The 60,948-nt window shown below is 39.7% G+C and overlaps 1 protein-coding gene across 1 annotated transcript; it reads right to left on the minus strand.

Moving 5' to 3' along the window:
- Window positions 1–7,635: 7,635 nt before the first annotated feature.
- On the minus strand, window positions 7,636–42,302 carry ETNK1 (ethanolamine kinase 1). Its single transcript, XM_058189958.1, has 8 exons — window positions 41,978–42,302; window positions 33,907–34,166; window positions 32,944–33,084; window positions 32,585–32,727; window positions 26,573–26,656; window positions 23,538–23,698; window positions 14,192–14,265; window positions 7,636–13,146 (listed from the first exon to the last, which is right to left on the minus strand). Exons 1-8 carry the CDS (start codon window positions 42,146–42,148, stop codon window positions 13,074–13,076), a joined length of 1,107 nt encoding a protein of 368 aa, XP_058045941.1. The 5' UTR covers window positions 42,149–42,302; the 3' UTR covers window positions 7,636–13,073.
- Between the last annotated feature and the right edge of the window lie 18,646 nt (window positions 42,303–60,948).

Consider the following 60,948-nt stretch of genomic DNA (forward strand, 5'->3'; position numbering starts at 1 on the left):
GAATTTGAGGAAATGACAGGTCTGAAAGTAAATTGGTCAAAGTCAGAATTATTGATGGATAGTAATGGTAATGAGTGCGAGAATATGCAAGAGCAATTTGGGATAAGGATTAAAAATACATTGAAATATTTGGGTATAGTGCTCTCACTTAAGGTTAAAGAATTGAAAAAACTTAATTATGATGTGGTAATCAATGAAATTGAGAAGAAGATAGACAAATATAAAATGTTAAAGTTGTCTTGGTTTGGTAGAATTGCAATGTGTAAGATGATGTTGCTGCCCAAGTTTAACTTTTTATTTGAGATGCTACCGCTAAATTTGACAGAGAAAGATATTGAAGGATATCAGAAAAAATTGGACAAATTTTGTAATGGTGGGAAAAGACCTAGATTAGTGAAGAAAATGTGGTATCAAAATCAAAAGGAAGGTGGATTAGGAATCCCCAAATTATTTAATTATTACTGTGCGTATGGTATCCGGATAGTGGTAAAAATATTTAAAGGTGAAGATAACTATTGGAGAGACTTAGAGTTAAGGGATATAGAGAAATTTGGATCAAGGTGGTTTTTAGATAAAGCAAACTTAAAATGTGTAATTAGAAGTTATTGGTTAAAGGATTAAGTAAAATGTGGAATAAATTTGTTAAAATTTTAATTCCGGATATAATCTTTTTGGGGAAGACAATTGGAAATTGGCCGATTAAAAACAATATAAAACGTAATGAAGTGATTAAAGAGGAAAATATAGAAATTATTAGAGATTGGATAAAAGTTATGGAAAATGAAAGGAGGAATAAAGAAATTACTGAAAAATTAGGGTTAAGTTGGTTTGAAAAAATACAGATAGAAAAATGGACAAAAAAATTAAGGGAAAACTATTCGATAAATAGATGTGAAACTGAATTTGAATATTTAGTATCTCGGATTATGAAAGATGAAATTGGGCTAAAGGGACTCGTTAGTAGGGTTTATAAGATTATAAACTCCGATGAAAAATTACAAAGAGTGATGAGGACAAATTGCGAAAAAGATCTTAATATTGAAATACCAGAGTCAGATTGGAATGTGAATTGGAATAGTAGAATTATGAGAACTTTATCTATAAGGATTAAAGAGCATAATTATAAAATTGTTTGGAAATGGTATTTGACTCCAGTAAGATTGTCACAAATGGATAAAAAAATTAGTAAAAAATGTTGGAGATGTGAGATGGAATTGGGGACTTATGAACATATGTGGTATAAATGTGATAAGGTTAAAAAGTTTTGGCAACAATTGGAGAAAATGATATTTGAAATGATGGGGAAAGTAATAATATTGAGAGTGGAAACTATATTATTGTTGGTAATTAAGGAAATAGAATTAACAAAATATGAAAAAAAATTGATTAGAATTATGATTATAATAGGCAGAATTATAATAGCTAGATATTGGAAATTAGATGTGATTTTTAGAATAGAAGAGTGGAATTCTGAAATGTGGAAATTAGCCTTAAATGATAAAATGACATGTGATATTAAAATTAGAAGTGGTGTGTATAAAGAAGATATTTTCTGGAAGACTTGGAAACCATTCGTGGACTATGCGCTTGGAAAATTGGACGCTTCGGTACCTGTACCTCGAGAACGTGGATTTTGGCAATCATGAGGACATATCCGAAGACCCAAATCTTCCTTTTTTTATGTATAGCACAAGGGTACAATAATGTATTTTCTTTTTTGTTTGTTGGAAAAAAGCAATAAAAAAAAAATCTATGGCGTCAACTAAAGAAACTTGTTAGTCAGACGCAAAAAAACACAGTTAATAGAAGCCATCATTCAATCTTGGTTTCACATTAGAACAGCTGCAGAACTAAAAGACTTGGTTCACTCCATGGGAAGACATTGTAAGGCCATAATTCATGCTAAAGGTTATCCAACTAAGCATTAACTGACGTGATGATTTTTGTATATCTCATTTTTTTTATGGTTATAATTTTTGTATATCTCGTTTTTTCTACATGTTTCACTTTTCTTCTTTATACTGTAACTGCTATTCTAATAGCAAATCCTCCATAAATGTTATTGCATTACATTCGTGATTAAATTATCTCTCCATTGATATATAATTTTATGGTACTACTCCCTTAGAAAGTGGTGTTATTAGCTAGATTTTGAAAATAACACTTTTCCCAAAAGGTTTCGACCGTTTTGGCCACTGCTGTAGAGGACCTCACTTTCTGTATTTTCAATCAGAGTTCAGCAGTAAAAAGTTCACTTCAATTTTCAACCATCCAGATTAACTCTCACGAACCAGCAAGGAATTAGCAAGTTAATGAGACTTAGACATTTGCTTCTAAGTCCCTAAAGAATTTATGTTGTAATTTGCAAGCATTTGTTTATTGTTGTTAGTTGCGAAGTCGTGTCTGACCTATCGGGACCCCATGGACAACATTCCTCCAGGCCTTCCTGTCCTCTACCATCCTCTGGAGTCCATTTAAACTCACGCCAACTGCTTCAGTGACTCCACCCAGCCGCCTCATTCTGTGCTGTCCCCTTCTTCTTTTGCCCTCAATCGTTCCCAGCATTAAGTTCTTCTCCAGGGAGTTCTTCCTTCTCATTGGGTGGCTAAAGTATTTGAGTTTCCTCTTCAGGATCTGGCCTTCTAAAGAACAGTCAGGGTTGATCTCCTCTAGGACTGACTTGTTTGTTTGCCTTGCAGTCCAAGGGACTTGCAGGAGTCTTCTCCAGCAGCAGAGTTCAAAGGCCTCAATTCTTTGGCGCTCAGCCTTCCTTATGGTCCAACTTTCACAGCCATACATTGCAACTGGGAAAACCATAGCCTTGACTATACGCACTTTGGTTGGCAGGGTGATATCTCTGCTTTTTAGTACGCTGTCTAGATTTGCCATAGCTTTCCTCCCCAGGAGCAAGCGTCTTTTAATTTCTTGGCTGCAGTCCCCATCTGCATCTTGGAGCCCAAGCATTTGTTATGCATGTCTTTTCAAGGCTTCTTAGAAATGGATGTGAGGTTAGTATAAATCGGGGTGTCAAACTTGATTTCATTAAGGGCTGCATCAGTGTTGTTTGACCTCGGGAGGGGGGGGCTGGGGGTGCGGCCAAGATGGGTGTGGCCAGCTCAACATCACTCGTGTCAGGGGTACCTGTGGTGGCCTGAGCGCTCTGACAGCAAAAACAGGCTCCCGAGCTCCGTTTTCAGCTACAACAGCCTCCTGCAACTCTCTGCCAGCAAAAACAGAGCTCAGGACTTCCATTTTCACTGGCAGAGGCACCACAGGCCAGTCCTTCGCTGTTTCCAGGGCAGCCCCGTGGCCCAGATCCAGGGGTGGGCTTCTGGGGGTTCGCAAGATTTCGGAAGAACCTCTAGCTAAGATTCTGTGCAGTTTGGAGAACCCCCAAATCCCACTCCTGGCTGGTCCCACCCATCCCTCCCCTCCCAGGAGTCCCCATGCGGCCCGTTTTGGATGCAGGTAAGTGCAGGGTGCGCATGGAGGCTCAGGGAGGGTGAAAAACGGGCCTATTGGAAGGCTGGGAAGGCCGGGAAGGCCAGAGGGCCTCTGGAGCCTGGGGAGGCTGTTTTCACCCTCCTGGAGGCTCAAGAAAAGCCTCTGGAGTCTGGGGAGGGCAAAAACGCCCCCCCACCATGGTGCAGGAGGCTGATTAGATCACACCCACCATGGCCACACCCACCCAGCAACCGGGCAGAGAACCCCTTGCTAAAATTTTTGAAGCCCACCCCTGGCCAGTTCTAAGCACCCCATAGGCCGGATCCAGCCTGTGGGCCTTGAGTTTGACACCCCTGGTATAGATGATCATCTTTATGACCCATATATAGTTTTAGATGCATTATTTTTTATTATTTTTTTATTATTTTTTATTATTATTATTTATTCGATTTTTATACCGCCCTTCTCCCGAAGGACTCAGGGCGGTGTACAGCCAAGGTAAAACAAACGGTACAATATACAATTAAAATACAGATTAAAAAACTTATTAGATAATTGGCCTAAAAACTTTAAAATATATAAAACTAAAAACCCCTTAAAATTAATAATAGAAAATTTAAAACCAATAAAATTTAAGCCAGCCCCGCGCGAATAAATAGATGTGTTTTCAATTCGCGGCGGAAGGTCTGAAGGTCAGGTATTTGGCGTAAACCCGGGGGAAGTTCGTTCCAGAGGGTGGGAGCCCCCACAGAGAAGGATCTTCCCCTGGGGGCCGCCAGCCGACATTGCTTGGCGGACGGCACCCTGAGAAGTCCCTCTCTGTGTGAGCGTACGGGTCGGTGGGAGGCATGAGGTAACAGCAGGCGGTCCCGTAAGTACCCAGGCCCTAAGCCATGGAGCGCTTTAAAGGTAGTGACCAAAACCTTAAAGTGCACTCGAAAGGCCACTTTCTTGACTGTAATCAATCTTTTAGGGCAGACGCTGTGTAATAAACAGGGTCACCAAATGTTTCTCAACCTTAGCCACTTTAAATTATATGGACTTCAATTTCCAGGATTCCCCAGCCAGTGTGGCTGGCTGGGGAATCTTGGGAGTTGAAGTCCACATATCTTGAAGTTGCCAAGGTTGGGAAACGTTTTAAGGTGACCCTGTGTTTATTACGCTTTGCGTCTTTTCACACCCTTGAAAATGGGTGCTAGGAAAATTTTCCAATTATGGATTTCAGTTTATAGTTAGCTCTCTGGTGCAAATGTCTATGGAGATTCTCAGTCATCCGGGTCATGATTGTCCCAAAGGTGCTTTTTCAAGAGGCAACTGGACTTTCTGGTTTTGCTTTGAAGGCATTTTGCTCCTCATCCAAGAAGCTTCTTCAGCTCTGCTTCTTCGAAGCGTCTTCAAAGGAAAAACCAGAAAGTCTTGAAAAAGCACCTTTGGGTCTCTTGTGAAAAATAAAAACTTTTTTTTAAAGCATGTAAATTAATTTTTTTTAATTTGCATTTATATCCCGCCCTTCTCCGAAGACTCAGAGCAGCTTACACTATGTCAAGCAATAGTCTTCATCCATTTGTATATTATATACAAAGTCAACTTATTGCCCCCAACAATCTGGGTCCTCATTTTACCTACCTTATAAAGGATGGAAGGCTGAGTCAATCTTGGGCCTAGTGGGGCTTGAACCTGCAGTAATTGCAGGCAGCTGCTGTTAATAACAGACTGTCTTACCAGTCTGAGCCACAGAGGCCCTTTTTGCCTTAAATTTGCCTTAAATTTGTTGTGTGGTGAATAAAATGCAATAGGATTGGGGCGATTCAGTTTTCAGTCTGTTCTCAACCATGAAAATGTCTGGATGACTTATCACTTTCCCAGCTCAACTTAATTTTCAGGGTTATTGTAGGAAAAATGGAGAAGGGAATGCCGTTGTATGCTATTTCAAGCTTCTGCAATGTATGAATCTAATAAATTATGCTGAATGGGTGGTGTACCATAAAAATACCTTTTTTGTTCTTGTTTTGATATAGGTTACTTGCTTGGTATTTTATGAAGTATAATGATTTCTTGGCACCTGGTTAGTGTTTGGTATCCGCCCAAGTTATGGATGATTAATGTAATCACTGACAATTATTCAAGAAGTATTCTGTTACTTGCAAATTACATTTCTATCCAAACCTTTCTAAGAACTTAAGGTGGTATATATGATTCTCCTAATGGGAGAAACATTTTCTGAATATTTTTAAGCTTGAAATACCATAGCAAATTTTAATGTCCCGGGCTGAAAATATAATACCTCCAGATTTTGATCTTTGTCTTGGGTTTGGAACAAACTTAAGGCATGTTGTACAGTACTATGCTTTAAGTGCTCCTCTGATTTAGCATTTGCTTTTAAAAGACATTATTTATTCCAAGCCACAATGTCCTGGAAAATGCATTACTCAACAAAACAGCCCCCAAAATTGCTCTGGATAAGTTACCAGTTCATATTTGTAACAATATCGTTTTCTGGTATACCTTTTCATATGCGGTGTCAAGTGCAAATATACATACATATACATATACATACATACATACATACATACATACATACATATATATATATATATATATATATATGCATACACACACACACACACATGTAGGTCTTGGCCTACACACACATACATATGTAGGTCTTTTCTCATGTAAGGTTGAGAGTATCATGGCGACGTTTTGACGAGGTCTCACTCGTCATCTTCAGGCTGGTGCTTACGGCTTCGTGCTTGTGCGAGCAAAGCGTGGTTGGAGCTGCCGTCTCTCTATAAATACTGGTGGGGAGGTGGGGAGTGCTGGCTTTGTTGCTGTAAGCGGGTTGGTTGGCTGCGTTGTTATATCTTGATTGGTTGGTGGAGTTGATGTTTGCAGATCACTCGGCTGTTTCGCAGTATCCTATGTGGGTGTGGCCCTAGCTGCGTGCCCATTAGTCTTTTGTGTTGTAACGACCTGGGTAATAGGCTGTGTGGTACCCAGGTAGTTACAACACAGAAGATCCATCCGCCAATCAGCCGCTCATGCTGAATCAGGCTGCAATAATGTGCTGAAGCTGACCTGGCTGTTCGCTATTTGCTGCAAGGACGTCAGAGTTTGCAGCAGCAATCACATCCAGAAAGCACACACAAGTAACTGATTCAGCAGGATTCAATAACTTCTCTATATATAATATAACACATGAAGTAAACATACAATACCAAAAGCAGGTTTTTCAACATGGTAGTTAGTATAAGCAAAGCAGAAGCAGAGGAGTTTCAGTTTTAGTTTCAGAGCAACATGCAGCTTTAGTACAGAACAATTGAGCTAAGCCATGTCCAGGCTCCTTGCCATCTCCTTGTTGCTCACACAGCGAATAGTTTCAGTTTCCAAACAGCCCTCAACTCTCTCACACGCTGACAGGATGCTAGCCAGATAAATACCGATGGATGCTGGTAGGCAGAGGCAGAATTATTTTCCCCTTATTTTCCTCCCCAAAAACTAAGATGCATCTTATACTCTGGAGCATCTTATACTCCAAAAAATATGGTACATTTGCATGTTTTCCAACTGCTAGGTTGGCAGGAATTGGGGCAAGAACAGGAGACCATCCCGTCATATGGTGTTTGGGTCTTGAACTGCCAACCTTCCAGTTGACAAGTCTGGCACCTTACCCTCTGGGCCATCGCACCTAGCGGTGTCATGTCTTTTCTCACGAGAAGACATTCTTTAATAAAGCTATACATACATACAATTGAAGGTTGAGCTTGAAGCTCTAAGCTGCTATTTCTCCCCAGGGAAGCAGTTGAGCGAAGTATGATAATCAGACAAGGATTGAGTTGTTTTAGGCAAGAGATAGAAAAGCCTACTGATGAAGAACTGTCAGTTGATACAAAGGCATGAGACATCGATTTAATATTTGCTTCTAGAAAAAGAGGTGCTACCAATATTTCAATCTGGGCTTTCATATCAGAAAAATACACTTGAAAGCTCACTAATAAGCCTGATTAATTTTTTCTGATATTAAAAATAACCAACAGAGAAGGATTTAGGAGCCACAGTTTGAGTCAAGGTGTCAATTTATTTCAGAATTGAAACTCTGATCTTGAAAAAGATTCAGAAGTCAGGAAATGGTTGGTTCTGAGAAACTTTCCCCCCCCAAAAAAATTATGAAAAGTAAAACGACAACCGAAATGCAGTTAAAAACCAGCTTTATTGTTACAACCAATTTTGAATTATTTACATAATATAAATCTCTTTGCAAGATACATTCCTTCATTGAAATCAATGATAAAAGGCCTTAATATAGAGCTTCAACAATGCTTAGCTAAAAAAAAAAGTTCACTCCAGTACAAGCCAATGAACAGAAAGCACAATTTTTAGTTCCATTCATAACATACAGATTAGGGATTTTTCCTCTCCCTTTCATTGGACAGGCAACCCTTCACAGGACAAGACTGACTCAACAAAGAAAAGATTTAAAATGCAAGGAGAGAAGAGAGAGCCAAAGGGGTGGTCTGCTCCTATACGTTGTTGTCATTGTCACACATGGATGGTCAGCCTTAAGAAATGAATCCTTGTAAGTGCAAAGTTTTTAATTACCCCAAGATGTCAAAAAATATTTTACGCTGCTGGCACACTTTACAATTAAGGATAAGGCTTCTTATGCAACTAGGATCCACCTCTGGAAATGAAACAGGATATAGGTATTTATTATCAGAAACACAAGAAGCTTTTAACCGTACTGAAATTACAGCAGTAAGGTTGCTGCTCCTTGTGACTGATATTTTTAATCGGTATTTTCACAATTGAGCCACTGTGTTTGCTGGTCTGCATTAGTATTTGTCTTCAAACTGCGAGAACTGCTTTTGCTGTCATTTATAATTTATACAGCACTTTCCATCAGCAACTAGGCTTACAACTCATTTAAGTGCTTATTTATTATCTCCATCAACCTATTAATTAGCACTTACAGTATGGAGAAAGAGAGCGTGCTCCAGATTGGCCACCCTAGTTCGACTGGGATTCAGGACATTGTCAAAATGGCAGGCTCCCCCAAAAAGCTTAAAATTTTTTTTTTATATCCTAAAACAACACAAATATCAATTCATCATTTAAAGCACATCGGATATCAATGTATTCTACTATATGAAGATCTTATATAGCAATATTTCAATAGCAAAACCAAAGTAAGGCCCTTTATCTTTGGAGAATGGGCGGGAGGAGGGGTTAACTTTGCTGAAGAAAATCGCCAAGATCAGAATTTGTTTTCTGCTCATTTATTTCAAACAGGCATGGACTTGGCAATTCATCACTACGCCACTATTTATTAATTTTGCAAATAAAGATGTCAACTTTTCTTGGCATTGTTATATGCAAATAATTCTTATGGATCTTCTCTCAGCAGTCGACAATTTATTTGACCGTAATGGGATCAGATTCCCTATATGTGGCCAATCTAACTAAAAAGAAACTGAACTCCAGGCCAGAAAAACTAAAGTATTCAAGTCCTTGCAACTTTTGTGTGTGTGAAGGAAATTTTAAGAATCACAGGTAAATTAATTTTTAAAAAGTAGGCTCAACAGAATACAACTTTTCAAGAACATGTACCAGGACTGACGAAGACAAAGTTTCACTTTTAGAGTTAAGGTTTCTTTAAACCAAGAGGAAAATTAGGAGAAATTGAGAAAAATATTCAATTTCATCAGTTCTATAGAAGCAGCAAAGGTACCCTTGAATGCTTGCAACTTTAACAACCTTCAAGGGTGTCCAAAAATCCTCTTGCTATGGGTTCTGGAGGTTTTATAGTTTTTTTTGGAGAATGTCAATGGATCAAGAGGGTGCAAATCCAGATTTTATGAAAAGCTCAGAGTGAACCAGGAGTAAAACAAAGTTCTTTTAAGCATGTCTTACTGAAATTTCTCAACTATGTTAAGGACTTGATTGTATCATTTGCTGCTGCAGTTTTATATGTGTGTCTCTTTCTTTGCATGTACTATTTCTATTTGCAATAGTGGCAGAATTCTATTTCTATTTCTCACATTTTGATGATGATGATGTTTAATATGCAGGAGCCTCCACTGTTAGGAATTTGTACAAGGGTTTTTCAAAGCATGACAAACCAAACTCAGAGTGGACCTTCATTATATCTCAGGAGAAAAAAATGGTTTTTCTTCTAATTAGCCAACCTGCTTCCTACTAGAAGAATGGATATTGTCACTTAAAAGCAGTCGTTGTGCTAACTCATGTTTAGACTGATTAGCTCTTCCAACGAAAACGTATGAATACTAAGGCAGACACTACAAACACCATGAGAAAGACGCCTTATGTAAGCTAATATGCATCCTCAGGTACTGAACCCTATTGTTTTCCAACTGGGAATTCCCTTGAAGGCAGCCTATTTAACAAAAAAAGAGTTCAACAGATGTCAAGAACTGGATAGTTGGTTTACATCCAAATTCTACAAAAAGGAACATACAACAAAAATACATAAATGCGAGGTACCATACAATTCACACTAATTTACAAATGGTTATTTACACTATTATATATACACAGTCAGACCTGGTTATCATAAATTGATTAGCTAATCCTTCTACAAAATTCACATTAAGAACCCCAGGCCGAGAGGTTCAAAACAATGCCAATTTTCTTTTAAATCCGCCACCGTTACACCAAGGAAGCTTCGATGTCTGAATCCATTGGGTAGGTTAATTAACCTGGTCTGATTGCCAGTGTGATGAGAAATTCACGCATTTCTGCTTTACAAAAGCTACGAGGCCACTATGGTCTGTAGGCTTATGTTTACAGTGTTGAATGCTGTTTCTAGTAACTCTCTATTTTTGACTACATTTTACAACAATGTCACTAGTTGATGGCATTAGGATCTTTTAGCTTCAAAGTACAGGCAACAGATTAGTTTGTTACCAAGTCACAGCCAAAATTACCTGAGGTTGTTTTCTAGAGCTCTGGAAAATAAAAGATTCAAGTACTTGAAAAATGGGAGCAAGCTGGAAAGTGTGACAAAGTCACCTCAAAAATCCGAAACAGGAATAAAAAAAGCGGAGAGCAGAAAACGGCAGCTTCTAAAATGACAAACTGTAACTACATTAAGCTACATGTACTACTCTTTAAGGTAAATGGACATTTTCTCTTAAGATGACTTAAAACCACTAATTATTTTTAGACATCTTCAATGTATTCAGAAACACACTGTGCTGGAAAATGTTCAATCTAACACCATTCTGGCAAAAATGGAAACATGATTGAAATCCAGCCACTTTGGAGACTAAGCCAAAATACATCTCTTCTAAAGAGCTCATTATTTTTTTTAAAGAAAAACTTTTAATTGGCTCTTATTAAGCTCAGTTGAAATGTAATAAAAGTTTATCAATATTTGCAGATTCATCCAGTGAGGCACATTCTTCTCTATCCAGCTTAACAGAGGAGCTGAACCATCATACTTTGGGTATCATTTTTCATGTCACAAAAATAAGGGAGATGATAATAACTATTATAATGATGAATTAAAATAACCTTTCCAGGTATTACTAAACCTTAAGCCTTGCCAGGATAGGAAGGGGGGAAAAAAACTAGCTTGAAAAGTAACTTTTATTTTTTTCCAACAATCTATAAAGGTTTAATTAGAGAGTATTTTGAGCAAAGCAGTTCTAGGCTTTTGAAAATTAAAGCTTTCCGCAACTTAATTCTGCCTAATTCCTAAGAGCCTCACCATAAAATGGTATTAAAGAATATGTAAAATGAATACAAAGACATAAAAAGGAGCTGTTTTCTTATTTTCTAGAGCTCGAGCAACACCCTTTTACCTGATAAATTACAACTTTTCTTTAATAATTGGCTCAACACTGATCATCAAGAGAAGCTGCCCAATTTATGTACAACTGTGGTAAGAGCTGAAATGTATCTTAAAAGTAAAACTACCCTTCTCCATATGAAAGCTTTAAGTATGAGTAGAATATAATTCCTGTTACCCTTACTGATAACCTGGAACCTCAGAACTAACCACGTTCATCACACCCATTCAGCACCACACTGGGGAAAACTGCCCACAGAATACAGGTTGTACCCTACTTTTTCTAAACTAATTTCATTGCTGAATAATGAGACGTTTTGAGGTTCCATTATTCTAATTTGGGGCATTTAAAGACAATAGTTTTAGAAATATCTCAAAATATATCTTGTCATGTTTTTATTTCTGTAAACAGATGTTATCAGTCAAACTTTTTCGTTCATACCTACATCAGATCAAGTCAGGTTTATTTTTTTAGCCAAGGTTTATTTTAGAGTCCTATAAAATATTTCTGAATAAATATTTTACTGAGTCTGGGGAACAGCTTTCTCACTTCATCGCTGTTTAAGGTACATTTGCCTTTACACATAATGCATATGAATACACGGACTTCGCATATATGGGCACTTGTGATCAAAATGGACAAAAAAAATAAGACCAACAGAAACTATTATTGAACTTAATGTCGCGACTTTTAAAGTTTAACACAACTTCCCCATTCTTAAACACACATACTCTCACACATATGCTAGCTAAGTAAACATTGTGTTTCATTTCACATTTTTTGAAATTTCAACCATTCCTGGTAGGATGGCTTTGAAAAAGAAGATTAAAATGTCCGTGACCAATTCTCGTTCTTCAAATGCCACTACCGTTTACTAAAGAAAGGAGGACGAAGGAGGTGGAATCAAGGTAAGGAAGTCAATGAAGAAAATTATGAACACTCACCAAGCCTAAAGAAATAAAAAATTAACTTTTGCTCCCAATTATTACAGGACTGCTTAACAAAAACCCTGTTGGTTTTTACTAGTTTCTAGCTAATATCTTTATCCCTAGATTATATAACAAGGTGTTCGAAGGTTTCAAAAAACTTGTTAGGAAGAAATTACACAACACTTGGATGAGTGGGTCATTTAAAGCTTACATTTCAGGATAAGATCCCTCTTCAAATTTAAAAGCTGAGAGAGTGGGTATCATTTCCTTAATGCAGTGAGCAGGCCTCTGTGAAATTTTTGCTTCCACTATATACAAGAACGGTCATTTCCCCCTGCCCCCCCGCTCCACATACAGCAGCTTGCTAGAATTGAGAGAAACAAGAGAATGAAAATTAATTTGTTCCACCCTGATATAATCTCCAGTCAGCACCAGTGGCTTGAGTACAAACTGGGATCTGTTGTTGTGTAGATTCCATGTGGTTCACGGTTAAGCAACTGAATGCTGTACCAATTTGAGATGTAAAAAAGTTTACAGGTTGATCGCCTGCACCCGCTCCCTTAAGGAGGACCGATAAACAGCAGCAATGGAATGTTAAACTCATAATAAATAATTCATGTCTCACATTAAAAAAAAAAAACAAGAAAAAGGATTAAATTTGCTCTCCTTGTGTTTCAGAAATCCATTAGCTTCTAATCCTTCCACAATATCAGAAAAGACCTTCATTTGAAGTTACCATTGAAAGATTGTTATTTAGAGGCAATGAAAAGCAAAAAAAAAAAAGAAGAAGAAGAAGGAATAATACAAATGTAGAGCTTTTCCTATTATGTACTCATGACAAAAACAGTAAGGAATCTTCTCAACAGGCGGGTAACCAAGTTCTCAAATTCTACTCAGGAAGTTTTAATGCCATTACTTCATTCTTCATTTTGAAGTACTGATTGAAGCGAACAACTGCATACCTATGTGAGCAAACAAAAGCATTTGATGAAATATGATTTTGGGTGCAGTTTTCCATGAATCACAATATTTAACTTGTATACACATTTTTAGTTTTTCCTGCCATCTAGTGGTTATGTAATATTTTTGTAAAAATTGCCAGAGATAGGCGGATAGCTTTTCTAACATTTTAAAATACACGTGGGCCAGATTATATGATATGGATAGCAGATTAAGGTTATTTTTCCACAGACATTTCAATCTAGTCCCAGGTCAGCTTGATTAGCAACCCATTCAGCATTTATATTTATATTTTGATTTCATGTAGCCAAAAATATTGATATTTATAAGCAGCATGCTTATCAAACCTTAATAAGGTTAGGATCATGGTTCTAGTAAACCAGGCATATATCGGGACTTCAATTTCCATGTCACTCCAGCCAATGCAGCACATGATCATGCTGGCTGGGGTATTATGGAAAGTCAAATAACAGATCTAAGGGATACCAGGTTAGGAAAGGTTCATGCACTGAACTTACAGGAAAAAGAAGCATGAAAATTGGACAATTCCTTCATTCTCGCTCTCTTTAATCTATTTAAATTAATTTAACTCAAAATGATTTAAATTAGACTCCACTTGTTCAGTTATAATGGGTTTTTAAACATTTTAAAAGTTAATTTGGTTGAGCTGCAATTCTCTGAAAGGGAATAAAAATAGTTTGTATTCATAAATCATTAGCACTTGATCACAAGCAGCTATTCCTCAAACCTTTGAATAAATGAAATTTTAATCCTTATAATTAAAAAAGCAGCAGCTCTTTTATGTGTTTATGCTTTACTATTTTAGATTTACGAAACTGACTATCCTGACAAAAAAAAATTGTATCAACAAATATCTATTTCACAGTCAGTAATGGTTATTTCAAATTTAAAGATCTGTATTCTTAAACCAAAAAATATTTACAAAAATATTACTTGAAAGATGAAGCCAATTCATTTTAATACAAAATCCTATGAATATGGAATATTTTATATATCTAACATAAGGTGACTCTGTTAATTACTTACCCTAGAAAATCGAAGTCAATAGTGGAGTATTTGGCTTGAATTAGGGCCCACAATCCCCAGAAGAAATGAGACGCCTGCAAACAAATAAACCCTGATTAAACTAGTCAGAATGGTTTTGTTTTCAGAGACTACTTAGAAAAAGCAACGCAAAGTAATGAATGCTCATACTATGATGTTAATATTGCATTCCATAGTATTTGAGTTTATGGTAATTTTAGCCAACAAACTTCTAAGGCCAAGATTTATAACAGTCTTCCCCCAAATTCAATTCGTACAGACAACCTCAAATTCTGAAGGCTCCAATTGTACCATACTTTTGTTTTCTTTGAAGAAGGATTTAAGACTTCTACAAAGAAAAAAATACAGTAGCATATAATTTAATGCAAATGTTAAAAAAAAATATTTTATCCCACAGCTTTTAGTTTAATTTTCAATATCAAACCACAGTTGAACTCATCATTAATGAGTTTTAAACACAGTAATGAAAGTTTTCTGAAAATTTAAAACTGAAGAGGTATATTTCCATTAGTACGCATAAATATTAAGGCCGCACAATTTAACATTCAAAGTATGTTTTGAAAGATACCAAATCTCCCTTATTTACACAGTTGTATTTGTTTTTATCAACTTATTTCATAGTTGCTTGATAACAGTTCCTGTTTTTCTAAATTACCCTATTGTGTGAAACCTCAAATACCAAAGGCAATGTTTTTAAACATACTATACTAAATAATCCCATTCAATTCTATAATCTAACCTGAAAGTTCTTATAAAATTTGTAGTGCAACATAAAGTTGAAAAACAATCGAAATCAAATCAAAGAATATACACACACAAAAGTACATTTTAGGCTTACCTAGTCAATTAGCTATAGTTTTTTTTTGGGAGAGGGTATTTTTTAGGCAAGTAATTTATTGAAGTCACATGCCAACATTAAGTCTCACGAGTAGATTAGTGATTAAAATTTCGTGAACCCTCTTGAAGTTTTAATATTTTTCCATAAATACCACCTAAAACATGATCTGTTCTCCAAACAAGTCCTAAAACTAGAGACAACCCAATTAAACAGAAGACTCAAAAACATTTGTTCATTTCTTTATTGAAGAAAATAATCTAAATTTACATATCTGTATGTGAATCTCTAGGATTATCAGTTTATTTGAACAGGAAATTACAGCCAAGTGTTTCAATCTATGGGAGGATAATCAGGTGCAACTGTGGGAGGTCCTGCCTTATGGACCTCCCACAGTTACGGGTGGAGTTAAGAGGCAATTTCTTACCTGCTCAGGGCTGGGAAGGACCAGGCCTGGAATGCTTTGGTATGAATACGTGGCTAATGATCAGTAATGTTCGCTTAACAAAACTACAGTTATTGCAATCACTAGATTATGTGTTCATGTGACATCTTACTTTATGACTGCACTGTTAGTGACCAAAATTCCAGCCCAATTGTGGTTAAGTTGAGGGCTACCTATAAAAATTACGTTAAAGGGCCCAAAGGAAGTTCATGAGAGGAAGCCGAAGCTGCTGTGTAAGGAGGAATGGGCTAAATTCTTCTAAGAAGATGTCCAATTTGAATGGAATTGGAATTCTTTATTGGCCAAGTGTGATTGGACACACAAGGAATTTGTCTTTGATGTATATGCTCTCAGTGTACGTAAGGAGAATAAAATATATTAAATCAAGAATAAAAAGATAAAACATTTAGTGATAGTCAAGGTTACTAATAAGCTATCAAATCGTACTAGGAAACAAGTAAAAATAATATAAATTGAAAGATGCAAGTTACATGGTTATAGTAATAAGTGGGAAGAGATAGATACTAGTAAGGAAGAGAAGAATAATAGTAATGCAGTAAATTATTTGACAGTGTTGTGGGAATTAGTTGTTAAACAGAGTGATGGCATTTGGGAAAAAACTGTTCTTGTGTCTAGTTGTTCTGGTGTGCTGTGCCTTATAGCGTCGTTTTGAGGGTAGAAGTTGAAACAGATTATGTCCAGGATGCGAGGGGTCTGTAGATATTTTTTTTCTGCAGTTCTAATTATCCATTGAAGTCTGTATTTGTCTTGTTTGGTTGCAGAGCCAAATCAGACAGTTATGGATTATTTAATCAACAGACATTGGAAATGTTTAACTGCAGTTATTGCTATCCAAACTGCTATACCACTTACTGAAAATAAAAGCTTTTGCCCCACACAAACATGTAGCTTTGACCATTTTCAATAAGTAAGAGAATAAATGTGATTTTTTTTGACCGATTTAATTGGATACTTTGCCTAGTTTTAAGGCCCGTGTGTAGAAAAGAGATCGTAGTTTGGGTTATATTGATGCAGAAATATTGAAAATTCAAATAGGTTCACAAACTCCTAAGCAGTTCTGTATGCTAGCACTGGTAAGTCATCTTCCCTAGGAGTATCTGCATCCTTTGGAAGGCCTATGCAGCCGTTCAGCCACTTTGCTAGCGACCCACTGCTCACACGGGGCCAGCTTTCAAAATAGCTCAGTGAGTTGTGGAAAGGATGGATGGATTACCTCTTGAAGAGAGGTAATTTGTTTCTTCTAACACACTACCTAGAGCACCTCTTTAAAACACTTTGTAAAGCCCTCATAAATGTAAGGCAAGAATGTATTTGTAACAATAAAACAGCTTTCAAGTAGCAGAAGATATTCAAGCACTTCCCGGTATAGGCAAATGGCCATATTCCTATAGCACTTTACTGTACTAGCTATTTTTAAGCGAGTTTGCTATCTTGAGAGCTACAGCATTTTGTGGCATATTTTACCTAATGTTATATTTCAGTATGGAATTCAGCAAGGTAGTCATTGACTTACAACAGTGGGTTTAGTGACCATTTGAAGTTACGACACTCACAAAAGTGACTGTTTCCCACACTTATGACCATTGCAGCATCCCCATCGTCACATGATCAAAACTCAGATGCTTGGCAATTGATATGTATTTATAACAGCTGCAGCGTCCCAGAGTCATGTGATCACCTTTGTGGCCTTCCGACAAGCAAAGCCAAAGGGGAAGCCAGATTCACTTAATAACTATTAGTAACTCAATAACTTCAGTGAATCATTTAACAACTGTGGCAAGAAAGGCCATAAAATGGGGTACAATTCATTTTCACAAATGCTTCGCTTAGCAACAGAAATTTTGGGCTCAATTGTGGTCGTAAGTCAAGAACTACCTATATAGTAGTCATCCTCTAACACCACCTATTTTATGAATAACTACAGACATTTGCCTGAAATGGTATAGGGCAGTTGTTCTGCCCCCACTCACCCACCCCCCCAGAAGACACGAGCTGACTGTATTTGCCAGCAATTTATTCTTGCTACAGATATCAGCTCTGGCAACGAACCTGCGATTGTCTGCCAAGTCCTCCTTATCTCTTCAATGCTACTGCGGTCTGTTGCTGGAGCAACCCAGAGTTCAGAAGTAAACAGAAGTCCGAAAAGACAATTCCTGAGTCTCGCAATAAAGCAGCCAAAGTTTCCAAAAGTCAGTTTTTGTCTGTCACGGAGCCCAAAGGCAGCTCCACCCACTTTTATACCCTGTGGGGTGTGGCTCCGTGACTCAGCACTCCCTGGGCCGGCCCCTTCCTTTCCTTTGCTGTGCATGCTTCACTCAGCATCGCTGCCTTGCATCTAGCCATCTAGATCTTCCTCAGCTGGCTCTTGGGGCGTTGCCAGGGGCAAGGAGGGGTCAGGGGAAAGAGGCCGTGTCAGCTCCTCCTCCTCCACCTGGCCTGCCTCTGGAATCTGGAGTGGAGCCAGAGAGGAAGGTTCTGCAGAGAGAAACCCTGTCGGCTCTTCCCTCTCACTCTCTGAGTCACTCTCTGCCAGGAAGCCCGGCTCGGGGCCCGCAAACACAACACCAGCGATGGCTAACCTTTTTGCCATCGGATGCCAAAAGCAGGGGGAGCGTGGGGGAGGGGGTGTTGCATGCGCACATGCCCACATCCATAATTCTATGTACCCTGCCCCCACATGCATGCGTGCGTGACACACACTCCCCGCGCTCCTCCCCCCCCCCGCTTTTGGCACATGATGGCACAGTGAGCCCGGTAGACCCATTTTTCGCTCTCTTCAGTTGGGAAACGGGCCATTTCCAGCCTCCGGGGGGTGGGGAAGGCTGTTTTTGCCCTCCCCAGGCTCCTAGAAAGGCTCTGGAGCCTGGGAAGAGCGAAAAATGGGCCTTCCCTGGCCCCTCAGAGGAGGCCAGAAACAGCATATTTCCTGACTTCCGGTGAGCCCAGAAGGCCCGAAAATCAGCTGGCCAGAGCGCACTTGTGCTCCGGAGCTGAGCTCGTGTGCCCACTGATGTAGCTCCACATGCCACCTGTGGCATGTGTGCCATAGGTTCACCATCATTGGTATAGGGTTTCCTGCCTGAGAAGGGGATTGGACTAGAAGACAACCAAGGTTCCTTCCAACTCATTCTGTTTTTCTTTTATTCCGAAGAATTTGGTTCTGTGGTCTCACAATAATGGCAGAAAATAGAGGCTAGTTAGGAAGGTCCTTAGGAAACAAGCCAGCATGGTTAGCACATGGGCATACCATGACCAGAATGGACATGGTGGCACCTGATAAAGGCCTAGAAACATTTTTTTCTTCTGCAAATGAACAGTGTACAGATGGTAGTAAGCAATTAAAACAGACGGATTCCTATTTTGTAAGGATGCTTTGGTTTTGACTGGAAATAGGTGCTTTGGAACATATGGCAGTATAAACACAATTGTCGGTGACAATCATTAAAGTAGCGGTATCTGTATCCATACCCTGGAGCCTCACCGCAGCTGCACTCTCCTGAAGTCAGACACAGCTGCTTTAATGACCACGAAACAGATCCTGCCTTCAAGCTCCCATGTACTTCTAAATTACTTCTTCCCAAACTGCACAATCCTATTTATTTTATATATGCATACAATGCTGTAAAATGCTTGTATGTTCTGTGGTGAAGAAAGGCAATTGAAATACTTTTAACTGCACTTATTTCGAGTCACCTGTGAATTCACACATTCTGCCCAGTGGAGGGATCTGTTTGACACTTTCTAGAACTGTATGCCAGGAGCTCACTGCACCATGTACCTAAATAGGACTCTTGCCTGAATTCATTATCTAAGACTCACACAGGAGATCTGAAGGAATAATAAAACCATCCGAGACAAGCAGGGCAGGAAGATGGTTTGTCTGAATCCAAACGTAACGCTTGAGAAAATTGTGGTTATGAGTGATAAGAAGTTGTTGTCCCCTGTAACTTTGGTGCTTCACTAAGAGGAGTCAGTAATAAACTGCTTGCTTGGAAAAAAATAAGGTTGAATAAATCAACCAAGGGGAGTGTTGCTCAAAAACTGCATATCTCAGGCAGGAAGGAAAGACTGAGCCTATGTGTCTGCCTGCTATAATTCAACTGGAAAAGGTTGCTGATACTACCAATCACATTTGTGGAGCAAACATGCATCCAGAAGGGAGCATTTCTATTCGGCAAGTTCACAGTAAAGTTTGACTGCTACCTCTAACCCATTTAGCAAGGTGTTTGCAGAAAGATCACTCTCTTTGGACAGACTTTTGAAAAGTCTGAAAACTCAGGATTTAAATATTGGTACTGGTAAAACAGTATCATAGTATGATCATGATAAAAACAAAACTAAAACGGGCATGTAAGAAATGAAACTGGTGCTTCCAATGTATTACAAGTAGTCCTTGGCTCACAATCACTTGTTTAGCATCTGTTCGAAGCCAAGACACTGAAAAAAGTGACATTACGAGCATCTTTTCATAATTACGACCGCTGCAGCATCTCCATGGGTGCTGATCAAAATTCGGATGCTTGGCAACTGGCTCCTATTTATGACGGTTGCAATGTCCTGGGGTCATGTGATCATTTTTTGTGGGCTCCTGACAAGCTAAGTCAACGGGGAACCCAGATTCACTTAAGAACCATGTTACTAGCATAACAACTACAGTGATCCGCTTAATAACTGTGGCAGGAAAGGTTGTAAAATGGGGCAAAATTCACTTAACAAGTGTTTCGCTTTGCTACAGAAGTGTTGGACTCACTTGAGGTCGTAAATCAAGGACTACCTGTAGAGGGAATCTACAGTCACCAACTAATACTACCTCTTTTATGAATAACTACATTCCAAATAATTGGGTTCTAGTCTCATGATAATAGCAGAAAATAGAGGCTAGTTAGGAATGTACTTAAGAAAACAAGCCAACATGGTTAACACTTGTGCAAACCATCACCAGAATCGACTTGGTTGTACCTGATAAAACAGTACACAGAGTAGGAGTGAGAGGAGGAATTATTTTAAGTCCATGCAGGGGAGATGAAACGTATCACCACTGCTGGAGCAGAGGCAGTCAGAGTGATGCAGTGTGACAGAAGACACCTACCTCTGACTGCTGAATCAGTGGCATCACAAATGGCATTTAATTGCTGCTTGGCAAGATGTCCTACTTCCATTAGACAATTTGCCTCTCGATCTCCAGCAAATGATATAGCAAAGGGGTTTTGTCTCACACAAAAAGTTGATGCAATTTTATTTGATTGAAAATATAGAGGGGGGAAAAAAATCTGGTTAAGTGTAGCTTGCATCTGAAACTCTGCAATTTTCAGCCTTCCTTATCTGTGCATGCAAACTATGGTGAGATGATAGTGAGAGCTTGAATCCAATATAATATTTCAATTTAGTGCTATAAGAAAAAGTAACCCTCTACTCTATTAATCAAATTTTGTACTAAAAAAACAGCAATACAAGAGGTGGTTTCGCCTAGGAGTTTTAGGGTCTTCAGCAACCCACTAGAATTTAGAGATTGAAACCACTAGAATTTGGAGAATGGGAACAGTATCATCTTAAACTTAGTATTTTATCTTCTGAGAAGACAGCAAGAAAATTTGTTTGATGTACGAACAGATAATCTAATGGATATAGATCAGGTGATCAGCAAAAGTTCTGCTTAGAGATTAATGGAGCAGATCCCATGGATTGATGGCAATAAAAAGAATCTGAAGCTGACTTAGTAGATGCAGCTTTCACTAAGGATAAGAGCCAAAAGAATGATGGTTGTATCTCAAATACAGGATCTGTCTGAATAAAAATTCCTGTGACTAACAGAGAGATACTTGGAAAAGGTACCAAGTGGTTGGTCAAAGGCACGATTGGTCATGCCTTTGACCAAGAACAGGGAAGAAAATTGGACACACATGCTTCTTTCTATCTTAGGCTATTTCAAAGTGGTTGAAATTGGGATCATGAGAGAGAACCTGGTGGGCAAGGAGGCAACTGAACTAAAAGAAACAGACCCTTTTAGAAGCTGAATAGTCATGAGATTATTTTATTTTTCTTTATTCTTATTTTATTTTATTATTTTATAATTGTTTTATAATTATTTTATTCTTCTGCCAACCTGGCAGTTCGAAAGCAAAAATGCAAGTAGAAAAATAGGGACCACCTTTGGTGGGAAGGTAATAGAATTCCGTGAGCCTTGGGTTTAGTCATATTGGCCACATGACCACGGAGACGTCTTCAGACAGCGCTGGCTCTTCAGCTTTGAAACGGAGATGAGCACCGCCCCCTAGAGTCGGAAACGATTAGCACATATGTGCAAGGGGAACCTTTACCTTTACCTAATCATGAGATGGCCAATAACAATCTTGATGATCACATTGTAACTTAAGGGAAGTGCCTCAATTTTGACTACCCTAATGAATAAGAAAGTAGCCCAGAAGAGATCATAGCTGTCTCAGACCTCTTTTCTTAGATCAACTTTTAGTCTAGTAGGGAAAAAAAAGCTAGCGAGGATTGAATAGTATAAATTGGACAGTCTTATGGTGGAACTGGTGATAATGGAGTCGGAGGTCATTATGAAGGGGCTACTGATGACTAGCACTAATGATGTTCCCTAGTTTGGGTAATGAAACATCTGCATGAAAAAAAACCAAGCTCAGAAAGCACCAAGGATCCAAGATACAGCACAAGGATGATCACCTCAAATATGAATGTGCTGAGAAAGTGGTGGTCGCAAACACAGTGAAGCTTGAGTAGGAAGCATGGAAGGCCCCTGCCAAATAATTTCAAGAAATCTAAAAGATTCTGAAGAGGGCTTGGCACAAAGACATAAACGATATGTGCAAATCACAGAAACTGAAAAACCTACTTGTTCAATATTTAAAGGAAATATCTGAAGTGCACCATGCAAGGTGGACCTCTTACACACAAACACACGCACACACAAACAAAATCATATAGTTCTTGCCAGGAGTGCCATGATTTGAACCATTTCCCTGAGACAAAATCCCCATCTGTAATGTTTATTTTTGCTCCTAGTTAAGGACAAAAAAAGACCAGCATTCTCATAGAAGTAGCAAAGATGACAAAAGTATAGCACACTTGTGAATTTGATGTGGCCAACATAAGAGAGAAATCATGAATGTCCTTTTTAGGGGAGATGAAAGGTACTGTCCTGGAAAATTTGAGAATGTTTTCTTTTGTCTTTGAACTGTCATTCCAGAAGTAATTGAGCAATTTTTGAAAATGTATTTATTTATTTACTTATTTATTTAATTTATATACCGCCCTTCTCCCGAAGGACTCAGGGCGGTTTACAGCCAGATAAAAACAAAGTTACAAAAAGTTAAAAAACATTTTAACAATTTAATTCAAATTAGGCCGAAACGAATAAAAAGTGATAAAACCATAATAAAACCCACATTTAAAATACGTTAGGCCAGCCCTGCGCGATAAAACACGAAGGTCTTCAGCTCGCGTCGAAAGGTCCGGAGGTCGGGGAGTTGTCGTATCCCCAGAGGTAGCTCATTCCAGAGGGCAGGAGCCTCCACGGAAAAGGCCTTCCCCCTGGGTGTCACCAGTCGACATTGTTTGACTGACGGTACCCTGAGGAGGCCCTCCCTATGGGAGCGCACAGGTCGCTGGGAGGCTATTGGTGGCAGCAGGCGGTCCCGTAAATAACCCGGTCCTATGCCATGGAAATTATTTCCACAAAATTATTTCCATAAAAACTCCACGAAGCACCCCTTGCACAACAAGAATGTTCTGGAGGAAAAACCAAATATTCCAGGGGTCTCCAACCTTGGCAACTTTAAGACTTGTGGACTTCAGCTCTCAGAACTCCTCAGCCAGCTTTGGAGACCCCTGGAATATTCCACAATCTTACAGAACATTCTTTTCTTGGTAGGTTTTGCATGTACCAACTCAAATCTAGGAGCAAAATCATTGAATTTTCACTGCCATGATGAACAAAATGATGGAAAACCTTGTCAAGATCACTTGCACCCAGTACCTGGTGTTAGCAAAATAAAATCTAAACTTACCAGAGCAAACTGGTTCACTTGGACGTAAAGCACCTCAACCTCTGTTTCAGTGACATCTGTTCCAAATCCTTTATATTCCTTGTAAGCTTCCAAGTAAGATCTCAACCATTGTTCTTGCAGCTTTCTGCTTGGATAGAGGTTATAGTCAACCTCACTCACCCCTACAAAACAGTAATTCGTTAAAAAGAAGAACTGAAATTTCAAAAAAATAAATTCCTGTATTCCCATGTTCAGCTTTGCTCTTTATTTATCTCAGAATCTGAAACAGAAATTATGCACTCATTTGATCCATGTCTTGGCACCTAACATTCTTTAGTACCTATCAAACTTCCCACTATTTTTTTAAGATTATTTGTATTAAAAATAGATAGGAAAAAAGCAAAATAGTAGCCTTAAGAGTATTCCTTTTTCCCCCCCAGTAATTCCTTAGGCATCCATGAACATCCAAGAAACATTTTTATTTTTTTATTTTTTTTGCCTCTGGTGCATGGGGGATTTCTGACTGTATGCAAAGGTGGGGGGGGGGCGCAGAAGAGCAGTTGGGAGGCAACTGCCACACATAAGAAAGGAATAGAAAAACAAGTGTATTCACAGCTACTCTTTAAAGATTCCACAGGCAGGGTTTAAATCAAGTGTGATCTCATTTCAAGTTTCACTCTATTTAAATATTAAATTATAATGTCCCACAAAAGAGATTAAGTCATTTTGGTTTTGCCTTCTCCAATAAACTAGTCTGGAATGACAGTCTTAACTGAGAAAATTTAGGAACCCCTTTTCTTTTCTTATACGAGAACTGCCCGTTTTTATTTCTCATCCAATATTCTTATTTGAAGGCCAGAGGGGAAATAGCAAACTTTTTAAGGCCTTTTTGAAGGGTTCAGGGGTTCTTACAAGCCTGAATAGAGAAGTGTAGCAGGGTTTTTTTACCTTTCACTTTCTCTCTGCCTTCAGCTTGTGCTCTGCATCCCCCTGCTCCTAATCCCGAGCCCCCTTTTCAAAGTTTCTATGGACATCAGGCTCAGAGACTCAAAATATTCACCCCCTAAAGATGAGGTTTCCAGAAAAGAAGCTAGCGATTTCTCTTCACCACAGCCATAATTCCTATAGCAGCAATTTTGAGAGAGCAATAGTACATAGCATGTTCTTTTCAGGTTTTCTTAGTTAGAGATGGAAACTAGGTTAGTAGCCTTAATGTAAGCCGCTGTCATATGCAGCATTCCCTACTACACACTATCAAGTTTTGACACATATAGTTGGCCAATATAACACTACCAAAATTAAACTTTATTCCAGGATTGTTTACATATCCTTTGCGAGCTTGGTATTCTAAGCCAGAGGCTACATTAGCAGCAAAAAATAAAATAGAACGCTTAAAGCAGCATATGGATTTAGTGCAAAGATGGCTCTTAAAGATATAAAGTAGTGAATTGTATGGATATAAAGTTGATTTAGGCATTTTTTTTCCTCACCTTGTTCATTTATTTTCTTTATTAGTTTCTTCAATTTGTATACTACTGCACAGTACATAGAATTTAAAATGTGCCCAATAATACCTCAAAACGACATAGCAACAGGTGCAAGTATTAGCAATTAGTTTAAAAAAGCTGACCAGAAGTCCTTGTCCTATTATACTGCATTTTTCATAACAATGTAATCCTTATCGCTCCTTACTTAGCAAAATACTCAGGCAATTCTGATTTATTTTATATATAGCTTTTATTATTATGGTTCAACTTTAATGAGCAACGCTCAATTTTGCTACACTGTTGGTAAAACCAGACAGATTTTGATTACATCAATATCTAGCTGTAAATTATAATGTTTTATTCTGTTTAATTTGCTGGAAATTATTTGAATTCTGCTCAATAACCATAATAAAGAATTAAAATGTAGTTTTCCCAAAAGACTTTTTCAAAAAGGATTTTTAAGGGTCAATTCAAGGTGCCAGTGCACAATTATCTAAAAATACGAGCAGCTTCCCCAGATATAGAAAATATTTTTAGGACACATTGCACATTGGCACAAAAGTACCCTAAGATATCCTTGTGATATTTTTAAAGAAAAGACAAAGAGATGCCATTTTACAAAAGCAGATTGGGACACCTTTAACTATAGATGGGAACCAAATCCAAATATTTCAAGATGTCTCTCCAGCAATGTTAAGAAAAAGAATTTGCATTTCTCCCAGGAATACTAAGGAGTAAGCAAATCAGATATAAATGGAAAATTCCATTTGTTCTGTAAGTCATCTTGGAAATGGGGAAGAAACCCAAGTATTAAAATGAACTTTTAAAAACAGTTTTGCAATCCAGGTATTTCTTTTTCGTAGATTACATTCCTTCCTCTAAGTAAATGGAGCATGAAGTGCAGATAACTGTAGCTTCCAATTTTACATAATTTCACATGCATTATGGCACAATTTTCATAGCTGAAATTGGTGTATTAAACCCTAAAGAATGCTTTGTTAGAGCATATTCATACAGACTTTCATATAACCTTAATTAAGGGTTTTAATGCTTCAGCAGGAATACCTGCTACATTATCTCCTTGTGGAGGAGCAAAAGGGGTACATGTATTCCTCCTTCCTCTCATTTCCCCCCACAATTCTAGAGGGGAGGGCTGTTCCCATGAGCTTCTGCAACCAAGGATGGCCCACATCCTCTTTCTTCCCATGAATTCAAAATCTATATTAAATCCTAAATGGAAGACTCCCTGCTGCCATTATAGGCACAATGAAGAAAGGGAAATAAGGCACAATGAAGAAAGGGAAATAAGGAAGTCCAGGGACATTTCAGGCTGACAAGAGAGAGGATTTATTTTAGGTCTTTGAGTCTTCTTCCCAGGAAAGCAGCTGTAAGTGCAAACACATGGAAGCAGTCGGAACAAGTCTCAAAGCACCTGCACATGCCTTGCAAAAGATGCTTCAAGAAATCTGAGAAGTGGTTCTATTTGTACAGCTGCACATTGTGAGGCACTCATCCAATCCTGACGCAGCGCTAATGTCCAAGCTATCAGCAACCAGGTTACTACCGTACCTGCAAACTCATTGAAGTGGTTCCCAATATCATAAGCCAGGTAATTATATCCAGAGTACTCGTAGTCAATGAACTGAACGTCACCTACACGAGACACAAAAATAAAATTGGTAAGAGTAAGAGCGGAGCGCTGTGAATCTGCACTGTCCCACTTAATGCCTGCCAGTGTGTTCCACTCTGCTGTGCTCTGTATAGCATGCATTTTAGAAAATTCCAAAATTGCATTTTTTTTTGTTTTAACGAACAGAATAAACTTCTTTTATCAAAGATAGCTGTTCTTAATTACTTAGGGATAGAATCTCTGCTTTTGTACCACAGGGGGGCATCAGTTATCTTAAATTCCATTAGTTAGAAGGCCTTGGTCTCTGAATAGAATATTCAAACCATTTTTAAACTATACCTCATCCAAAGTTAGCAGGGCTGAACACAAAATAAGTTAGTACAGTTACAGGCAAGGGGTTCTTTAATAGAATGCTTATCATTTTGCAAAAGGGGGTACTGTATACGTGCTGTTATTTTTGCTTCCTTTATACAAAACGTGGTTCATTTTGCTTACATTACAGCACATCTTCCACCTACTATCAGAATAACATCTGCATGAAGCCATACGGGTTGTATTCAAATATGAGTTCATATTGTCATTAAGTTTCTCCTGACATATATCTCAGATTAAACTATGAAAAAAGGAAGCAGCACTATATATTTCCAAGAAATAGAGAACAAACTCTGAACCCCTGAACAATTAAACTGCTTTTCTTTACCTTAAGTGTGTTTAATATATCACATATGTGGCGATACAATCATAAAAAGTAGTTTACATTATGCAGTGCAAGGAGAGGCATTAAATGTTCTCACTGCTAGAATATATTGCCAGCAATCCTCATCAGTCATTCCAAAGCAGCTCTGGGAAATAGAGTTAAGAGGGCTGAGGATATGTCGGTCTATATTCCAAATATTCTACCTACCATTACATATTTCAGGATTCTTTGCAATTGTAGTTAATTGAGAAAAATTCACATCAGATACATAATAAATGTGGTCAATTTTAAGATGCCACAAGACCTACGATATTTTTTAGTTGGGGTGGGTGGTGGTGGGACAAACTAATATAGTTAAAACATATACAGAGGCTTCTCACAATAGTCTCTTACAAGCCAGGGAGTAACTTTATACCCTACAGGCTAATCAGAAAATATTTTGGATGGACCCTAAACAAATCCTGTTTCCCAAATCACTCATCTTATAAAGAGGATTCAGTAAAAACAAATGCACACTCAGTTTAACTCTTCTTTTGCCATCCAATACAGCTAACCTTTAACAGAATTATACTTTATCCAAATATTTGCAGTTTTAAAAAAAACAAAAAACCAATAAAGATAGCAGGTGAAAGACCTGCATGCACAATACTAAGTAAATCAAACATTATTTGCATTCAAGATATGCTACATTAATTATGTCTGCAATGTTGTTATCACCATACGTTAAACCCCTTGCTAACTTCCAGTTATAATTAACAATATTACAAAACAAAAACAAAAACAAAAAGACAGAAAGAAAGAAAATGAAGCTAAGATACAGATGAGGCTGTTACCAGGCTCCGTGCTCTCCTAGGGGGAGGTGCATGCGAACAAGTGATGCGATATACCTCCAGTCAGTGCCTGTAAGTAGCACGGTGCACGCCGCCACTTGGCAGCAACAATGGCATACCTAATCTGTAGCAGATGAAGAAAATTTGGCAAACTCATATTTGACAAGACACAAAACTTTAAAGAGAAAAGTTCTGCATTTCACCGGTCGTTCTGTTGACAGACTGACATTACAGTGGAACTCAGCCTTAAATTTAAGTTTTGCAAGAAATTCAATCACTGCCGTCAAGATGCACGGCTCCATTTCATTTTGGAGTTTAAGGAAATAGGAGCTTCTGCCAGATGTAATGTTATCATTTGGATGCAATATTCTTCATTTGTTTTGTTTTTTAAAATTTATATAATGAATCATAATTACAGGCAAAGGCGTTGTTTCCCAAATATTCATGGGAATGGCACGTAGCATGGTCCCCAAAAATCCTCAGAGTAATTAGAGCCCGACTCCAAATATGTTTTTAAAAATCCTGATTAAAATTCTGTTTATGGTATCTGACACATTCAATGCAAATGTGAACATTTAGCCAAAAAAAAGGTTTATGCAAAAACAGTTCGGGCTAATTGCCTTTGTCAATTTCCTCTTACAGAGCAGGGATGCAAACAATTATACAAATAATATGCATCTGTAGTCAACACTAATAAAACTATGACAGTATTTCTTCAGGAAAATTAAAAACTGAATGTCAAAATTAATCTTCTACTCCCACTTCTTCAAAGTTTTGAGTACTTGTTACTAATTGTGAAGCACTAATGCAGTTTTGCCTGTTATTTTTGCAGAAATAATTATAGATGTATTATGTAAGCCAAGGTAAAACTATTTAAAAAATAATTCATAAAGTACCAAAGACCAGATTTAAAAGGCACATTAAAAATATATTTGGTTTACTGTATCTTTAGCGATGATTAAAAAGTATTAATTTTCAACTGGGTAAGCTACAATGACTAAATTTAACAGCTTAATGCACTGATAAGCTTTTATATATAAATGTAATCAGAAAGGAGAAATTTAGACTGTTAACATCAGATGTATTGGAACTGGAATTGTATTTGAAAACTTTGTTATTATTAATAAGACAATGCAATATCTTTACCATTAGCTCTTTTTTTGTTTTATATAATTAAAAACTATAAGAGAATACTTTAACATTAAAATAAAATAATCTTCCAGTAGGAAGCTTCAGAAAAATTATACTACAACTCAAAATTAAGACATCAAATGCTCTTGAAAAGTGATTGCACATTCCTCTTTAATTCTACAGTTAAATTTCTCTTCACATTTGCCACCTAAACCATATTTAACAGCCTATTAACTGGATTCAATTATAACATTTGCACGAATTATTTTGCATATTCTTACTTCCCTCCCTCATCTCCTCAAAAAATTAAATTTCCAAAAGGAAAAGTCATCTTCAAATCTACTGAGATTACAACTGCAGCCAATTTTTTTTTTCTTAATAATTGGGGCAGGGGTTTCACACATGCTTATAATCACTTCAGGTAGCTAAAGTAATTGTAGTTGTGCTATATTTTTTAAAAGGAGTTTATAAGTTTTTATGAACAAAGACCAACTGAATAGTCGATCACATTTTGAAATGATCTAGTAACATTTTAAGTTCAAGTCCTTTGAGTACAAAAAATGCATAACAAGACTAAATTACAAATTAAATGTTTCCTGTAGTTGCTTTAATAAATGAGTCACAACAAATGTGCTTTGATTCTTTTTTCCTTGTTGCTGCACTAAAGGAGGAAGAGGAAGCATCAAATTAAGATTTGTTTAGCATTATATCTGAACTGTTTGCTTCTGTCTCAATATGAGTTGGGACAATTTGTAATTAGTTTAAAAAACATGACTCTAGATCCAGATCTGTTTGCACAAAACCATAAATTAAACAAATCAGTTTGTTCAGATTAATACTCTTCTGCAGACATTCTTACACTTCTTTAAACATTATCTAAGCAATTTTCTCTGGAAAAGATTCGTTACTGACACAAATTAAGTCAATAACAGAAATAAGGAGAGCACCGTGCATCTTAAATATTTTTTTTCAAGTAGCCTGCAAAATATTTCCGCACGAGTGACATATTAACAGCACTGTATAAGAATTTACCGTCTACTGCACAAAAGTTAAAGTTAAAGCTGAGTTTCCATTGCAAAAATAAATGGTTCCTCTATAATACTGTTATGTACCAGTTTCATAAACACTGTTGCCAAGTACAAGACAATACACAGTTTTTTTTTCCAGTTTACTTATTCCAAGGTTAAAGCAATACTCCATACTTCAGCAATGCAGAAGTCATAAGCACCATTAGGGGTTGCTCACAGAATCAGAACTAACAAATAATAGTTAGGCCTATTATTTGTTAACTTCAACTACCATAACATAATTAACTTGTACTCTGCCCTAACTGTGTATGTGTTGTGCCGCAACATTTAAACACGTCAGCTTTAATGGTACACTCTAGCTACTATATGCGCTTAGTACTTTCCCCCCACCTTTAAAAAGTTGCAAGCAATTTTACATATTGAGAATTCTCCCTCTCCCCCTCCCTGTTCCCAAATACTAAACACTCACACACTGGTTTTTGTAGAAATGCTCTTAAATGATGTACTGCTCTCACTGATTTATTCTCCATTCTGTTCACAAAAGAAAATGACAGCAGATTTGTTTCAAAAGTAGGCATGTGACGCCTAGAAACTTTGATAGTGTTCTGAACTGTTTGTCAAGATACTTGTTTGAAAAGAGTTCCATCAGCTCTACAGAAGAGACACTTTCCTCAGATTTGATGAAAAAACTCTCAATAATATGAATTAAGTTCACATCTCTTATGCAAACATACATTAGGACTCGGAGTCAAATCTAAGGAGAGTAATCCAGACAGATGGCCAATAAGTCACATTAGTGTATCAGTCACATTAGTGTATCAACAGGTAAGGGTCTTGGCTGCAAGAGAAGAGCTATGAGGTATTTAATTTCTGGCTGTGATTAAAATCTCAGAGATGGGTCAAAAGAAGAAGCAATAATTTCACTGGTGTCTCTTTAATGTAGTGTTTGGATTCAATTGAAAAAAAAGCTAACGTAACTGTCATTGTATGGCTTGCTTAGAAGTATAATTTTCACATAGGAAAAAGTTGTCAATACTTGAAGTATTTATAATTACTTGAGAAAACTGAAGTCATATGTTCATCTAGGAATTTCATATACTCTTCACGTTTTTAAGGAGCTGCTTGTTTTAATACCAGTAAAGAAAGAGAAAATATTAAAAAGTTCCATACACTTTACTTAAAACAATTTACGGGGGGCATTCTATTTATTTTTATCCCCTGATAAAGCAAGCATCAGCTTCAGTTCTATGATTGATGTCATCCTGTCCAATTCCTACTTTTTTGAATTTTGTTGATTTATTTAATTCAGACAAAGGTCTTAGTCCAAGTTAATGCCAGTTAAACATAAGTTATATTTTGAACTTGGAATGGGAAATCAAATTCCCTCCAAAGTAATTTCCTTCTCTAGTTCAGTATGAACTATATTTGTATTAGTTTTAATGCAAATAAAGATAACTCAAATAGTCTTGAGAACTCCAAGCCATGCTTTTGGTCTTCGGTTTATATTAAGACCATAATCTGAATTGGTACATATGCAATTCAAAAATATAATGAATATGAAAGGAGGGAGGGAAACAGGCATGCATTGCTAGCTTGTCCACATTATCAAATAACCAAGTTATGTCACTGAAAACAGTAAATGTTGAAATGTTTTAATACCATTGGCCCATGTTATAAATTATAGGCAATTCTAACAACGTAATTATTTTCAGTTTGAATGCCTCTGAAACTGATGGCTAATTAAGTCAAAAAGCCAATTTTCAAAACACTTCCAACAGAAAATATATTTACAAACAGATGCTCAACTTTAAGGATACCTATGTACCTCATCAGCAGGTATAAACAGAGACTTGGAAAGTATCTTTTCAGATACTTCACCATGCAGAATTCCTCCAGGGCATCAATATATCTGATAATTCAGAATACAGAGATAATACACAATAACCTAGAGACATTTGCTCTCAAAGCTATCAGAAATAACAAATATAATCAAAGATATAGTTAAACAACAATTTATGCTTAAATTGCTGCTGTCTACACAGTACTTAGAATAAAAATAACTATATAGAAAATAATATTTACTATAAATATTATAAATCTTCATATATTAAAATAACAGTTATGGCTATTAAAGTAATTTATAAGCAACAATTAGAAATATTCTAAAATAGATTTGAAATTGTCCACCCTCCACAAGCTGTTGCTCTATATCAGGCAATATAAAACAATTTTTAAAAGTTACTTACAGCTGTGTTTCATACCTACCTTGTTTTCCATTGTAGATGATATTTTTACACAAAAGATCATTATGACAAAGTACCACTGGTGAACCTAGGTTAGAGAGTCTCTCCTTCATCCATGCCATTTCATCCTGTAGAATTTGACGACTTGGCACATCTTGTAGAAACCTTTTAGAATTTGAGAACGGTTAAAAAAAGTTTCAAGGATACTTCTCAGAACTTTATGAAGATTCTCTTATTTTGGTGGTGCAAGTTAAAACTTTCTGAGCTCCACATATTCTAAAACTATACTTTCACTTTACATTTTTAAACTAGAGAGGGATACTGAAATATATTCATGTATGAGCTCAGAAATAATTGTCATAGATAGTTTAAAGTACCTACCTCTTATGCAACTCCTCATCTGCAAATTCTGATGGTGTAAGAGAGAAGTACTTTCCCATCTTTATCCATAAATTCGACTTGGGTATCCATCCATTGTGAGCATGAATAGCATGTATTTTAGCAAGTTGTCTTGCTATCAGTCTGAAAGGTAACAGGTAATCCTCCAGTTACGACAGTTCACTTAGTTAACCACATATATTTGACGAGAATTATCCCTATGTATGTTCTGGGATAATTTAAAGCAAGCTGAGGCAAATGACTAAGAAAAAATATTCTAAGACGCTTTGAGTATTAAAGAGTACCAATAAAATTCAAGCCGGAAAAAATATGTTAGAAGATAAATAAAGCTAAATGAGGAAAGTCCCTGGTAGATCTGCTAAATCAAATTAAACCTTTATTACAGCCTTTGGATCAGAAAACACAACAATAAAATCTATAGACTCATAATTACTAATAAAATTTTCAAAATGCAATAAAATTATATACAACAATGTTATTTCAAGACATGGCCTGAATAAAAAAAGCAAAAATACTTGACAATAAAATTACATAAAAGCTACACAATCACTCAATCATAAAACAGTACTGCAGAACAAAAGTGACACTGGAATAATTGAATAGAATAGAATAGAATAGAATAGAATTTTATTGGCCAAGTGTGATTGGACACACAAGGAATTTGTCTTGGTGCATATGCTCTCAGTGTACATAAAAGAAAAGATACGTTCATCAAGGTAATTGTGTAAGATGTTTCATCCATTAAAGTCTACACCATTAACTTACTAAGATTTTAAACTATTAACGAACTGGATTTTAGAACAATAATTCACTTTTAGGAATCCAATTGATTTCTCTGGAAATTGAGATAAATTTATTTAATCAAAAAACACTACGCACATGGTATTGTAGCTAGCAACCTCTCTGAATAAATTGTGTGTAAAAGAATTATTCCAAAATGCTTACCGAAATATCTCTGGGTTGCAAACATGTTCTGGATCCAGAGCTTCTCCTTGCATGAACTCATAGCACAGACCATTGCTGAAGGTGCAGTAAAGTTGGGGTGCACAACCATGGGCCTGCAGCACACGGAAGCTCTTCACTTCTTCTTCTCGATCAACTAGGAGTTCCGTCTTGTTCCCGTAAATTCTAACCAGGACAACATCATCCATTTTTTCATCCACGTAACAGCCAATGAGTTTATTTGTGATTCCATCTGTAAATATCTGAAAAGAAAAAGCAATGGTTTTTAGTTTAGTGAAATAGCTGTATATCTTAAATACTGTTACGCTAACTTTTGGTTACAGCCTTGAAAGAAATTTGCATGGCAGAATTTGGTTGACCTTTTCAGAAAGTAAATTGGATCGGGTCTGGCTAATACAGATAATTCTCGAGTTACAACCATTCATTTAGTGACCATTCAGAGTTATACTACCACTGAAAAAAGTGACTTATGACTGATTTTCACACTCACGACTGTTGCAGCACGGACTATGGTCATGCGATCAAAATTAGGGTGCTTGGTAACTGGCATTTATTTATGATAGTTGAACTGTCCCAGGGTCATGTGATTGCCATTTGTAATCTTCCCAGCTGGCTTCCAACAAGCAAAGTCAATAGGGGAAGCCAGAGTGGCTTAACCGCCATAATTAACTGTGGCAAAGGTTGTAAAATGGGGTGCAACTTACTTAATGGTCTTGCTCGGCAGCAGAAATTTTGGACTCTACTGTGGTCATAAGGCAAGGATTAACTGGGAGACTTTAGGTCATTTGTTAACCACGGTTGTATGCTAATCAGGAAAATAAAAACAAAACAAACCATTTCCATGCTCTTCCCAAGATGGATATGGATACATCTGCATAATCACTAGCATTACGCTTAACTTGTCTAAGACTTAACTTTTCTCAACCAGTAACACAACCCACTTTGAGGGATATAGAACAGCTGAGTAAAATTACTTCCTAATTTAGAGATGTCTCAGCTAAATTTAAACATCTTTGTAAATGATGGCACTTTAGAGTCCCAGTAATGTAATTAAAGAAAGATTCACTAAGTGTGAGAGTATGCTGTCAAATAAAGAAAATTATTTTATTAAAGCAAAAACGAGTACCAGTAAATAGAAAGAACAAAAGAAAAAATAAAAGAATGCTAACAACAAAGTCATTAGGCAAGGAAGAGAATGTAGTGAAATTCAATACTTGAATCAAACATAAATCTAATATCAGTTTAAGTTCTAATGTATTGGCTTTCAGCCAGTCCATTAACAAATTTAGATATCTATTCAAGAGAGCCTTAGCTAGTTTAGATGAAAAGAAATAACATCAGGAACCATCAGGAAGCTGATGATGCCACATCTCAAAATTTAGGACTAGATCTTTTCTCCAGTGGTTTCAGTTAACACAACCATGTTGCTAAGTTAATTGTAGTGATTCACTTAACAACTGTGGCAAGAAAGGTCATAAAAGGGGGTAGACTGTCTTGCTTAGCAATTGTGGTCGTAAGTGGAAGACTACCTGTACTCTCTCTGCTTAATACAGAACATGTTTGTAACACTTTTGCAGAATATATTTCAGTATCTCCCCCCCCCCCCCAACATGGCAGTTAGATATTTTAGACAGCAGAGGCTGCTGTGGTACTTTTCTGGCTATCCCAGCACTATGATGTCAGCAAATCCAAGTGCGAGAACTTCAAGAAATGGTTGCCAGGAGAGAATATTAATAGAAGAGGAAATAATGGGTTGCTGGTATAACCTGCATCCTGAAACATCAATCTTGACATACCCCTATCTTTATGCTACAGATAGCAAGCATTTCCATAGGAACCTAGCTATTTCTCTTTCACACACACAGAGAAAATATAATTTGTTTTCTCCCTTATTTAAGATATTAGAATCCCAGGCTTTACCATAGCTATTCTTTTACAGTAACGTCCTAGGTATGAATGAGCTACTCACAACTACTATTAATAACCATATTTAGTAATTATTAGTGCATCCCCATAAGCTATATAAGAAAACTTATTCTTCTCCTGCCTCCAATGAGTTCAAATTCTTCATTGAATTTCTATATAACAGTTTGGTATCAGCCAAAGTCAATCAAGTAACACTATCTTTCTTTATGGCTCGAGTATATTGAATTCTAACTGCATTTTAATTTTATTATTGCACTGCCAGGGCAGCAATGATGTTGGGAGCTGCACATGCAGAAATTATATGTAAAAATGATTTCCACCTATCAGGAAGAAAACCTATCCCCTCCTGATACAATTGTGACGCCTATCTATCAAATTATAAATATAGGTTTAAGAAATGAAATGTGCAATTACGTTTCACTTGGATGCTTATGTTCCACATTTCATATAGCATACCATAGATTTATGTCAATTAATAGAGTGAACAAAGCTTACAAATGAATTATAAAGTCTGCCTGCAAAAATGTTACCCCAGAATGCAAAATTACAACTAATTGCTTGTATCAAATGAACTAGAAATTACTAAAACTCATCATCTATCTACCTACCTACCTACCTACCTACCTACCTATATGCATTTAAATTATTAATATTTCTAGCATTTGCTGCCTATCCAATAAAAATAGGAGGGTCATGTTACAAGAAATCCTTCTTGTAGTGTCGGTGACAAGAGTATCTGGACAGAAACCTTCTACTATTGAGCTCCTTTTTTGGATTAGCTTAACTCTAAAACAAAGATGTCCTACCTCTCTTGACATACTAGAATACAGTCCAGATCTGTAGCTCTTTTTCAGGGCTTACGCAAGCTGTTCCCCAGGCTGGAGAGAGGGCGCTTAGTGAACCAGTGTTACCCACTGAGTTGTATTAAGTCTAACTATTATAACTGGAAAATTACAGTATTAGCTGCTCAGCACCTTTGGGCTGAAAAACCTATTTATCCAATTTCTAAACAGATAGTCCTCAACTTACATTGAGCCCAAAATTTATGTTGCTAAGCAAGACAGTTAAGTGAATTTTGCCCCATTTTACGGCCTTTCTTGCCACGAATGAGTTATTTTTCAAGTGTCTGAATTCTGATCACATGACCATGGGGATGCCACAACAGCTGTAAATGTTAAAAATGATCGTGTCACTTTGTTCAGTCCTGCTTTAACTTTGAACAGCCACTAAATGAACTGTTGTAAGTCGAGGACTACCTGTATTGCCCTTCTCACCTGCATGATTCCAAGCACAAATCTTCACAAATAAAACATATAATTCATTTTTAAACAATGTTCTCAGTTTGTGTATGTGCATATGGATAAACGCTCTACACATCAGGACCAAAAATTGCAGTGACATCATGCGATCATCATGGCCAACTCTGTAGAATGAAAGTTTACAAGTAAAATTGATAGTTTCTCAAGGTTATGTTCTCATTCCCACCTTTATATTGCAGTTTCTGACCTAACATCTGCCTGCTGAAATTTAGCTATAATGATGGTGTGATTTAGGATTACTTTTGAAATTCTTAAAGGCTGCTTTTTGAGGAGAGTTTTTTAAAAAAATAAATAAAACTAATTCATCCTTAACCAAAGAGTTTACTATAGTATTGAATTTGAAAGGTCATTTGCTCCAGCCATTCTCTTTCCCTTAAGGCTCCTTAATAACATCTCTTTCATGCTATCAAGAATCTTAACAGCTTTTATGATCCTTGCAAGCCATTTTTTTTCTACATGTGTACACTATCATTAAAACGGTGAGCTCCCGTCCTCGCCCCAGCTCCTGCCAACCTAGCAGTTCAAAAGCATGCAAAAGCAAGTAGATAAATAGGTACCACTTTGGTGGGAGGGTAACAGGACTCCATGAGATCATGCTGGCCACGTGACCATGGAAATGTTTTCAAATAGCGCTGGCTCAATGGCCTTGAAAAAGAGAGGAGCACTGCCCTCCTATAGTCAGCAACGGCTAGTGGAGTAAAATCCTTCATTTTTTTTTTTACTCTATTATTAGTCCTCAATACAAAGCTATATTCATTGACGGATTGCTTTTGTGCATCAAATCTAAAAGCATGAAAGCCAGATGGGTGACCTTAGACCAGTCACTCTCAGTTCCATACACCTCACAGAGTTGTTGTTGTTGCTGCAGGGAAAATAGGAGGAAGAAGGAATATTAGGTATACCCTCAGTTATTTATAAAAATAAAGGCGGGATACAAATAAATGTTTTACATGTCTCATGTAGTGATGAGAATGTAATTGACTCATGTCTAATACAACAGTAGATCCTAGACCGCAAAGCAGCTATGACATGATGTAAAATACAAGTCAGTATAGTCAGCAATATGTATGCTATTAATAGCATAACATATTTTCTAGCATTTTTCTTGCCCTAAGCATACACCTCCTCTGTTTATCAGTAATTGGCATGATTGTCAGCCTTTAGTCACAAATAAGGTATTTTTTTATTAATTCATTTAAATGGTTTGTAAATGTTTAGCTTTAAAGCTTAAAATACTTTGAATAAGACACGAATATTCATTATTAAAAGGTAAGTATAATGTAGAAGTGTATTTTACAGATTTTGAAATACTTCATTGTGGTATTTGTATGTGTATAGATATAAATATATACACACACACACATATATAGCATGTGTGTATATAATTTGATTTTCAACAAAATTATAAACTTTATCAAAATTAAAATGCATAGTGTAAATATTTGACCTAAATGAGAAAAAAGGTTGAAAATTAGTTTAAAGTGATTCAATGATCCATGTTGAGTTGTAGGAAAACCTACAAGGGTACAGGTTTCCATCACTGCTTTAAGTAAATTATTTCATTTTGCTTGTTTATTAGGAACCTCAACTTTTTGATGGCTTGGCAGAACACAGCTACAATTATAATATGCAACCTATTTTTCTATCATTATATTATTTGTTTCTGCTGCCTAAAATCTAGCTGAAACTAGTAAAAAAAATAGGTAGTGCCCAAGCTCGTAGTAACACTCAGTTTCCTAAACTGATATAATTTAGTAAATTATCCTTTTCCAAGGTAACTACGTTCATTATCACCTATCTAACATAAAAAGTTATCGTTTCTACTTGATACCTTTTTCTAAATATGGTCATTGAAGCATAGAAGCAATTACCACTGAAACAGCAATATGAATGAACAAATGCAATTAATTAGTGTTTGAACAGATAATGTCTGCTTGTAGAAGGAAGTGCAAATGTATCTATTTCAAACATACCAAACTTATACATGTTCAAATTTTAGATGCAAGTGAAAGGCATTGTTTAGATTATAATGTTCTGGGGCTTAAAACCAACAGGAAAAATGTTTTGGACTATATGCTTTAAAAAGTTTTACTTTCCTTCAGAGCATCTTAATTAAAATGTTTTTAGCACTTAAGTGTATGAAATCAGTGCTCCCTATATTTGATGATGAATTGACTCACTTAAAGTCTACTATTACATTAAAAATATTTTGTATTCTCAAAAAGGTTCTACAAATTTTGATGTCAAAAATTTCATAAATACTTTGAAACAATGTGGTTAAAAAACAGTCATTAAAAAGTTACCACAAAGCTCATCATAGTACTTTTAAAAAAATACATGTTGCTGCATAATTTTTGTTGTCTATGAACTACATTTATAATAAACCTTTTTCCCAGACCCTAAAAACATTTTATTGTAAACTCTAATTGTATTTTCAGAGTTTTATTATGCATTATTTTTAACTTTCAAACTATAATTGGTATCTAAAATAATTATATACCATTTAAAGTTTCATTGTTACTTTAATGCCAATATGAAATTTTACTGACAAGCCACATTTTTAGAAATGTATTTTACATGTAGAACAAAAGAAATTAGGTAAGTGAGGTTCCTTGAAAAGAAACTGAAGGAGAGAATAGGTGGTTACATTTACAGTCAGTCGTTTTCAGGCTGTGAGAGACTAGGAATGCAGCTTTTGTCCATACTGTAAGAAATGAAATTTTAGTGGAACAAAGGTGATGGCCTAAGCTTGCCCAGGTGCTTAGCTCCTGAATGGATACAGGTATCTCAAGAAAGGCCAATATTTTGAGGTAAAATAATTCTCACAATAAGCATTCTAATATACATTCAATACCATTATAACTTTAATATATAGAGGGATTCATTTTGTGGAGACATTGGTGCTCTTTGAGCTTGTCTGCCTGCAAATGTTTCATTACCCAACTATGTAATATCAAATCACCAAGTCCAGAGAGCATGAAGGACTCCATAGTTCAATCCTAAACTACACATATTCTCTCTTATGGGAGAGACTCATAAAGAATCAGGAAACCCTGCATTCTTCATCATTCACACTGAGTTATGCCAAGACGTGCACACGAGTATGACAATGGCAGAACAATAGCTTTAACACTTAAAGATTAACAGCACCAGCACAATCTAGAAGCATCTTAAAGATTAACAGAGCTGTGATGCAAAAGCCGAGGCACGCTCAGGCTTGGTCAACTGCAGAAAACCGTTCAAACTCCATCAGAACCTAATGCTACTTAAAGAGAGACAGACAATGGGTGCAAAAATAAATAAATAAAAGGAGAATTGTGCATTTACATCACTCTCTCACTTTCGGTCACTTTCCCTAGAAAGAGATGATAATAGAGCTGCTGGGATGAAACTCCCAGAAGCCAGCATGTTGCTAAGCTTGTCTTCTTACCACTAACAGAACTGGGATGCTTTTGGGGGGGGGGGGAGCAAAGACCCCACATTCATTCCTCCAAAACTTAGCTCGAGAGTGTGTGTGTGTGTGTGTGTTTTTGTCACCACTAACAGAACTGGGATGCTTGAGGAGGGAAGCAAAGACCCCACATTCATTCCTTCGAAACTTAGCTCGAGAGAGTGTGTGTGTGTGTGTGTGTGTGTCTTTGTCTTTTCTCACCACTAACAGAACTGGGATGCCCTTTGGGGGGAGCAAATACCCCACATTCATTCCTCCCAAACTGTGTGTGTGTGTGTGTGTTTCTGTGTCTTTTCTCACCACTAACAGAACTGGGATGCTTTTTGGGAGGGAAAGAGGAAAGATCCCACATTCATTCCTCCCAAATTCTGTGTGTGTGTGTGTGTGTGTGTGTGTGTCTTTTCTCACCACTAACAGAACTGGGATGCTTTTGGGGGGAGAAAGAGGAAAGACCCCACATTCATTCTTCCCAAATTCTGTGTGTGTGTGTGTCTTTTCTCACCGCTAACAGAACCGGGATGCTTTGGGGGGGAAGAGGAAAGATCCCACATTCATTCCTCCCAAATTTTGTGTGTGTGTGTCTTTTCTAATAGAACTGGGATGCTTTTGGGGGGGGTGGGGAGCAAAGACCCCACATTCATTCCTCCCAAACTTAGATGTGTGTGTCTGTGTGTCCCAAGCTACACCATCCTTTTCGAAATGGGTGGGAAAAGCCGGGCCCAACTTCCAACCAGTTTGGACGTGAGGTGGGGGGGGGGAGAAGAAAGAAATCTCTCCTCCCCCCTTTCCCCCCCCCCCTTTTCCTTTTCCCCTTTGCGGGAAAGCAGAGGAGAAACGGGAAAGGCGGGTTACAAGCAGAGCCGCTCCGTTTCTCCACCCACCTCCAGACACGCTCCCTCGACACGCGTCTCGAAAGGCCGGCCAGAAAGGTGACGGCGGCGGTGCCTCTTCCTCCTCCTCCTCCTCCTCTTCCCGGCGGACGAGCCGAGCCGAGCCGGGGGGAGGGGAGGGGGAAAAAAAGCTTCCTGAGGAAAAGGGGGTTCTCTCCTTCCTTCCCTCTTCCCTCCCCGCCGCCTTCCAACAGCGCCAGACTCCCAAATCCCACCGCACCCCGTTGGGGCGGGCGAGGCGGGCACGGCCGTCTGCGAGGGGCGCCCGAGTGGGGCCTGCTCAGCCTCGGAGAGCCGAGAAAGACGACCGAAGAGGAGAGGGAGAAACCCGGCTTTGGTTCAGCCCGAGCCCGCCCTCCCCTCCCCTCACAGGCCGCCACCGCCGCGCCCCCCTTCGCAGCCGGCGGGCAGCCGCCGCCCTGGGCTTCTGTGGTGTTTTTTTTTTTTTTCCTCCTTTTTCTCTTTACCTTCAGCGTCACATCCTCGGGTTTCCAATCGGGCCTAAGCCGGCGAAGCAGCTCCAGGGCACCGCGGCGGTAACCCGGATTGCCGCCGCCGGAAGGGTCCCTCTCGCTGACGAAGATGTCCAGCTTGGGTACCTCAGGAGAGCCCGACGGGACGTGGATGTAGTTGGCCATGGAGACGACGAGAGGAAGGAGGAGAAGAAAAAAGAGCGAGCGAGAGAGCGAGCGTGAGGCGCCTGAGGAGAGAGAGAGAGAGACAGAGAGAGAGAAAAAAAAGCGACGGCAACGGCAGCAACTGCGGCGTCACGCGAGCGGCGCAGCCGGCAAATGAAAGGCGCGAGACCGGCGGGGAGGGGGGAAGGAAAAGGGAGGGGCTCGCTTTCTCTCTCTCTCTCTCTCTCTTCTGCCCGGCCCCCTTTGCGCTACGACGGGAAGCTCCGCCCCTTTTATGTTGGAAGGCACCACGCAGGCGTCGCCGTCGCCAACAAGCACGCTCCCGACGCAAAGCAGCCTGGGTAAAAAATAAAAAAAGGAGGGAGGGAGGGAGGGAGGAGACGGCGCCCCGCCCAGGCTTCCCGGGCTGTGCGTGCTCCGACGCCTTTTTGCTGCAGCGGGTCTTGGTTCAATCGCGGTGGGGCGGGGAGGGTTTCTCGGATAGGATAGGATTCTTTATTGGCCAAGTGTGGAATTTGTCTTTGGTACATATGCTCTCAGTGTACATAAGGAGAATAAAATACATTCTTCAAAAATAAAAAGATACAACACTTGGTGAATAGAATAGAATAGAATAGAATTCTTTATTGGCCAAGTGTGATTGGACACACAAGGAATTAGTCTTTGGTGCATATGCTCTTAGTGTACATTAGGAGAATAAAATACATTTTTATTTATTTTATTTTATTTTTCATATTTTTATACCGCCCTATCTCCCTAGGGACTCAGGGCGGTTTTGTTGTGTCTTGTCCGCTCTCGCCGCAGCCGGGGTCTGTTTATCTGCTCCCGAACACGGAGGAATGTATGCCTCCGGGCCCCAGTCCTGGCTCCATGCCCAGACAAGCTGCAGAGGAGGGGGCACCTCCCGGTCCCAGCCCTGGCTCCATGCCCAAGCAGGCTGCAGAGGAGGGAGCACCCCCCCCCGGCCCCAGCCCTGGCTCCATGCCCAGGCAAATGGAGCAGCTAGACCCCTCCCCCTCCTCCACAGCATGTGAGCCTGAGGAAAGTTTACTTCCAACAGCTGATTGGAGTGACCCTCGCATTAGAAGACTGGATAGGCGGAGGCAACAGAAGGAAGGGAGGGGCAGGCCTTAATGAGTGCTGAGTCATGGAGCCACACCCCATGGCCTATATAAAGGATCTGCTTTCTGGCATTCTCTGAGTCAGGCAAAGTCGAACTTATCTTGCTGAAGTCACTTACTGGTCTCCTGCCTGCTCTGAGGACTTTGCTAGGACTTTGGGCAGAGCTGCAGAGGCAAGCCTGATTCGGATTTCCCTGACCCGGCCGTCAGCGGAGGAGTGGGACACGACAGGTTTACAGGCAGATAAAAATACATATAAATACACAATAAAACATCAAATTAAAAAACTTATTCTAAATAGCCAATTATTTAAAATATCGGAATACATAATAAAACCCATTAAAACCAGTTGAATTTAAAATCTAAAATCTAGTCCAGTCCTGCGCAGATGAATAAGTGAGTTTTAAGCTCGCGGCGAAAGGTTTGGAGGTCCGGAAGTTGACGAAGTCCTGGGGGGAGCTCGTTCCAAAGGGTGGAGGCCCCCACAGAGAAGGCCCTTCCCCGGGTGTCGCCAGACGGCATTGCTTAGCCGACGGCACCCTGAGGAGTCCCTCCCTGTGAGAGCGCACGGGTCGGTGGGAGGTATTCAGTAGCAGCAGACGGTCCCGTAAATAGCCCGGCCCTATGCCATGGAGCGCTTTGAAGATCATTACCAAAACCTTGAAGCGCACCCAGAAGGCCACAGGCAGCCAGTGCAGTCTGCGCAGGAGAGGTGTCACCCGCGCAGCCACATTCTGAACTACCTGGAGTCTCCGGGTGCTCCTCAAGGGGAGCCCCATGTAGAGAGCAGAGCATTACATTCCTCAAGAATAAAAAAATACAACACTTAGTGATAGTCAAGGTTACTAATCAGTCTTAAAGGAGGCCTTGGTGGAACTCTTATTCTGGAATACATATATAGCCCTTGATTTAGGATCACAGTTGAGTCCAAAATTTCTGTTGCTAAGTGAAACATTTAAGTCAATTTTTGTCCAATGATGATACTGTGTTTTTTGAGAGAGGGAAAAGCCTTAGAACGAGGCGGTGATGGGTGCAACTCTATTCTGAAATACATAAAGTCCTTGGTTTACCATCACAACTGAGTCCAATATTTATGTTGCTAAGTGAAACATTAAGTGAATTTTGCCCCATTTTATAACCTTTCTTGCCACAGTTGTGAAGTGAATCTGATTTTCTCAATGACTGCTTGTCAGAAGGTTGCAGAAGTGGATCACATGATCCCAGGGTACTGCAAACGTCATAAATATGAGTCGTTGCCAAGCATCTGAATTTTGATCATGTGGCCATGGGGATGCTGCAATGGTCGTAGGTGTGAAAAATGTTCATAAGTCAACTTTTTTCAATGCTGTTGTAACTTTGAATGTTCACCAAATGAACTAATTAAGGGGCGTGCATAAGAGCACAAAAGTGCCTACCGTTCCTGTCCTATTGTTCCCTTCATTATATCAAATTAATATAGCTGATGCATATTCTTTACTTATATATATATAAATAACTTCGTCGAAACGTCGCCAAGACACTTCCAATTTTACACGGGAGAAAACCCGAACAACCAAAGACCTATATGTGTGTGTGTGTGTGTGTGTGTGTGTGTGTGTGTGTGTGTGTATAGGTCTTTGGTTATTCGGGTTTTCTCCCGCGTAAAATTTGAAGTGTCTTGGCGACATTTCGACGAAATCCCATTCGTCATCATCAGGCTAGGTGCTTACAGCTTTCTATTTGTAGGAGAATTTTCTCCTACAAATAGGATTTCTCCTACAAATAGGAAGCTGTAAGCACCTAGCCTGATGATGACAAATGGGATTTCGTCAACGTCGCCAAGACACTTCAAATTTTACGCGGAGAAAACCCGAACAACCAAAGACCTATATGTGTGTGTGTGTGTGTGTGTGTGTGTGTGTGTGTGTATAGGTCTTTGGTTATTCGGGTTTTGTCCCCCGTAAAATTGGAAGTGTTTTGGTGACGTTTCGACGAAGTCTCATTCGTCATCTTCAGGCTAGGTGCTTACAGCTTCCTATTTGTAGGAGAATTTTCTCCTACAAATAGGATTTCTCCTACAAATAGGAAGCTGTAAGCACCTAGCCTGATGATGACGAATGGGATTTCGTCGAAACGTCGCCAAGACACTTCAAATTTTACGCGGGAGAAAACCCGAATAACCAAAGACCTACATACAAACACCCGCGAAAACCTCAGAAAACTATATATATATGTAGGTCTTTGGTTATTCGGGTTTTCTCCCGCGTAAAATTGGAAGTGTCTTGGTGACGTTTCGACGAAGTCTCATTCGTCATCTTCAGGCTTCAGCTTCGTGCTTCTGGGAATATATATATATATTCTTCATGATAAGTTTTTTTTTACTTATGACAATGTTTGTGTATACTGTTGTGAAAAATGAAATAAATTAAAAAAAAACTGCTGTAAGTCAAAGACTACCTGTATCGTTGGGTTTCTTTTCTCTCGGCTCCTGCGTGGGACTTCCCTTTAACAACCTCAATAGCAGCAAGTCATGGAGCTGTTCTGAAAATAGCTGTAGATGCCCAGCTGTGATGAGTGATGAGATGAAAATCGGAGCAAGTATCACTGTATCTGAAGAAAGCCAGCAGTTAGATTATATTTCTGACCAAAATAGCATTGAAGGCACTTAGACCTTTTTTAAAAAAACAACAACAACTCCCTTCTGATTAATCAAAAGCGCATTTGCTTATCTGGTTTAAACATTAGTATTTCTTCATCAAGGAATGACAAAAGGTTTAGGATTTCCAGCATCTTAACGTTTCAGACTTTGGAGATTTTAGCCACAGATGAACAGGTGTACACTTTGGGGGGGTGGAACCTGGTAGACCAAATACGCCAATACCTCAAGATCAGATCTATCTATTTTGGTAGAGCTGATACTCTGGCTATTTAGTCATTTGAACCAGTGGTGGGTTTCAAAATTTTTAACTACCGGTTCTGTGGGTGTGGCTTGGTGGGTGTAGCATGGCTTGGTGGGTGTGGCTTGGTGGGCGTGACAGGGGAAGGTTCAATAGTGGGTTTCGAAAAACTTTACTACCGGTTCTATGGGTGTGGCTGGGTGGCATGGCAGGGGAAGGATACTGTAAAATCTCCATTCCCTCCCCATTCCAGGGGAAGGATACTGCAAAATCTCCATTCCCACCCCACTCCGGGGGAAGGATACTGCAAAATATCCATTCCCACCCCACTCCAGGGGAAGGATACTGCAAAATCCCCATTTCCTCCCAATCAGCTGGGACTCGGGAGGAAGAGAATAGATGGGAGCGGGGCCAGTCAGAATTTTTACTACCGATTCTCCGAACTACTCAAAACTTCCACTACCGGTTCCCAGAACTGGTCAGAACCTGCTGAAACCCACCTTTGATTTGAACAATAAATACGTTAGGCATTGCACTTTCATTAAATGTGCAGCCAGGCACAAAATATATGATTTATTTATTAAGCAAAATTAGATAGCTGCCCAAACCGCACAAAGTGACTCTTGCATAAATGCCGTAGGCTGCTACATTTTGAACCAAATGAAGCTTCCAGGTGCTCCAGTGGTTACTGGTACAAACATGCAACCCAAGAGGATATGTAAGATATGACATTCAAATAAAGGCCTTACTCTCTGGCGGAAGCTTCGATGCAGGGAAAAGTGGAAGGAAACACAAGAGAATGGCCAGCAGCCAGGTGGGTTGGCTCAATGACAGTGATGATGGATCCACTGTTGAAAACCCCAAAGAAGCAGGCTGGGGGTAGATCCTTCTGGGGAAAACTCTTTTTTAATCTATGTGGTTTCTAAGAGCAAACACAAATTCGAAGGCGCATAGTCGATGCAACGATCCTGTTTGCTGAAATGGTTTTATCAGCAAGCAAAAGTGATTTCCAATATTATACCATATCCATTTGTTCCCGTCCTGATTACAAAATTTAGTCCCCACCCACAGAATCAGTCAGATGCTATTTTACAAGAAGACTAGAATAAAGTTCGGGTAACCAAAGCCATGATTAACATAGGAGGATGGGAGAGAGAGCGCAGCACATCACAAAATAGGTTTAGTTGGGCGGAAGGAAGGAAAGGAAAGGAAAGGAAAGGAAGGAAGGAAGGAAGGAAGGAAGGAAGGAAGGAAGGAAGGAAGGGCAGGGGTCTGAGTTCAGTGATCTGTATATTTTAGCATTTACCACTACAATTTTTATTATCCTACTTCTGAACGGTATGAAACCATGGCAGTTTTCAGCCGTTACAGGCCAGAGAAATTGCCCGGAGCTACAAGTTGCTCACCGTTGCTCTACAGAATGCACATCGCTGCATGAGTTTGAAGGAAAGGCTCAGGCTAAAAGCTCCCAGACATAGTCCTGACCTCTCCTGAGGGGCTGAGAAAGGTTCCATGTTAAAGTCCTGAAAAGCTGTTGCTTAATAAGAGTCAGGACAGGGATGGATTAATGAATGGTCTGATTCATGTAAAAGCAAATCCCCATGTTCCCATTCAGAAGCACTGTTGGAGCGCTTTCCCTTTAAGCTAACCAATCATGAGGAATAAATTGTATGTAAAAGGTGATGTTGTAAGAAAGTTTTTAGAATGCTGTGCAAAGTTTCTGTTGTGGGATACTTCATGGAACCATAAACACAGAGAGGGAGAGGGAGAAATATTGGTCTATACCAGAGATGTCAAATTTGATTTCATTGAGGGCCGCATCAGGGTTGTGTTTGACCTGGGGGGGGAGGGACTCAGATGGGCGTGGCAGGGTGGGTGTGGCCAGCTTGACATCACTCATATCAGGGTCGCTGGTGGGGGCCCGAGAGCTTTGCCAGCAAAAACAGGCTCCTGACCTCTGTTTTCCCGAGCTGCGACGGCCTCCTGAAACCCTCTACCAGTCAAAACAGCTTGGGAGGGCCGCATGCAGCCCTCCAGAGTTGCATTTTCACTGGAAGAGGCACCGTGGCTGGGGTAAAATCCAGCAGGTTCTGACAGGTTCTGGAGAACCGGCAGCGGAAAATTTGAGCAATGCGGAGAACCGGCAGTGGAAATTTTGAGTAGTTTGGAGAACCGGCAAATACCACCTCTGGCTGGTCCCAGAGTGGGGTGGGAAAGGGGATTCTGCAGTATCCTTCCCTTGCCACGCCCACCAAGCCACACCCACAGAACTGGTAGTTAAAAAAATTGGATTTTACCACTGCACCGTGGGCCAGCCTTTTGCTGTTTCCAGGGCGGCCCTGCAGGCCAGATCTAAGCACCCCGCTGGCCAGATCCAACCCCCGGGCCTTGAGTTTGACATCCCTGGCCTATACCCTTTATCAGTTTTGTGACATGGCAAAAAAAAGAGCTTAAGCCATAATTTTAGCCATCTTGAACTACTACATATTTCATGCATCTGTAACAGCCTTTCCTAATTAATTTAACCTAACCTGAATCAATTTTTCTTGGTTGGCATGAGGCATTTGGCTGTTAATTAATCAACATTAGGTTGCAGTGTAGTTAGGTTCTAGTTCTTTTTGCTAACACGCTTACCCAATGTTACTTGAAGCATGGTTTTCCCAATTAACTCTATATTGGGTTCATACAGCACCAAAAATTAGCCCCATTGGCTGGGACTGCACATCGCAGTAGATTAAAATGTGGTTGGTTGGTTGGTTGATGATGATCCAGTATAGCATGCAAATATGACTATTTTACGGTTTTGCTGCAATATCAGAAAACCCACTCCTGCAGAAAAGACTCCGAAGCAAACATCTTTCAAAGTTCTTTTACTAGCATAGGTAAACCGGCACAGCTGGATAAACTCCGAATCTGGAGATCCGGGTTTTCCCTCAGTAGTACAAAACCCCAGACCACCCCCTCTTGACCCCTCTGCCGATCACGTGCTCCAATCGCCAACCGTCCCATCTCGAGGTATCACTCCGGTTACTCCTTCTCCAGATGTAGGCTTGGCCTGACCTTAACCGGCAGGAAGAATGTTATTATGTCTAATGGCCCCTTCTACCAAATCCCCCCTCCTACTTTCCCACACATGGAAAAGTGGCAGCGCAGAAGCCTCCGGCCTAGTATGGCTTCCAAAGCTGACAGCAAAAGTATAACAGGAGCACCTTTCAGGAAACCATTATGTAGTAGGTATTCCAACTACATATGTTGGTGTCTGAATACCCTAAATCAGGAGTATCCAATCTTGGCAACTTTAAGACCTGTGGACTTCAACTCAGTGGTTTGGGCGAACCGGTAGTGATAAAAGCTACCGGTTTGGGCTAACCGAATCGGTATTTCCGATGATCAGCTGTGCCGCATGATTTATATTCACTAGAAAGCAGGAAATCAATCCTGCTTTCTACCAAATCTAAATCTCGTGGCACAGCTGTTTCCCCCCCACCTCACTGTTCTACTTACCTCGTTAAGCCTCCTTTTTCCACGTGAAGCGCTCATTTGGTGTGCACTGCACATGCGCGTGCTCACAGAGTGCATTTGCCACGCACTGCACATGCGCACACAGTATGCAATTGGAATGCACTGCACATATGCACACAGCATGTTTTGGCATGCACTTCATGTGCATGCACAGCGCGCATTAAGTGCGCACAGTAGAACCAGTGGCAATCCGCAGAGGATTTCAGCACTGCGTCAACTCCCAGAATTCCCCGCTAGCCAGTCTTAAAAGTTGCCAAGATTGGACAGCCCTGCACTAAATAGCCCAGGCTGAAATGTGAATGGGTAGTTTCTGGTTCATTGTGTTGTCCAAGCTCAGACATTCATGTTAAGCCACTAAACCTTGTGTCAGCTGCACATGGGCTACACTGTGGAATGCTGTGGAGAGAAGCCCATGATCTAAAACAGGACTCTTCAACCTTGGCAACTTTAAGACTTGTGGACTTCAACTCCCAGAATTCCTCAGCCAGCTTTGCTGGATGAGGAATTCTGGGAGTTGAAGTCCACAAGTCTTGAAGTTGCCAAGGTTGGAGACCCATGATCTAAAAAATACGGTTGGGAGGAATTTCGTCAGATCATTGGATCCAGACCTCTGATACAAGTTATTGAGCACTTGTTAATGGAGGGTTGCTAAAGCTTTCATGTGAATGCCACTGTTTAGGAATAGTTGATGATTGCAGATCAACTTAATAATCTTTCCCATCTTTCTTTTTCAGCAAGGATATACTTGATTAATAATATGAGTATACATTCCAAATGGGTCAAAGAAGGTGATTGGGAAGGTCATTTCTCTCATCTGTTGCCTTGCAGAGAGATTGATCGCCAGTGGAGGTGAGGCAGGGGTGGCCCTGAAAGAGCCAATGGAAACTCCTCACCTTATCCTTTGGTGACAGAGTTGGCTAATCCCTGTTTGGTTAATCACTGTCATTTAGAAACCTCTTCTCCATGTCTGGATTAACCTGAAAGCTGGCTCTTTGAAAACAGCTATTGAATAGTTATCTCCTTGTGTACACATGAAAGACGGCATGCACTTCACAAAGTTCCAAAACAACTTGGAACAATTCAAAAAGCGGGGAGTTGAACTCCATACATCTTAAGAGTTGCAAAAGATTGAGAAACACCCACTCTATTCTCTTTTCAAAGAACCTGTGACAACTTGGCTCTTCAAAGAATTACTTGGGGTGGTTTGAAGATCCTGTCACCCTTGGCTTAGTCCGCAAATCCTGCAGACGTTTTTCACATAATTTCAAAACTACGTAGAAGGACTGGCCAAAATGCGAACTCATTACAGCTATGAAAATTCTTGATTCATTACGTCAGCTTACAGGCTGCTCCATTTCCAAAGATTCTGAGCGATTTAGAAAAAAAAAGGAAGGTAAAGATTCCCCTCGCACATCTGTGCTAGTCGTTCCTGACTCTAGGGGGTGGTGCTCATCTCCGTTTCAAAGCCGAAGAGCCAGCGCTGTCCGAAGACGTTTCCGTGGTCCAGTAGTGGGATTCAAATCCTGTCGCTAACGGTTTGCTTGTGGATGCACGTGCGTGGCGCTTCTGCTTATGCCAGAAGCTTCTGCACATGTGCAGAGATGTCCAGGCAGGTGGGTGGAGCCTCCTGCTGCTGCCACTACCTGTTCGCCCGATCTGGAGCAAACCGGTAGCAACCCACCACTGTCGTGGTCATGTGGCCAGCATGACTCAATGCCGAAGGCGCACGGACCGCTGTTACCTTCCCACCAAAGGTGATCCCTATTTTCCTACTTACATTTTTTACGTGCTTTCGAACTGTTAGGTTGGCAGAAGCTGGGACAAGTAATGGGAGCTAAATAAATAACACTATTTAATAATAGTATTAAAAAATCAGAAACAAACTACAAAATTCTGATGCTCACCATTTGGGCGAGGGAGTTCTGGGAGTTGAAGACCACATATCTCAAGAGTAGCTAAGGTCAATATGTAAAAAGTTAGCACCCACCCCTCTCCTAGAAGAATGAAATATTCTGAGAAATATTTAAAAAGGCAGAATATTATATTTTCCTAAAGGAGAAACATGTTTTTAAAGACAGAAAGCAGTTCCCTGCCCCCAGCAGATATTTGGTGCCTATTAAGAAAGACTGGGCCATCCTATCTACAAAAGAAAAGACCTTCAGCCTCAAGATGATGGGATTAGTCCTCACTCAAGATCCAAACCAGGACAAAGCCATTAAGACACAATAGGAATTGCCTAACACCCTTTCAGAACACATGCCTCATTACACCATCACCCTACAAGCTTCAACCAAACCTGGGAGCTCAGACAACCTAAGCTATGACCTCTGCATAGCCCCATGGGAGTTTAACAGCAACCAATAGAATACATGCTCTTGCACAGGAACAGGAAGCTCAAGTTCAAAGCCCAAGAGAAGGTATAAATAAATACCCCCCACTCTCAACTCCATGTGGTCAGCTGCACCAGGACCATGTGCTTGGTGGTTCAGTTCACCATTAAACCCTCTTTCCAATCAGCCTCCATGTTTCCAGTGTCCTTCTCCCGGCTTGGAACTGAAGCAGATGGATATTTCTCCCAACAAGTAACACTGTTATAAAGAATTATACAAACCAACCAGCTTTCTCCTTTTTTCCTGCAAAGGATTTGATATAGATCAATCTTAGGCAAATTTATTCAAACCAGAAGGTAGCACTAATTAAGACATATACACCAAGCACAGAAGGAGGGTGTGATACGATTGAATGTTTAAATTTGATGGACATACGTTTCATATTTGATTTTTTTTATGTGTAATTTTGATACTACGTTTGTAGTGTGGCTATTATTTTTGAGGAGTGTTTGGCTTGGCAGTGATTCAGATGGTTATCTGCCCACAGCCTTTAAAAATGGGTGACACAAATATGTATATATACATATTTTAGTAAAAGTTATTTCCAAAGCTTAGAATTTACTTTCCATTATATAGAAATCAAATTCAATTCCTCACATAATAGTATTTTTTATTCTGCAGCTGAACTCAAGCAGGGAAAAAAATATCTTTGAGGTTAAGGAAATGATTAATGAAAGTTGATCATTATCTGGTGGAAAAAATGTGCATTTACATAGAAAAGATTAACCCTAAAGGAATAAGTCAAATAAACTTAGCATCAACTCCTAGTTATTACCGGTTTCAAGAGTAATTTACAGTCAACTGACACACCTTCCCTTATTGCTAGAATCTATGCATTGCTCCAATTTAGAGTTCTTTTCTTTGTAATCCTTCTTACTACTCTTGTCACAATTCTCTTGGTTTCAATTGCCCTTGCTTCTTTGCTATTTAAGGATTTGGCTTGTCTTTTTAAGTTGATGGACTGTTTTTGAGTGAATCAACTGATATCAAATTATTATCTTACTATGTCCAAACCTGGACATAGGATGAATCTTTCTACTCCCTCACCATCACCATTCACCCAAGGCTTAGAGAGTCTGTACCACTGGTGGGATACAGCCGGTTCTGTCCGGATCGCGCGAACCAGTAGCAACATTGAACCATACCCCACAGTTCAATCCCGAGCTACAAATATTCTATCAAATTTCTTCTTGTGGGTCTGTATTGAGGCTGTTAACAAGCTCTATTCAATACATTAAGAGCTCTAAATAAGAGTTTCAGCCTGAGGTTCTAGGTCATCTTGCCTCCTCAGGCAACTTTTAAGAAATCAGGGATAACTCCCCCACCTCCCCTCCTAACTCCCCTGCATTTCTGTGTTTTGTCTTCACCTTTCACACTGGGTCATGGCTTATTTCAGCATGGCCATATCTCATTTATTCATCCAAATCTGTTGTGGTCCGTCAGCAGCCTGCGGAGCTGGTGGCAGAGTCTGACAGTGAGGAGGCTGGGGAGGACCATGGGCCAGTCCTGGAGTCTGGGGAAGGCTCGGACGAGGGCTCTACGTCGGAGGCAGAGAAAGGGTCATCTGGGAGGTATATGCTACCTCTGGAGCCTCCAGAGTTGGACCTCATTGAGGCAGAGTAACAGGGGGAGCCTGTTCCCAGTGCGCGCATGCGCAGAGTTGCCAGAAGGCAAGAACAGCTAAAACAAAAGGGACGACTCAGAAGTAGGGCTTGGAGATGATTGGCTCGTCCCATAAGACTTAAAAGAGGAGCAAAGGCACATGAGCCTTTGCAGGAAGCAACGTTTGTTCATTTGGTTCAGCTTAAAGCCTGAAGCTCTGTTTGATTCTGGACTCTGTGTGGCTTTGCCAGTTAGGTCTTCGGCAGCGTGTCAAAGGAGATAAAGGTGGGTGATTATCCCGAAGGACTCTTTATAACTATTTGGGACTCACCTGTGAATGAACAGAATTCACAGCTGTTGCAATAAAAGAAGTTTTTTGGGATTATGCGTGTGTTTTAATGACTCAGGAAACCTAGGGCAGAACAAAATCATCCATCCAAACAATGAATCTTTGTTTTTGTTGGTGGTGCTGTTGTTGTTTTTACAAAGAACGTATGCAGAGATTTAGGAAACAAAGCAGTTGTCTTTTTAAATGCGGAAAAGATTTTCGCAAAGAGAGGCGTTACTATTTGTGGTCGAGGTTCATCAAATCGTTCTAACTTGGTGTAGCCTAACCAGGAGTTAGGGGGTTTGCAGGGGTTCAGCAGAACCTCTAGCTAAGATTCTGTGCAGTTCGGAAAACCCCCAAATCCCACTCCTGGCTGGCCCCGCCCTGCCCACCCCACCCCTCCCTCCCAGGAGTCCCCATGCGGCCCTTTTGGATGCAGGTTAGCGCAGGGCGCATGCAGAGGCTTGGGGAGGGCAAAAAACTGGCCTAGCAGAAATTCAAGAAGGCTGCAAACAGGCCTGTTTCCAGCCTTCAGAGGGCCTCCAGAGCCTAGGGGCTGTTTTCGCCCTCCCAGAGGCTCAAGAAAAGCCTCCAGAACCTGGGGAGGGCAACCCCCACTATCGTGGTACAGGAGGCCTACTAGGCCACGCCCACCATGGCCACGCCCACCCAGCAACCGGACAGAGAACCCCTTGCAAAAACGTTTGAAGCCCACTCCTGACCCTAACCTATAGAAAGGAAGGGGCGAGGAAGGCAAGAGACAAAGGGAATGATGATGAGGGATGATAAAGTTGTTTAAAAAAAGGATAAGGATTGTATGCTTGAAAAGCCTCTGGAAGCTTCAGTTGGTTTAAAATGCAACCGCCCCGTGGTTTTGTGCAAGTCTAGATTTGCACATGTGTCACTTCTTTTTAGAACTGCATTGGGCTGCCAATTTGCTTCCAGGTCCAACTCAGGATATTTGTTATGCAGCCGTACCTTTGCAGCTTGGCCAGGGTGGGGGTGGGGAGAGAGGAAAACCGGATCGTGCAAATGGTGGGCTCAACTCGCACAAATGGTGGGCTGGACTTCAGGCTGCAGCTCGACTTCAAGCGCCAGCTCACCATTTAATAATAATAATAATAATAATAATAATAATAGTTGGAAGGGACCTTGGAGGTCTTCTAGTCCAAAACCCTACACCATTTCAGACAAGTGGTTACCCAACATCTTCTTAAAAATTTCCAATGTTGGAACATTCACAACTTCTGAAGGCAAGTTGTTCCACTTATTAATTGTTCTAACTGTCAGGAAATTTCTCCTTAGTTCTAAATTGCTTGTCTCCTTGATTAGTTTCCACCCATTGCTTCTTGTTCTACCCTCAGGTTCTTTGGAGAATAGTTTGACTCCCTCTTCTTTGTGGCAGCCCCTGAGATATTGGAACACTGCTATCATGTCTCCCCTAGTCCTTCTTTTCATTAAACTAGGCATACCGAGTTCCTGCAACCGTTCTTCAAATGTTTTAGCCTCAAGTCCCCTAATCATCTTTGTTGCTCTTCTCTGCACTCTTTCTAGAGTCTCAACATCTTTTTTACATCATGGCAGCCAAAACTAGATGCAGGATTCCAAGTGTGGCCTTACCAAGGCATTATAAAGTGGTATTAACACTTCACGTGATCTTGATTCTATCCCTCTGTTTATGCAGCCCAGAACTGTGTTGGCTTTTTCGGCAGCTGCTGCACACTGCTGGCTCGTATCTATTTGCGTGAGTTTTTTATTTATTTTATTTATTTATTTAATTAAACTTTTATACCGCCCTTCTCCCGAAGGACTCAGGGCGGTGTACAGCCTACATTAAAACAATTTATATACACACTAAAATAACAATTAAAAAACTTATTCAATAAAAGGCCGAAATTAAAACCGTCCAATTGACCATATAAAATACCCCATAAAATTACAATTGAAAAATTTAAAATTTAAAATTTAAAATTTAAAAATCAGGCCAGTCCCGCTTGGATAAATAAATAAGTTTTCAGTTCCCGGCGAAAGGTCCGAAGGTCAGGCAATTGGCGTAAACCGAGGGGGAAGTTCGTTCCAGAGAGTTGAGCTGTGCATGTATGTATGCGTGCGCGCCAGCCTGCCACACGTGCAAGTGAAGCTGTGTGCGCATGCATGCCCACTGGTTGGTCCACCTCTTACGTGGTCTGGTTCTCCTCTCCCCTCCTGCCAGTCTGCCAAGCTGCAAAGGGACCGCTGTGTAACAATGCCAGCATCCCTGTTCTGATGGGCCAGGTAAATGTAACTGAAAAAAGATGGTCCTTCAACTAATCTGGCCTCAAAGCCAATGTAGGGTTTTAAAGGTGATAACAAACACCTTGATTTGGAAGCAAAAGGCCAACCCCATGCAGTTCCTAAAGAGAGGTGACATGTGAGCAAATCTAGACTTCCACAAAACCACGGGGCTGTTGCATTTCGAACCAACAAAAGCTTCCAGAGTCTTTTTAAGAATACAGTACTTATCGCGCGACCTCTCATATGGCCCAGTTCCAAATAGGCCATACTATAGCCCAGTAGTGGGTCTCGGCCTTGGGTTTGGAGCCCCACCCCTTATTATAGATCTGCACTCTTAAGGATGCCCCTCTAGTGGGACCCAAAAGGGCCTTCTCTGTGGTGGCTCCTTTCCTGTGGAACATCCCTGCAGTTGTTGCCAGAGAGGTGAGGGGGTTTTGCATTGGGGTTTTATTCAGTGGTGGGATTCAGCCAGTGGTGAAATGTAAAATTTGTTACTACTGGTTCTGTGGACGTGGCTTGGTAGGGGTGGGTGGGGTAATGTGGGCATGGCCAACTTTTTTTTTAAACTTTTAAAAGCATTTTTTTCTACAACCTCTTCAGCTGAAGAGGTTGTAAAAAATGCTTTTTAAAGGCTCTAACGATCCCAGCTCAGTTGCCTGATCGTCAGAGGCTTTTGTTTTCTTTTAAAAGCATTTTTTTTTGCCTTTAAAAGAAAAAAAAGCCTCTGACAATCAGGCAACTCAGCTGGGATCGTCAGCGCCTTTTTAAAGTATTTTTTCTACCACCTCTGCGGCCATTTTAAAAGCATTTTTTCGGCCGAAGAAAAAATGCTTTTAAAAGTAAAAAGAAAGCCTCGGATGATCGCGTGGCTCAGTTGGGCATGGTGGGGGCAGGGATTTTTGCTACTGGTTCTCTGAACTACCCACTGCCATCGCTACTGGATCGGGCAATCCGGTCCGAACCGGGAGCATTTCACTCCTGGATTCAGCCAGTTCGCACCACTTCGGGAGAACTGGTTGTTAACTTTCTGAGTAGTTTGGTGAACTGGCTGTTGAAAGGGCAAAGAACCGGTTGTTAAATTATTTGAATCCCACCACTGGTTTTATTTCTGTAAGCCTCCCAGATTGGTCTTGAGTGAGCTAAAATAGATTTTCTTCATAAATAAATAAAAGTTCCTTAAGAACTTACTGAATCAGTTCAGCTGGAAAGAAATTTCTCTTGCCGTCTGCGGTTGATCTATTCAGATATGGTTTTGGATGGGGTAAGAAATAAAGTGAAAAAATAGACCCTTTTGGAGGTGAAGTAGCTGGACCTGCCTTCTCCTCCTCTTCACTGCAGCATCTTTTTTCTTTTTAAAACCTGACTTTTAATTTCTTGCTTTTCTGACATCTATATGAACCCACAACAAATCACATTCTCCAGGTCCCTGAGCCGATTATTTATCAGCGCTGTTCCAACTTCTTTCTGCTTGATTCTTGGTGATTAGCCATGACCTCTGTAGTTGGGGGTTCAAGCTGCAGTGGTTGTGGGGGCGAATTTGAAGAGCAAGGAGGGAAGTCTAGGAAAAGAACAGAGGTCTGAGTTCTTGAAACATTACACTGAATATAAACAAATATTCAAAACTTAAGCATGGGTTCAATACATTTTAATTTTGGCCTTACTAGCAGATTTCTAGGCCTGCCAAATTTAAGCATTCGTGTCGTCTTAAAAATATTTTTCCCCCTATTTACTCCAAAAATAAGACATCCCGATAAGAAGCCCAGTCGGGCTTTTGAGCGCATGCGCTAAAATAAGTCTCCCCCCGAAAATAAGCCCTCTCCCCCCAAAAAATTTAAACGCAGAGCTGGAAATCAGGTAAGACGGCAAGAGGAGCCCCATCTTGCTCCACGTGCCCCAAAACAATAAGACCTCCCCAAAAATAAGGCCAAGCGCTTATTTTGGGGTTCAAAAACATATAAAACAAGGTCTTATTTTCAGGAAAACACGGTAGGTGGTGTTGTTCTTCTTGTTATTAGATTGGTCAACTCTAGGCAGTGAACTTATGTTGAATATATGAGGAGGTTAACGGTTACACTTCCTATTTTCCCCACAACAACCCTGTGAGGTGGGTTGGGCTGAGAGAAAGTGACTGGCCCAAGGTCACCCAGCTGGCTTTTGTGACTGTAGAAGGAATGGGACTCAAACGTTTGTTGCAAATATGGGTCTAAAAGGATTTCCAAGAAGAAATAAGCTGAAAGGAATGGGAAGAATGTGAGCAAAGAGAAAAAGCCATTGTCCTTCTCTAATATTAATTGAATTTGGGACTAAATTGAATCTTCATTATCCCTACTAGGTAGACCAGATAAGAAAATTAATTCCACACTAGAACGTCATTTTATTGAGAGAGGCGACAATAGCAAAATCTTGCAAATCTGATTATACTTTATTCCTTTCCTTCTAATATCCTGGGGAATCAGGACGGCATTTGCATAAATCTCTTCTGAATATTATCTTGCTTCTCAGGGCTTAAAGAAAGTTTCGGCTTCCTTTGCCTAGGTCAGTCTTCCTCAATCTTGACAACTCTGGATATAAATTCCTAGAATTCCTTAGCCAGCATGGGGAATATTGCAAATTTCTGTCAAGGTCATCTTCCTTACTATGGACAATCTTTTTGAGGAAGGCGTTGTAGAAATCACAGTCGTACTGTAAAAGCCTCCCTGATTATTATTGCTCAAATCTTTAATATATCTTATTTTTGGTCCTTCCTGCCTTCCTTCCTTCCTTCCTTCCTTCCCTTTCCTTCCTTCCTTCCTTCCTTCCTTCCTTCCTTCCTTCCTTCCTTCCTTCCTTCCTTCCCACCTCTCTACCTACTTAAAGATAAAGATTCTCCTCACACATATGTGCTAGTCGTTCCCGACTCTAGGGGGCAGTGCTCATCTCAGTTTAAAAGCCGAAGAGCCAGCCCTGTCCGAAGACATCTCTGTGGTCATGTGTCCGGCATGAGTAAAAGCCAAAGGTGCACGGAACGCTGTTACCTTCCCACCAAAGGTGGTCCCTATTTTTCTACTTGCATTTTTTACGTGTTTTTGAACTGCTAGGTTGGCAGAAGCTGGGACAAGTAACAGGAGTTCACCCCATTAGGTGGCACCAGGGACTCAAACCGCTGAACTGCCGACCTTTCGATCGACAAGCTCAGCGTCTTAGCCACTGAGCCACCTGACCCTTCTAGCTACTTACCTGCTCCTTATAACTCACCCCAACCCCAAAACATGCTGGGCAATATACAATATCAAAGACCAAATAAGACCATTTTAAGTCACTTGCAGAAAAAGCAACCAAGTGGAAGTTTGCACAGAATTCCACAAAATGAGGGCTGCTACAGGGAAGGCCTGCCCTGTTATCTATACCCTGTATACTTCATGGAGAGAGAGGAAATTCTATGGAGATCCCCTCTCTTTGTTGGATCTATCATTGAAATAGTGTTGAACTATATTCTGAGCATAAAGATCCCAAAGGGATCATAAATAGGTTAAGTATTTACAGCTTATCTGTCTAGTCCAGAGATCTGCAAACTTGCCTCTTTTAAGATTTGTGGACTTCAACTCCCAGAGTTCAAGTCCACAAGTCTTAAAAGAGCTAAGTTTGCAGACCCCTGGTCTAGTCATTCTAGAAACATGTTTTGAACCTAGTCTTCCTGTACAATGTTCTTGCGCATGCATGTATGTCATGTATTATTGAGGATGTTCATTCTAAAATCTACCAGATCAGCGAGGATTGCTCAGAACTTTATTGCTTTGTGCAAACAAGGTTAATCTTCAAAGTAGTCATGTACTACCGGTATCTGCTGGTGATTAGGACAGTGCCCTAAATGTGCCTTACAACACGGGTCTCCAACCTTGGCCACTTTAAGTCAGGCAGACTTCAACTGAAGTTGAAGTTCTCCAGGCTTAAAGTGGCCACGGTTGGAGACCCCTGCCTCAGAAAAGTCAAGTGTGTCTCACATTTCTGTCTCTACGAGAGCTGTCCCATCTATCACATTTTGATAGATCTATAACAAGTAGTTATTACCAGACACAATCAGTCCTAACCAAACGTATTTTATTAGACCAGCTGAGAATTGCTTCATTCTCAGCGTAGTCCAAATTAATTCCAAAACAAATTCTGAAGTCCTTTGGCCTTATCACAAACCTTTGTCTCAAAACGACGCTATAGAGCACTGCACACCAGAACAACTAGACACAAGAACAGTTTTTCCCCGAAGGCCATCACTCTGCTAAACAAATAATTCCCTCAACACTGTCAAACTATTTACTAAATCTGCACTACTATTAATTTTCTCTTCGTTCCCATCACCAATCTCTTTCCACTTATGACTGTATGACTGTAACTTTGTTGCTGGCAATCCTTATGATTTATATTGATATATTGACCATCAATTGTGTTGTAAATGTTGTACCTTGATGAACGTATCTTTTCTTTTATGTACACTGAGAGCATCTGCACCAAGACAAATTCCTTGTGTGTCCAATCACACTTGGCCAATAAAAAATTCTATTCTATTCTATTCTATTCTTCTTTGGCACCCTGCCAAAGGCTTTCCTTGGCAAAGCCCCACGAAGTTCAGAAACAAGAGATGCCGACTAGAAACCAATGTAGCAACGTTGCTTTCCTACAAAGAGCCCAAGAACCGTTGCTGCTCTTTTAAGCC

The sequence above is a fragment of the Ahaetulla prasina genome, chromosome 7 (assembly GCF_028640845.1).
Source record: "Ahaetulla prasina isolate Xishuangbanna chromosome 7, ASM2864084v1, whole genome shotgun sequence".
NCBI classification, from domain to species: domain Eukaryota; kingdom Metazoa; phylum Chordata; class Lepidosauria; order Squamata; family Colubridae; genus Ahaetulla; species Ahaetulla prasina.

Coding starts and splice junctions, on each gene's coding strand:
- ETNK1 (XM_058189958.1), bottom strand. CDS start 42,148: ATGGCCAACTACATCCACGTCCCGTCGGGCTCTCCTGAGGTACCCAAG. Junction 33,085..33,906: donor TGCAACCCAGAGATATTTCG/GTAAGCATTTTG, acceptor GTTACCTTTCAG/ACTGATAGCAAGACAACTTG. Junction 23,699..26,572: donor CCACTTCAATGAGTTTGCAG/GTACGGTAGTAA, acceptor ACTGTTTTGTAG/GGGTGAGTGAGGTTGACTAT.